Source organism: Adiantum capillus-veneris, chromosome 24, assembly GCF_014529385.1.
Source record: "Adiantum capillus-veneris isolate H3 chromosome 24, ASM1452938v2, whole genome shotgun sequence".
Lineage (NCBI taxonomy): Eukaryota > Viridiplantae > Streptophyta > Polypodiopsida > Polypodiales > Pteridaceae > Adiantum > Adiantum capillus-veneris.
In genome coordinates this window covers 11286942-11358729 of record NC_140954.1, presented here as the reverse complement: position 1 = coordinate 11358729, position 71788 = coordinate 11286942, and the positions used below count along the sequence as shown (strand labels likewise).

The following is a 71788-nucleotide window of genomic DNA, read 5'->3' as shown; positions in this document are numbered from 1 at the left end:
ACGGGTCCGACGGGATTCTTGCTTGTCCCGCCGGGCCTGCCGAGATTGTTGGTTGTCCCGCCGGTTCTACATTTTCTACCGGTTTTCGTAGGTCATGACATTAGATATGTTATTAACATGAAAAAAATAGTGATAATAACAACAATAATTAACATTTAACAAAATGCGTCATCGTGTAATTAAAATCCCTGATTTTAAAGGATTTAGTACTGATAATTGCATAGGTTTCTCTACCAATTGTGTTAATCTCCTATCGTACTCTCATGCTTATGATGATCTCATGGACTCATATGGTTTCTTGTGTTGGTGCCTTCTATGTGAATGCAGTGAAGGACATTGATATCGAAGCGTTTACTGGTGTTAGATGCATATATTGGGTGCAAGCTTAGCCGGAATAGATGAATGTTAGAGATTCTGCAATACAGTGTGGATCTATGTTGCATTTATACGCCCGTATAACAAAAAATATACATATAAAACGTCAATATACGACGTATTTCCGAATAATTACCAAATATCCGTATAAAACAGTTTTCGATCGAGATATTTTTTGATCGAAAAATTGTATATATATACAATCGTCGCCGTATTCGATGGAAAAGCATTGTGGACTTTTTTGGAGTTTGGGGAGCTTGGAGCCTTTGAGAGATTAGCAGATAGCGACAACCTCTTCGGTTTATAGCAGTTTTCAGGTATATTTTTTTAATTTTCAATAAATACTAACTTTTTTTGTGTTGTGCCAGACTTGTGTGGTGCAGTAGTTTCGGCTCTCACCACAAAGTTGGCTTGCAGGTCGTAGGCCACTTCGTGGTGTGTCGCCATATGGCTCACTCCAGAGGTGTGTAGAATATAGTTTCCTTCCATGGTGTGTAGTTATATAACTCACTCCAGGGAAGGCTTAGGGTAAATTTAGATTCTCACTCGTATGGTGTAGTAGTATATCTCTCACCATAGAGATGAGTTAGGATTAGAGGTTGACTTGTGGAGTGTAGTAGGCATGATGCTACACCTCTCACTTCAGAGTGGCCTATAAAATTAACAATCTTAAAGTAAATTATTATTGATTATTTTACATAGAAGCACAAAGATTAACGTTCGTCATTTTAAGAGTGTAGAGATGCATACTTTATGCCCTCTTCATCTTAATGCCACTTTCGTTATTTTTGTGCTTCTATTTCTGTAGTAACATCATTGTTCATCAGCAGATGACTTGGTGTTACTCTGAATGTAGATATATACAACAACTGATTTACATTTGAGACTTTTGAGCTGTTTGTTGATGGTTGTGTTGTGCATTCCACACACTCCATTAGAAATAGCTTATAAAATTTACAATTTTAGATTAAGTTTTTCTGTCATATGTGTTACATAGAAACACAAGCGTTACCACTCGTTATATTAAGAGTGAAGAGATGCATATTTTCATGCCCTCTTCATCTTAATGTGACATACTGGTTACTCGTGTGTTTTCATATTCCAAAAGAACATCATTTTTCATCATTAAATGACTTGGTGTTGTTTTGGACGTAAACACATACGATAGGTAACTTACATCTGCAATTGTTAATTTATCCGCTGATAGTTGTGTTGTGAGTTCCACACACTTTATCAGGGATTTGATTGATAAAAACTATCAATCTATTTTACAACAGCATCCAAGACTTGTGTTGAGAATATCTCACACTAGCTGAGCTGTTCACATGTATGATTTTCCAACCCTTTAGATGTAATTTCTTTCATCATCTCACACTTCTTCACATAGCAGGTTCCAGTTCTTGTGCTGAGAGAATCTCACACTCCTGGCCTGTTTCTCTCTCTCTCTCTCATTTAATTTTCATGGTCGATTCGCACAATGTGGTTTGTAATCATAAGATTTTCTTTAATTTGTAATAATTTAATATGTTTTAATAAATTTGTATCATCATTTAATATATATAGGGTTAACACTCATTATATAATAACTATGTTACTATGGTGTACAATCTTTTCGTAAGATTCTTAATTTATAATTTTGTCATATAGATATGGCAGACACGAAGCTAGCGAAACATCAACGAAAGTTCATCTTCGAAGTGATTGTGAGACACTTTCATTACACGTCAGAGGCAGAGATTAGGCGTTGTTTAAACCCTATCGCTCCGGAGCATTTTTATCAGCTTATAGAGAGTCTGATCAAGTCTGTGTTTGAGCAGCTCCAGGCAGATTTGCACCAGCTATTTTTGACATAGCCCTCCTGACATCAGGTGCTTTAGTAAACATGGTCAAACAAACCATTGGACAGATCATGAAAACCTTTCAAGCACTAAAAAATCCTGCAATTACTTCCTTGCCAAACATAGCTGAACGCATACATCTTGTGCAACAGATTTACACGGAGTTCAAGAGCAAGGAAAAGTTAGAAAGAGCAGCAAAGCATGCAAGAGTGGAAGACAGCTCTTCTGAAGCTGCTGTTGAACCAGAAATCATTCTTAGAATAGAGCCTACAACATCATCCGTTGCTACATTAGACCTCTCTCAGCTACCACCTATTTTACACATTTTACCCGACACAGCCGTCTTCAATATCCAAGCTCCACAGCTGGGAGAGGGAAGATGGGCATATGTGAAGCGTGTGGGTGTCACACATCCCGATTTCAAAGATCAAGTGTATGCTGCAAAAGTGTTCAAAGTACACTTACATGGGCCCACCATGGAGCAACAGGTCAAAGACGAAGCAACAATTTTGGATATTTCACATCGAGGTATTATCTACCCTCTTGCCATGGTGCACCACGTGGAGCGACCAATGCTTATTTCACGATTTTGGAATGGCGGCCATGTGGAGCAATGGATCAAATAATGCACTGCAGACGGCAGCCAGCCTGTCATTCGCGATTACGTACTCACTGCAGGAACAGTAGAGCTATTCCAGGAGAATATTTTGCAGATCATCAATGCTCTCCTCCAAACTCTGAAGTGTATACATACGCATAACTACCTCCACAATGATTTACACTCTCACAATATGATGCTGCATTTTGGCGAAAAAGGTGTTTATGCCGGCATTGTGGATTGGGGTTCATGCACCAAAACAAATACGACAGTATCCGGTTTTCCTCCTCTACGCGATATGCAGATAGAAACTACAAAACAATATGAGAGAGATTATCCATGGGCAGCCTCTGAATGTATATCTAGTAATCCTCCCTCCTGGACCAAAGCTATGGATATTTATTCCATGTGTCATACATGTAAACGCATTTTGAAGTGCTTACCAGAGCCCCAAGAACAAAGCAAGAGACATTTTTTGAGTAATGTACTTGCTTATCTTGAGCAAGCGTGTTCACCCCAAAACCCGGCCTAATGCGTTTGATCTCTCCTTATGTTTAAATGGTGCCCATGGGGTGGGTTACAACATTGTAATGACATCTGGCTTACGATCAGCTAATGATTAATGAAAACAAAATCTCATGATTTCATCATTGTTTTACTTTTGGTGTCAGATTTAATTATATGTTTAATTGAACAAAAATTCTATTTTTTTCATTCGATATACTGTCCAATGTCAAATTAATTGAATGGGTATTTAAAAGTAATGACATGTTCACCTGATATGCAGATATGGAAGAAGAACTCAACCACGCGGAAGCTCATACAATTTTTAAAGAAGAACAAGTTAGATGTGGACAAGCAGATCTTTCTACTATTGCCAACATTGAAGAAGATTAATCTGAGCTGCAGGGCGAACCATTAACCCTTAAAGAGTGAAAAAAGCTTTGCCCTAATCACTTTGTACGCCATCAACTATTTCAAATAAGTGGCAATGCAAAAGATACAGCTCCGTTAAAGCTCTCTGATTTGCAACATAAAGGATTGGCACGTGTATTGCTGCAAAGGTTTATACGCCAAGATAGATTCCTACCAAACAACAACCAAGTAGCAATTTAATTTATCCATCAATGTTATGTTCGATATGTTTTGCTGAAGAGAGTGGATTGGTCAAATCATCCAGGCACCGCTGGCGTTGGACGTGGACACATTGCAGAAAAGGTGGCAGCACGCAATGAAAATAATCCAATGCCTCCTCACAAGCGTCCTATTGTTTTACTTCCTGAAGAGTCAGAAACATTGACTGAATTAGCCAGCCAAGGAAAAGACCTTGCTAGCCAAGGAGAAACACCGGACATGCTTCGTGGACCTATTCTTGAGCTTGAAATAGAGTTAAGTGATGCACAAGCAAAGCTTCAAGGATATGAATCATTGTATGGACCTTTGCCAGATGATACTACCTCTTCACATAAAGATGTTGCTCAACTATCCCCTGAGCTAGGAATTACAGATTTTACCATAGACGAACTTATAACAAATCTATCAAACTCATAAGTCACTCAAAAGATTTTTGTAATCTCAAAATTATATCAAACTCTTTTCGATTGAGTAATTTCCCAGAACCTTGTTGTAATTTCAAACCTACATCGACTTTATGTAATTTTTATTCGACAAGATATTATCGGCAGTTTATATTTGAGTGTGAGTGAATATGTGTGTCTGAGAGAGAGAGAGAGAGAGAGAGAGAGAGAGAGAGAGAGAGAGAGAGAGAGAGAGAGAGAGAGAGAGAGAGAGAGAGAGAGAGAAAGAGAGAGGTTTTGATGTGAACGACAACGAGATAACACTTTCTTTCATCATATACAAAAACTTGTTGAGTAAGTATTACAATGGTACTCTCACAAATCATCTCCATCTTCAAAAACTGCAACCATATCATCTACTTCGTCCATATCTGAGCATTCTGAAACTATCTCCCATTCCATATCATCATCATCATCAACTTCTACAGAAATAGCTTCATGCGTTTGGAAGACTCCATATTGCTTTTGAGCGGCTCTAGTTGCAATGTTTTGAGGCTTATAAATAAGTCTCATATTGCAAAAAACATACACCAAATCAGCAGCCTGTTTAGTATGAAGTTTGTTTTGCTTTTTAGTGTGCACAAAGTCGAATGCTGACCAGTTTCTCTCACAAATTCCACTTGATGTAGCTACTGATAAAAATCTAACTGCAATGTGTTGCAACTCCAATTTCTCTCCACCATACTCCTTCCACCATAAAGGTGCACTTGTTTTGCCAATGGCATCTATATGCCACGAATCCTGAAACATACCAGTTGTTGGCATAATCTACTCGCTAATGAAAAGTTGTTTTTCCATCTTCATGCCCTAAGAGTTGGGAGCACACTGTTTTGAAGTCGGACATAACTTCTTTGTTGGCAGATTGCTGATGCATTTGAAACTTAGGATCCAATACATAAGCCGCAACGTGCAATGGAGTATGCAGCTGCACCCAACGCATGTTAACAATTGTAATCATGGTAGCTTTATCCTTTGCACCAAAACTGACATTTTCTCTTAGCTTGCGTATATCCTCTGACATATACCAGTAGACCCGACCAAAAATAAAAGAATCTGTGTCAACTGCTCTCAAAAGATCTACAAATGGCTTTGACACAGTTACTATTCTTTCTACATTACGCCAAAAGACTGGCGAGTTTACTATTTGCACACATCGACCATCTGCTTCTTGATAACTTGGATACATGCTGAGCCATCCATCCCATCTTCTGTCTGCTAAGGTTTCCATCAATGCAGGCTTCAACACTTGCAAAGCAGCAAGAACATAGTATGCCGTAGAAAACTTTGTCGCGCAAAATATTTGCAAAGCTTTATTTGGTGACTTGGTTCGAAAAAGAGCATACAAAAATTGATGCTCTCTAATGAATTTCACCACATGATTTGCATCCAATAAAGTTTGCTTCACACATGCCATTTTACCAATATCTTTTAAAAGCAAATTTAAAGTGTGAGTTGCACATGGTACCCAAGAAATCTCTGGATACTTGACTTGAATAGCTCTTCCTACTCCTTTGTAGTTGGCCGCATTATCTGTGACAATAGCAGTCACATTCTTTGGTCCACCTGCCTTTGCAAATGCACGCTCATACACCCCTGCTAGGTAGGTGATAGTCTTCTCTTTCAATGAGCTGTCAATTGCTTCCACGAACATAGCCCCTCTAGGGTTAATAAGCATTACATTGATTGAAGGTTTTTTCTGATAGTTAGTCCATCCATCCAATGCTATGGTGCATCCATATGCTGGAACAAAATCTAGAACTGTGCGTTTGAGAATGGCTTCAGTACTATCTTTGACTTTATCAAGATATTCAGTTGGCATCTTGTTATAGTCAGGAAGCACAAATCCTTTTTTGACTGTACTCATCAAAGCATCTTGAAATATTGGATTGTGCATAGCATTGAACGATATGCCACACACAACAAATGATTGTGTCCATTTTAAATGCAACTCAAGAAACCATTGTTTACCTAATGCTTCAGGCATTGTCTGTCCATTGGATGACGCTCTGCCGGATTTTCTTCTGCTAGGAAGTCCTCCTGATGTAGAAGCATGTCCATGAAGAGGGTTTAATTGAGAACTTTGATCGTTTACTTGAGTGGTACACACCTCTTCTGTTGCCTCATTGCATACAGATGGTTCAATATTCACATGAATATCTTTAGAAACATCACCTTTATGTTTAGCTGCAAGAATCAACTTTACTTTGTGAGAATACATGGCAAATTTTTCATGAATATCTTTTGGTGGTGCCCCGCACTTTTCAACATTTCCAGGGACTTTAAATAAATGCTCTTCAATTCTGGTTGCATTACCACTGAACTCGTGGCCACAAGATTTACATTTAACTCGAGATGTATTTCTCCCAGCTTTCAACTCATGCACATAACTCCACTCTTGTCCTTTCACCATGATGCACAAAAGTAATTTGCTAGTAAAAACAAAGTCAATGATCATTTTCATAATCAAAATCAATTAAAACATTAAATTAATTTAACTAACAATGATTGAACGAAATTAAAATAATTAAAAACAATGATTGAACAAAAATACAATTAAAAAAAACAATACCATTGGATTACATATAAATTGCATCGATTTATATAAAGTGCAAGCTTGTAGCTTTAACACATTACAATAATCAATAATTACAATTAAATCAAGTATTAAAATGATTATCATTATAAATTGTTATACATACAAGAGCTATAAGTGACATTTTTAAATGTCAAAACGATAATCACTTACATTACTTGATAATTATCGTATCTATGTAAAGTGCGAACAGAAATTTCTTACACTTTACCATAGATTTTTAAGCGATTATCTATCTACAATGGGAGCATGTGTATGCTCTCACACAGTACGATAGATTTTGTAGTCCAAATAAAGATAAGAGAATATCAATATTTTTGGACATGTTTTTCCTAAATTTTTACTCTAGTGAGAGCATAGCAGTGTGAATAGCTCTACACAAAACGTAAAAATATAATTTTGTTTCATTATATTCATTTTGAAGTGAGAGAAAATCTCTACACATCAAAATTGATCTTTAAATTAAATAAAATAATTAATTTTTATGTAATTATATTTTTAAACTAATTATCTCATGTGAGAGTACACTCTACACACAACGATAATATCTTACTTTTTTTTTATTAGTCACTTTCAAGTGTCAATTCATTGAACACATTAACAAGTGATTCTTATAATTACAGTTTTATTAGGTGAGAGATTAAACTCTTCACAAAATACAAACTTTCAACTATTTACTAAGTTTTTCAAAACAAATTCACAAATTTGAATCACAAAACTTAAATTCTATTGAATATTAATTTTTATTTAATTCAAATTGTTTCATTTTATTAAAAAATACTTTTTTGATCGTTTGGTGAGAGTACTCACATGGAAAACTGACTGTGAAAGATGGTGTGAGGCTTGTCGCGTGCTGCTATATATACTAACATATTCGATCGTTATAATTTTTGATCGAAAATAATTTCGTTCGAAAATAATTTTGTTCGAAAAGTTTTTCGATCGAAAAACTAAGAAGTTATACGCTTAGCCGTTTATGCTGATGCGGCACCGTATAATACGGCCGTATAATTTAGATAAACGAATAATACGCCCATTATTCGCGTATTATACGTCTCCCGAATAATGAATAATGCAACTTAGGTGTGGATGTTAGTTGATTTTGAAATGCTATTGTTGATGTGAAGGTGATCTAAAGGGTTATAGGCGAGAATCTCGTTGATATGCTTGGTCTGTTCGTGTATATAGTTGGAGATGTTTGAGTCTAAGATTGGGCATTAGTTGTTTGCAGATTGTGTATCTGGATGTGTGTTTTCTAGGGGATAGGGGTGCTATGAGATCACTAAGCTATATAGAGGCATCGAGTTTATGTGCTGGTGGTTTTTCCATTTCCCCCTTTCCATCTTGTGGTGCCCCCACGGAGGACCCACTGATTGCTTCCTAAGAAAGTATTCGTGAATCAAGATGAAGGAGGATTTTGGTCCAGTCTTCAAAGGAGATGAATATGCTGAGACGATTGGATTGCCGATTTTGAGCTATTTATGCTGACGGTTTTGCGGATGCCAGGTGATGAAGCAAAGCTCCGGACTCTACCTTTGGTGCTGCAAGGTAAAGCAAAAGTTTGGTTTGATGGCTTAGAAGATGTGCACAAGCAGAACTGGATCGGATAACGAGAGCAATTTCTACAAAGGTATCGAAAGGTGGTGTTGGCCTCGGAAGTAGATGCAAAGATCAAAGGTTTGCTGTAGGGCGTAAGTACAAATTTTGATGCTTTTGTTGATAAATTTGAAGCTTATTGGGGGGATTTGGCAGCTGCTACCCAAGCAACCAATGCGGAATATTTGAAGCTCGAAAGGTTTCTAACCTGCTTGCATCCCTATGTTCGTGAGAGAGTGGAGTATGAAGATCCAAGCACTTATGATGAAGCTGTCAGAGTCACCAGAGCAAAGAGTTGAAAGATGAAGAAGAAGATGGAGACAGGATTGTTGCAGTCTATACTTGCGGTAGCCAGTGGACCTAAGTCCACAAGGATCAATGTGCATGAAGAGGTAAAAGCTCCTTTTTTCGTTGATATGCATGTAGTCAAAGCACATGAAGTTGATGCTAGGCTAGAAGAGGAAGAAGAAGTGCCAACCAGGGCTCGAAAGATACAGAGGGGTATATTCAGAGTGCCCACCAGTTTGCTTACTCAAGAGAGCGAGGTGGTAAAAGTCCTTGAAGAAGAGGTGCCAGTTCTAGAGCCAGCAATGAGGAAGGTAGCAGTGATCCAAGAATTGGCAAGATCAAAAGAGGAATCCGGCAGTTCTCAAAGCTCTAGCAGCAGTTTGGACACAGATAGCATGTGGGAGACAGAATCCCGGTCTTCCAGGTTTGAGACCTATGATGTTTTTTATGTGAATGAAGTGGAGAATAGTGTATGCGAGTTGCCTGCGAGCGAGCTAATGGTCTAAGAGAAGTATAGTGTTTCACCTTGTGTGAATCTGCCAATCAAGCACCCCTATCAAATATCGTGTGATGGTGAGTCCATATTGGAGGAAGAGGTATGGTTTGATTGTGCATCAGACCTAGTTGAAGAGCAGGTTTTTGAGAGTGACTTGTAGGAGCTTGAAGCAGAAACAGAGGTATGTCGAAGTGATTTGGCTATGCAGGGGGTGGGGCAACCTTGCCTTGGTGAGCATGTCGAGGTGTGCTTTGAAGTTTCAAAGTTTGTATGTAGCCGTGGAGAGTTAGCTCCAGCAGATGACTCTATGGAAGCTAATACAGGTGCAGCCTATGAGAGTGAGGCTCCATGAAATAAGGAAGGTGCCAACCTTGCAGGTGATAAGGTGTTTGAAGAACAGGTTGTTTCTCTAGCAGGTCATGTTCTGGAGTATGAGAAGGGGCTCCATGCAATAAGGAAGGTTCCAAACTTGCAGGTGATAAGGTGTTTGAAGAACAGGTTGTTGCTCTAGTAGGTCATGTTCTAGAGTATGAGAAGGGGGCCTGGGTGCCGTTTACGGAGGGTTTGGATACAGGTTTACAAAGGGATAAAGTTTGCTTGGCTATGCAGCAGGTGGACCCTAGTGGAAGGGTATTGTTGCTTCATGTTATGCTATTGATAGCTACGCTATTTTGCAGGTTGCTTTGCAAGGTGTACTATGCAAGTTTCAATGCTCATGTGATAAAGATGATGATATGGATGGTTCTATAGCGGATGGCATGCTAGTGGTTTATGGTACCGATGCTTCAAGTGGTCGAAAGTATGCTTATGGTTGACAGAAAGACTTATGGATGCAGGGTGACAAAGCTCCATGCTATGAAGAGCTGGAAGGATGGCCTATCTATTGGCCTACAAGTGTAAAGGAAGACTTGAAGCTACATGCTTTACAGGTGGATGGCCACAGCCATGGTTTTGCTTTTGATCCAGGTGGACTTTACACTATGATTGGGGAAGCTGTGAGCTTTCCATTTGACCCTGGCGGGTGATGGATTAGCAGATGCTTTTCTCTCTATATCTAACCTATCTATATAGCCACTATCATTTTTCTTATGCAGTCTATAGCTCTATTTTATATCATTCTCTCTATACATACTTATTTTACCTAAATAATGTTGCGGTTGAGCAAGAATGCTCAACGAGGGGGTGGGCAATGATGGTGCAGCCAGTTTTTGTCGACACAAGAAATAGCCAGGAGCAGATGCATACCAGCAGACAGGGTGATAATAAGGGTCTTTGACACATGATAGGTGTAATTTTGAGCTGGTGTCCTCATGATATGTATGCCATATGTGACATTATCCAGGTCAAGCATTGATTTTTCTGAGCCCGACAAGTCGAAAGTAGAATTCTCGAGCAAGTGGATACTCCTTTGATGTTGTCGACATTCGTGACGGTTGTCGCCGCTATTGGCGGGTATCTTGACACCTCGAAGCGGTTTATATGCACTTTTGTGGCTGTCAGGCCTTCGTATATGAATTGGCGCCCTTGTGGTATGGTATGAACCCGGTATGAAGGGTCGGAGTCAACATGGCCAAATGTCGAGTGGCTTTCGGGGGGAACATTGTCCAAGCCATGTGAGTTTTAAAAAAAAGCAAAAAGAGATTTTCTTGAAGGTAATCAGGCTAAAAGAAAGCGAGTTGCAGTTGTCGACGAGCAGTGTATGCGAAAGGGGGCGCCATCTAGGAGGCTGAGGAGGATTGTGTAAAAGTAACTTATGATCATAATAAGTGTGGACTTCCTTTCCACCTACCTCTATTCCCTAATTCCCACATGGACCCCTTTTTACCTATGCAAGTCTCAACATGTGTCTATTCCCACCTACCTATAACTCACATGTGATGGATAATCCTCACTCCCTCAACTTGTATATAAATCCCATTAGCTGCCCTCATTTGTAACAAGGTCTTCACTCTCCATTCAAGTGCAGTCTATTGTCATTGCTCTATTTCTATCTTGCACTCTCTTATGTATTGACATTAGCATATTAATTAATAGTGATATTAATCACATTTAAGTTAATCTCTAAGTTCTCACATGGTATCAGAGCACTAGTACTTAAGATTAATTTTTTTAATTAGGGCTAAGAAGATTCCATCTCTCTAGTCCACACTCGAAGCCTCACTTTCCATTATTTTTAAGGAATCCGAAACCTCGAAAGATGGCCGAGTTAGCTTCTTCATCTTCCGCATCCACCTACAAGCCCCGCTACATTATTGACAAGCTTAACGGCACTAACTACCAAGTGTGGAAGATTCGGATGGAACTCTACCTCACGCAGCTGTAACTTTGGGACGTCACGTCAGGAGTCGAAGAGCAACCTGACCACCCCGAAGACCCTGAAGACAAAGATTCAACATACTTCATCGACACCTATAATACTTGGCATAGTAGAAACAATAGTGCCAAGATGGAGCTCATTCTCCATTGCCAAGATCGACAAGTCCAAATGGTGAAAAAGCTAACTACTGCTAGAGCCATTTGGAAGTTCTTCAAGAAGAACTATGAGCACACTGACCTAGTCTACCAAGTTTCCCTGATCAAGAAATTGGTAAACACTACCATGCAAGAGGGTCAGTCATCCTCCAAGTTTTTGGAGACGTGGAAAATACTTCTAGATGAAGTACTTATCTCAGGGCTTGCCATCCCTGAAGAGCTTCAAAGTATGCTCTTATTGGCTTCTCTACCTGCATCATGGAGAGCCTTTACCACTACACAAGCCACTATGGCTAACTTGCAGCTACAAAATCTTGTAGCCAAGATCCATCAGGAGGAAACGCTTCGCAACCACACTAGTAGCTCGCAGAAGTCCACAGCACTTGTCGCTATGACAAGAAACTCACGCCCTTACAACGGCAAGAAGCCTCAACATTTGGACCCTCCTCGACAACACAATAATTCTGGAATAAAGTCGCACTTTCAAAGCCACCACAATCACCAAAATTCAAAGCAATGCACCAACTGTCATCGCTTTGGACACCTCACAAAGGACTGTCGACAACCACGCTATCAAGGTAATCATCCTATCTCTCACCCTAATCTATATCCTTCTTACTCTCAAGGGGGGACACGCCATGGCCAGACATCTCCTTTTATTTATGGTCAAGCTCAATATACTGACATATCTACTTATGATAGCCCATCTTATCCTTTGCAACTATATGCCACCACTATAGCTACTTCATATCCCAATATCTGGCTACTTGATACGGGCGCCACCCATCATATGACATATCACCTACACTGGCTATCCAACATCACTTATCTAGAACACCCTCTAGAAGTATGCCTCGATGATAACAACATCCAGCTCGCCAAAGCCTATGGAGATGCTGTCATTAACCTACCTAATGGCCTACACACCACTATTTCTCACGTATATTATGTCCCTGGTCTCAAGAAAAATATCATCTCTGTCATCAAGCTAACTGGCAACAGCATCATCATCAAATTCATGCGAGAAGGCTGCCACATTTCGGCACTAAACAAAGATGGTCAGTATGTCACACTTTTGGTCCCCAAAACTGGGCGCATCATCCATAAAAACACAAGAAAACACACTCAAATGGCATTATAGACTAGGACATATTTCTCAACATGTTTTGCACCAACTCACTCATCGCCAACTTGCACTAGGTCTTCCCAAGCACCTCACTCACATCACACTTTGTGAGGGCTGCATTCTTGCTAAAGCACATCATGTCCCATTCCCCACTTCATCATCACGAGACACTGCACCTCTCGACCTCATCCACTCTGATGTTTGTGTCCCATTGCCCGTCAACTCCCTCACTGGCAATAAGTATATGCTTACTTTTATAGACAATTTCTCAAAATACACAACTACTTACTACATGGCCAAGAAATCCTCAACCTTCTCTCATTTTTGCACATTCAAGGCATTAGTTGAAACTAAACATGGCTGTCATATTAAAACTCTCCGCACAGATCATGGTGGGGAATACACTTCTCATGCATTCAAAGATCTATGTCTTTCTGCTGGTATTCGACATGAATTCTCCATCACCGACCACCCACAACAAAACGGTCGTGCCGAACGCAAGAATCGTACACTATTTGAAGCTGCTCGTGCCATGCTTCTTCAAGCTAGCCTCCCAGACACCTATTGGGAAGAAGCTACCGCCGCTGCATGCTACATTCAAAACCGCATTCCATCCACCCGCAATTCTACTACTACACCCTACACCCTCTAGCACGGTCACCCACCTCATCTTGGCCACCTTCGCATCTTTGGAAGCATTGCATACCCACTTGTGACGCAACCTTCATCAAAACACTCACCACGTGCTCAACGCACAACTTTTGTCGGCTATGGTGATCGCTTTGGCATCAAGGCATACCGCCTCTATATCCCAGACCATCACAAGTTTATCTTTGCTCACACCGTTGTCTTTGATGAAGAATTCATCATCTCAAGCAAATCGTCTCCACCATTGCACCCTACATTCTCATCACCAGTCCACTCTTCTCATCAATCTTTGTTAATGGCCTCACCCACACACACACCCATGAAAATTTCCCACCCTTCTAGGCACAATCTCGAGCCTCCCTTAACCATCCAAAGGCCTTTCCTCATCGCCCATTCACCTCCTCGTGTCTCGCATTCTCATGCACAGCCAATCGGCAACACTCCTGCACCACCTCTTGCACCCATCTCCTCACAGTTGACACCATCACCAACACCGTCCATCCTCTTTGTCCCCAAGATTCCCCTTGGTAAGAGATGTATTATTATTTTGACATGCTCCATGGCTCCTTATGAACCTAAAGGACAATAGGGAACTAAGAATACCTACATATATTATTTGTATTGAGCGTGGCTATAGAAACTTTGATGATAGGTTTGCAGAATGGTAAAAATTCAATTTTTTTGTACCTATTTCTGTTGGCAAAACAAAAAATAGTGAGTGAGAAGCAATCATATGTTCTTATCACCAACCCATTGAAGTTAACTAGGGAATTTATCTCAAGTCCTACAAAAATCCCTAATCTTATTTTTATGCAACAAATGACTGTTTTGATGAAAAATGTACTGGTCCATCAACTTTGGAGGCTTGGTGTGACCAAAAGATGAGAAATTTTACAAGTTTCTTATTTTTTACATGTGTAGTAGGCCTTGAACTATAACCTCATGAAAGGATTTTACAAAATGAGTCGATCTACTATGGTTTTGGAGGTTTTTTTCAAAACCCTGAAAGGACACTTTTATGTCCTGTTAGGTTACCAACCTACTGTTAGGACATTTTTTTCCCCGAGCATTGTATATACGCCCATCACTCTAGGGCTATTTATCTTTCCAATGCACACTACGTAACACACTCTCTATTGTGTGCCTTGAGCTTCCTCCATCTTCTCCAAGCTGTGTGCGTTTCTTTGCAACCCTAATTCAAACAATTGGCATCACAGCAAAATACATCCTGTCGGGCTTAGTCGCCAACTGCTCTAGCACACTCCTGCTCACTTTTTCTGATTACAGTGAGGTTTGGCGAGCCTTGCAGGTTAACAAAAAAATAAGAGTGCTTGTAGAGCTTAGTCTGCTTAGATTTCTGATTTGGGCTCATTTCAGCCTTCGTTTCCACTACAGGCGGATCTGCACATGAAATTTTGGCAATTTGTGCAGAATTTCTGTCAATGCCATTTTTTGCGTAACAGGTGCCTTATAGTCTTCTACAATTTGTGCTATATAGCATGTGTTGTTCCCGCTCTGTTTCTTCTATTTTCGGGCAGTTTTCACATCAGGTGCAACATTTACCGACAACAACACAGATGTCTTCAAGATGTTTGCTACTGAGGAGAGTTTGGATGGAGACAATTACCCTATGTGGGCTTATATGATGCAAAACATTATTTTGTCAAAGAGCGTCTAGAATATTGTTCACGGCATTGATGTAAGTCCTCGTTCTGAGGATGTAGGTGATGTTGAGGATGTTGCAGGTCTTGCTGCAAGGACTGTTGTTATTAGAGTTATATTGCCTACGGCAGAACAAGCTCGTTGGGATGTAAAGGATGCGTAGGCTCATGCATTGATTGCATTTTCTGTGAAGTGCACCATTGTTCCTCACATCCGTTTAGCAAAGTCTACAAAACAGGCTTGGGATATTCTAGCAGGTCTTTATGCAATCCGCAATGAGGTTAAAATTGCTTTGCTGCGTAAAGAGATGGAGTCTAAGAATATGCGTGAGGAAGATGATATGGACACTTTTCTTGCCGGTGTCAAGGATATCAATGAGCAACTTATTTCTGGAGGTGCAGTCATTTCAGACAGTTCCCTTGTGCAGACTGTTCTTGATGCCTTACCAGATTCTTACCAGACTTTTGCTAGTATTTGGAGACTTATGACCCAAGGAAATCTAGAATTTTTCAAGTTTGATGCATTATGCACATTGTTGTTGCAAGAGTCACTTTCCAGAAAAACAGGACTAGACAGCATTGGAAAGGGGAAAATGAGAAAACCACCAGCACATAAACTCGATGCCTCTATATAGCTTAGTGATCTCATAGCACCCCTATCCCCTAGCAAACACACATCCACATACACAATATGCAAACAACTAATGCCCTAGCTTAGACTCAAACATCTCCAACTATATACACGAACAGACCAAGCATATTAGCGAGATTCTCGCCTATAACCCTTTAGAGCACCTTCACATCAACAATAGCATTTCAAAATCAACTAACATCCACACTGTATTGCAGAATCTCTAACATTCATCTATTCCGGCTATAAGCTTGCACCCAATGTATGCATCTAACACTAGTAAACACTTCGATATCAATGGCCTTCACTGCATTCACATAGAAGGCACCAACACAAGAAACCATCTGAGTCCATGAGATCATCATAAGCATGAGAGTGCGATAGGCAATTAACACAATTGGCAGAGAAACCTATGCAATTATCACTACTAAATCCTTCAAAAGGAGGTGTATAATGAAGGGCTTTATGAAAAAAAAGTCTTCTCGTAGCCACCTCCGACCCCCTCCTCTCTCCCTTTCACTGTCGGCCAACTCCTGGCCCTCGGTGGCACGGCTATGGTTAAATATCGGCTTGCTAGTATACGTGCCGGTGGAGGTGACTACCACAGCCGGTCACGGCGCTTTTTCGGGGGGAACCAGTTGTTCTCAGCATAATATGGGCAGGCCTACCTTTCCCTACAAGTGCACGCATGTAGCGTAGTGGTATGTGCGGTGCATCAGCTCCAGACGTCGCAGGTTCAACCACACCGCGAGCAGACCATGTGTTGACTTTTTGGTCAAAGTCTTCCAGCCCGTCGCTTTCGACCAGCAACCAGGAAGGCTTGCTTTGCCACGAGGGCAAGCAGGCCAATACTTAACGAAAACCCCGTGGCACTGCTTTCTGGCTGCAACTCGCCTTTGTGACGCTCCTTGTGAGCTCCCCTACGACTCCATGTGATGCTCCTCTGTGCCATACACCAGCCCGACACCTCAGGCCTTCACTGGTGGCTCATCCTATTCTCCACACTACAGGGCTCCACCCCTGTGTAACGGGCTGCCAGCCCTTCAAAAACTTGCTACCGGCTCCCTCGCATGCTCCTTTACACTGTATCCCGGTGGCCTTCAACTCCCTTGCTGTCGATTCTCCTCAGTTCCGACCTTGCAACTGTCCCTCTCTGACCCTCGGCCCCTTGAGGCTCTCGGCTGCTTTGCCAAAAAAAACCGCCCCTCTTGCAATTCCTCGTCCTCTCCAACTAGCAAACTGGACGCCCTGTAGCCCTGTCTTCAACCCCTTACCATGCAGCCAGCGGCCCTCTGGCCCTCCTTTACTGCAGCACTACCCCAAGGCCTCTCTGGTGGCTTCCTCCTTTCCAGCAGGCCCGCCCTTTTCTGGCCACCTCTCTTGCCTTACAAAAACTGACCCTCTTGCAGCCCCGCCACCTTCTACATCATGCAAACTGGCCGCCATCTGCTCATGCATGGCCCAAGTGGCGCAATCTGTGAGAACTTAGAGATTAACTTAAATGTGATTAATATCACTATTAATTAATATGCTAATGTCAATACATAAGAGAGTGCAAGATAGAAATAGAGCAATGACAATAGATTGCACTTGAATGGAGAGTGAAGACCTTGTTACAAATGAGGGAATCTAATGGGATTTATATACAAGTTGAGGGAGTGAGGATTATCCATCACATGTGAGTTATAGGTAGGTGGGAATAGACACATGTTGAGACTTGCATAGGTAAAAAGGGGTCCATGTTGGAATTAGGGAATAGAGGTAGGTGGAAAGGAAGTCCACACTTATTATAATCATAAGTTACTTTTACATCCCCCCTTAAGGGTGGACTTCTCGTTGTAACATTGAGATTGATGAACAAAAGAGCTTTGTGAAGTAGCCATGTCGTAGATACATTCTATCCCCCCTCAATGAGAAGTTCATCTGGTAGGGATCAAACTCAAATTACGAGATGAGGCATGAGAGATGCAGTCAATTGCTTGTAGCAACATGTACTCTGATGTGCCAAGAAGATGAATGTCATCCACAACGAGGCCTAAGATAGGCATGCCTTTAGAGGTCTGCCATATGTAGATATTGTAGTCTGCCATAAGACGTTCCCATCCACATTTGAGCAAGTAGTGGTGCATGCGGATGTACCACTCTCATGCAGATTTTTTAAAGCCATAAATGGGCTTATGCAATTTACATACATAATCAGGGTGGTGAGGGTCTTCAAAATGAGGAGGTTGTAGCATATAGATGAGATCTTGGAGCAAGCCATGTAAGAAAGCAGTTTTTATATCAAGATGATGTAAAAGAAGATTAAACTTAGCAGCAAGTGCAATAAGAAGCCGAAATGCAGTCATACCCAGTACTGGCGAATAGGTGTCAAAGTAATCCACATCTTGTTGTTGAGTGAAGCCGCAAGCGACAAGGCGTGCCTTGTAGAGATCAACTGAGCCGTTGGGGTGGTATTTCTTCTTTAAGAGCCATTTGCAAGAGACAATGTTATGATTCTTAGGAGGTGGCACAAGCTCCCAAGTGTTAGCTTCTTTGAGGGCTTGGAGTTCATCCAATATGGAAGCATGCCACTCCTTGATTTCACTAGAAGCGAGGGCATCGAGAACAGAGAGGGGAAGGACATCTTCAAGAGGCTCTGGTGGATGTTCAAGAATCATTTCATCACTGAGGACAACAGAGAAATTGGTGGCTTCATAGATCTCGCGAAGAGAGCGGGTGCGACCATGCGAGCTAGAGGCAGCTTGGTCCAAGTGTATAGCCGAAGTGTGTTGCGATGGCGAGGTGGCAGAAGTAGATCTATGAGGCTCGAATTCATTGACATCTGTTGGGATGGGAGTAACTGGCAAGGTTTTGTGGGAGTTGCACGAAAAAGGTGAGACCGGTAGTGAAGGTGATGGGAGCTCACAAGGTGGAGCACCGAGTGTCTGCGGTGTGATGGAAGTAGCGACAGGAAGTGCTAAATACAACAAACATGAAAAAACTAGGTTCAACATTATGAGTTGTAGAATCCCATGGAAACTATTCAATATCTAGCCAAATTTGATCCTCATGACTAGATATGGTTACTACCTACAAAATGCATGCAGTTGTCACAAGAAACTAACAATATTGAAAAAGCTATACTTGATATACTAGAATGTTTCGTTTTCTTCTATAATTAAAAAAATCAACCATCAATGTCTACTATGAAAAATAGGGTATTAGGTGCCTCAAAACTCAAGGAATATTAGGTTTATGTTACAATATGCGACATAGAAAATAAAAACTACATTTGGATATCATATAAAGCCACCAAGAAAATCATAGAAGGGCTAAAATTGGCTAAAAAACAGGATTTGATATTTTTTGTAATTTGGTCATAACTTACAACTTTAACATTTATTTCTCCCTAGAAGCATCAGGACATGTTGAGGACTAATAAAGATAGTTCTCTAGCATTATAGACCTCACAAACATGAATTCTAGAGTGGTATAGTTACAAAAACTTGAAAAAAGCCAAAAGCAGGAACCGTTTTTTCACACAGTTTAGGTTGTGAAATGTTGTGCAAGGACAAGGTTAAAGATGGAATTGATATTCCAAAAAAATGTCGAGTTTTTTTCAGCTCATGAGACAACTTTCTAGACAGATAGCACCTCAAAATTCATTTTAAAACTGAGAAAAGAAGAGAGAAAGAATCTTTTTGGAATCTGCTCGCCGGATTCCAAAAAAGCACTTGCCAAAAATTACTTGCCAAAAAATATCCCCCATTGGCTCCTAATTTGACGTGTGTAATGATTAGGAAAATATGCAAGAACCTCTTGGCATGTTGCCTCAAAGTGTTTGCTCCATCCAAAGCAACGGGATCCACATTACTATTAATGGGAAACGATGTTACCAAAATGACACATGATTTGTCAAAGCAGCCATCCTTAGAGGTGTTACATTTCTTTTATCAAAGGCTGATGTTCTTGCCAAGCTATCACATGCAAACCTTCGAGGAAGCCTTCTACACCGGTTTTTTACTTACAATAGCAACATTTTTGGCCCAACAGTCACCTTAGACAACATAAGATACGAGTCATACTTAAAGCTGCTAAATCCAAAAGGTTTCCATTGACACAAATGGCTAAAGACTAATACATCTGGATACAAGGGCCAAAAGCTCCAAAAGACAAAGACCCATCAGGTGAGGGACAACATGGACGCAAACGGCGGGAGTGTTGACAGCGAAACACGAGAAAGTCGATTTTTGTATCATTTAATTTATCAAACTCAATGTACTTATTTTGTGAGACTTGATCAAATTCGAGATTGTTATACTAAATATGCCGATCATCCCAACCCATGGTAGAAAGTAGGAGGTAGTTTGATAAGTTAGAATCTCCAAGGATGAGGAATAAAAGCCAAATTTTGTAACCTTAAGGGAAACTTTGATAAATCATATTTTGACCTCAACTAAGCGTGCCGTGAGTCTTGTTCGAGAGAGTGAGTGGTCTTCTTCTACTCTCTAAGTGTGCTACAAATGCTACATTGCAAAGACAACTACACCATCGCCTTAACAACGGCAAGAGCTATACTTCAACGCCAAGATTGCATGAATCTGGTCTCTTTGTGGAGAGCTCTCCCATGAGATTCGAGGTGATTTTTTTCCCTAACCGTGCATTTGTTTTGTGATTTCTATATTTCATTGCATTCATGGTGAGTAGAGATACACATTAGGCTTAAACACATTGAGAATCAATGACATGTAATTTCTTGCATGTCTTTATGCGCGTTTTCTGTATCAAGTGTTTACAAGTAGTGAGTTGGGTTAGAGACTTTAGGGTAGTGTCCTCTAGGTTCATAGAGGTCATCCTAAACACATTGAGAATCAAGATCTCTAATTTTTGGCATGTTTTCATATGCGTTTTTAGCACCAAGTTTACAGGTAGTGAGCTGGGCTAGATAATTGAGGGTAGTGTCCTCTAGGTGCGTTGAGGTCATCCATTGAGTTTCATGACAATTTGACAATGTTAGGTTTTGTTTCAGAGAGTGTAGCCATCGTAGATAAGATAGGCTTGTGCATACATAATAGTGTGCTTTGAGTTGATTTCTCTTGGTAGTGATTGTGTTTAGAAGGTTGAGTAGATGATTGAAACCTATCTATTTGTTTCCATGTGCCTATGGATCAAGCTCCATCCTTGGTTGACATCTTGTTTGTTGGCGTAGTTCTCACTTTGCTAGTAGCTATGAGCATTGTATTTACATGATAACAATAGTATTCAAGAAAGGTGTGCACTGAATTTTCAAGCATATGCAACCAGGTAATTTTAAAGTTATCATCTTATGCATAAATATTTTCCATAGAACCAAAAGATGTATCCATAATAATAAAGAAATTATTTGAGCAAGAGCCTTTGACTCAAACCACCATCCACGAAGTTTTATTTACCAGGTTGGTACTAAATGTTGGGTGGGAAACTTTGAATAAAAGCAACCCACTTAATATATCTACGGTCTATTAGGGGTTGAGATAGAAAGTACTTGTTACTTTGCTGATCAATTTTAATAATTAAGTCAATGCCCATTAGATAATGTTTCCAAATGTTCAAGGCATGTACTATAACGGTCAACTCTTTGTCATATGTATTGAATTTAGCTTCACATGGTTTAAATTTATGACTTTGAAATGCAAGTGGATGGTTATCTTGGTTAAAAATGGCACCGATACCTTTTTCACTAGCATTAGTGACTACAACAAAGAATGATCAATCAAAATCAAGAAATTGTAACACAGGTACATTAGTTAAATCATTTTTAATTGTAGTGAATGAGATTTCTTGTAAATGATTCCATACATATGGGTACTTTTCTTTAATACAAGAGTCAAATAGTGTGATCCTAGGCAAAACTACAAGCAAACTTCCTATAATAACTGCATAGACCAATGAAAGAGCGTAATTCATACAAGTTTTTGGTTCTAGGCCATGATTGTAGAGCTTCAATTTTCTTGGGGTCTACATGTATTCCCTTACCCGATACAAAATGTCCCAAACACTCTATTTCATATTGGAAAAATGAACTCTTTTCGGGATTCAAGTATAGGTGGATTTGTGAAAGAAGGTCAAAGAAACGTGTTAAATGCTCCTTATATTATTTCTCAGATTTACTAAACACAAGCATATCATCAAAAAATACAATGAAAAAGTCTTGATGGTCAATGAAAATTCAGTTTACCATACGAGTGAAGATAGCTAGTGCATTTATCAAACCAAATGGCATGACAAGGAATTCATAGTGCCTTGTTTGTGTTCTGAATGTTGTTTTTGTAGGCATCTTCTTCAAACATTTTAACTTGGTGATACCCCCATTTCAAGTCTATTCTGCTAAAGATGTTTGTCCCATTGAGTTTGTTCAGGAGATCATCCACTCTAGGCATAGGAAATATTTTCTTAATGGTGATCTTGTTTAGAGCCCTATAGTCAATACACATATGAAAGGTTCCATTTTTCTTCTTAGCAAGAATTGTTGGAGCTTTGTATGGTGAACTACTAGGTCTAATAAGGCCCCAGTCAAGTAAGTTTGGGTTTTATTTTGTATTTCCCGACGTTTGGTTGGGTTTACACGGTATGGTGCTCTATAAGGAGGTTTACTACCCGATATAATATCAATTTTATGGTCTTCAAGATGTGATGGTGGTATTCTAGGAGGCAAATCATGCATGAAATAATGTTTAAATTGTGAGAGAAATTCATTGAGTGAAGAGACTTGAGAAGTTTTGATTTGAGTAGAAATTTGGTTTACAAGCACTAAATAGGTTTTTTCTTGTTTTCAAATTTCTTGTTTGGCTTGAGTGTGGGAGAGTAGTGAGAATTTTTGGTGTTTTAGGATTGCTTGGACCGAGTGGGTTTTGTTTTCATGGGTGAGATTTAAAGTGTCTGTTCTATAATTGATTGGTGGATTAAATTCATGTCAAAAAGGCGTCCCCAAAATCATATCAATACCATGCACATGTGCAACTATAGATGTACATGTATGATAAAATTCACCAATACAAACTTCAACAATGACTAGAGTTTTATGATTAAAACGTTGGTTATTAGAAACAATTCTCGCTTTCTGAGGTGAAGAGATTTGTGAAAGAGATAGTTCATGTGCCAATCATGTAGAGATGAAATCATGGCTACTATCATCATCTAAAATAATTGCTATATCTTCACCTTTAACTCTACCTTTCACTTTGAGAAGAGTGTGTGGAGATATAGAATTACCAAGAGAAGGATCATCATTGGCATCATACTCAGGATCATAGCCCTTCTTTGCATTGAGTGCCAGATTGATTTCCTTTGACACTGAATCTAACACAAACATGTCCACTTTAGCACCAATTTGTAGTGCTAACCCAGATATATACTTATGCTTTAATTTCCTACGACTGACAAGCTCGATAGGTTGAAGCTGAATGAGACAATTCCAAAACGGTCAGTATCTTCATTTCTAACTTGGCAAATAAAATCCCATTAGCGTCCTGTGCTTTGTACTATGTTGGTAGAAAAGAGGGTAAAAACAACTTTTTGAATGCATGCCAAGTGTCGCGTCTTCTACCGTGTTGTTTAATGGCGTTCCACATAGGAAAGCACAAACGACAGTAACGTGATTTGATGCACACTTAAGCACGTCATGCTAGGGGAAGTCTTTGTCATGGAAATAGTCATCAAACTGACTAACCCATACCAATATTGTGCTAGCATCTTAAGTTCCATCAGAATCTTTAAATGTAAAAGATTTTTTGCTAATTTTATTTTTTTGGAAACAGGTGCAGATTCCATGCAGGAAGCATGCAACAATTTATCTTTTAACTCCTATCTTTGTATGCATTCATATGCATGTGATTGATGCAAGTTTGCGATCTACTCAACAACAATGGGGGGCTGTGGAAGATGGGCCATGTTGGCGTGCTTTACTCTTTCTCTCTCTCTCACTCTCTTTTTTCCCCTATTTTTTCTTTTTTTATTAAAACCAAATGGATGTATATAAATATATATATTCTTGATATGTAGAATTGATGAGAAAATTAAAAAATAATTTGTACTTAGCTTCACGATTGATAATGACGTCCACCAAATGTGTAGCACCAGGATAAGGTTGAAAGTGGCTATCGGTTGAGCAATCAAATGCAGGTTGATTGAATTTTTGGTGTCTAGGCCCTCGTGCTCCCAATGGATATGGAAATTAAGAGCACTTTCAAACTTTGGGATATGGTAGCATGGTGATGGCTATCCCAAAGAATTCAAAGGCAATGGCAGTTAAAGGGTTTGTAGCGATATACAATGACTATGTCAATTGGATAGTTGTGGCTTTGAAGTTTTATGACTAAAACTAAGGGCTTTGTTGGGAGGTCAACCACGGAGTTAAGAGGGGTGAATTGATGCTTAACATGGGTGGTTATGGGAACTCATTGGTGGCAGCCAATTGAAGGCTATTTTAAGCCACCACTTTTTAAGGCTAAAAGCATGTGAAAGGGTGGTCAATAGCGAGCCAAATTGGTAGAGACAGTGCCTGTGAGAGAGAGAGAGAGAGAGAGAGAGAGAGGGAGAGGAGATGGAAAATCCTACAGGCATTCTCGGGCCACGAGGTAGACGAAGGAAGTTTCCCAATGCCAAGGCGACCAATTTGATGCCGGCCTTGCAACTTTTGGCAGTGGTCGATGGTGAGGCTTCTATGTAGTCAATGGACGATTTTTATGGTGTGCGTGTTTGGCTCCCCCATTTTTCTCCCAATAATATTTTTCTTTGTGCTTTGCAAGACGCTAGAGTTTGATGTTAAAATTGGAAGTTCCTGATGTAGCCCTAGCTCGTGCAAGGTGTTCAATTGTTTGTCGACTCTATTCTTGAACTTCAATTACTCTTTCAAGATATCTTGAATCTTGAAATCCGGATTCACCATTATTCCCTCTTCATATTTCTACCCAATTCAAGATCATCGTACATAACTGCTTGAAATTGGCTTCTTCTTGTTTTCTCTTTATGTGCATTGAAATCGGTCCTTAATCAAAATCACCTTAAGAGCATTCCAATGTCAAATTTTTAATCATCACTTCTTCAATATCTTGGATACCTTTTGCTTCTTTGGCTATCACCCTTCCACCTTCACAAGCCACAATTCTTTAGCAATTTTATTTGATTCAAGTGCAGCACATACCTGTTTTTGATTGCCGATGAACAAAAAATCTGTAAGCAAACTATTGATTAATTCTTCAACTAAGCTTTAATATGGAAATTGGATGCTGTTGATTTGAGAATTCCTCTTTAAATATAAAAATCAATTGCCAATTAAACTGGAAACAAATGCTTTGATAACACCTTTGGGAGCAGAGGAAGAGAATGACTGCCTCCAACTCCAATTTTTCTTGCACACTTACCTATCAACCTCTCACCATCTCTACCAATTCCCACGTACACACACACACACACCTAGCATAGAATTGATAGTGAAATATTGCAAGGGGAAGATGATGTAGACAAGATTAGAGAGTACACAATATAGCATAACATAGCATAAGAGAGAGAGAGAGAGGGATATTACAAATCAATCCCCTAGATATTGCAGATCAAAACTCCATGGCACCTCTTGTGGAGTTTGATATTTCTTATTGGTGCCAAAAATTGGAGGCCCCTCTTGTACAATTAGTTCCACTTTAGTTTATGAGTGAAGCATATCACTTATTGCATGACCCTCTTAGGGTGAGTTCTCCCTATCTTTTTACAAATCAACCATATTGGCTTATTGATAATAGATCTAATACAGTGTGCAAATATAAAACAGCCAAGATATTTATTATGCTGATACCTTCTCCTCAACTCCCACATTCGTAATGGATGCGATATTGGAAGAGGATTGAAGTTAAGTTCGAGCCTCACATGCCTCACATAATTTAGCAAGTGAACACACTCAAACTTTGTTTAATGCAAGCAGATTTATTTATTGGAGTGCTAAAGTCTATCCCCACTCATCTTTTCATATATCAACATAAGTATCTATGCAATTATTGTTCTCCTCAAAAAGATTTCCCGCTCTTCACTTGATCATTTTCAAATTTATTAGAATATGAAGGATGTTCGTGCATATTCTACTTATGTGAGGTTGGAGAGCATCTTTTTAATCACAAAAGTAGGGACTCTCTCTTATGTAGGGAATAATCATGCTTGTTATTTTGATTGAATAATATGTAAATGTAGAGTACTTCTATAAGATTACTTTCATGGGTCTAGTAGCCTTTGATTGCATTGTATATCTTAAATATTAACAAAAAAATATCTAGAAAATCAAAGAGTATAGGGGTATGGTTTGAGAGTCCAAATTGTTGAACCTATGGAAGATAGAGCACAAAGACAAACACAGAGAAAAGAGTAGTAGAGAGGAGAGGGAGACAATTTATACACCAAATGTAGAACCCCAAGAGTGTGCAGAAGAGACACAGTAGATATGTATATATCGTTTTAGTACCTAGGGTTAGGGGGCTATATTTAGCACACACTATATAACTCCAACATCCCCACTCAAACACGGGTCCCTAGCTATGGATGAAAGAACCTTTGGGTTCTCAAAAGAAAAATCCATACGTATACTATATATACATGTTTCTTTATTAAAATTCAAATTGATACAAATTTAAAGTTTCGATTGTAGGAGGTACATCACTCCTATTTTATAATGTTCCCTTTCAAGGGTCTTTAGAAATTCAATAATCCTATATATACAATTGAGTTTTAGAGCCCCCATACATGCTTCAGCATCTTTGAGCCCCCATACATGCAGATTGACATGAGTTTTTTCCTGTAGACAATAGAACCTCAAGAAACATTTCAAGATGTGAAGGTTAGAAATATCAACATCACATTGTCTTTGAGATGTTTTGCAATGCTACTCTAGAGACAATTGAGAAATAAACATGATATTGGTGTAATCACATGTGTACAACTATACAATGCCGACACAAAATAGCCACAATGGGGCCCAAACAGATTCAAATCATATAATAATCATGGATTCATGTACCATGGCATCATGGAGCTCTCCATGGCATCAAAGATGCTATCCTTAAATTTCTTATTTGATCATCAAAGGTCAAATAGAAAAAATGAGACACTAATATAGACGACAATATATATGATGATGATCAAAGGTCAAATACAAAATGATATGCTAATAAAGAAGATAATATGTGTGATCATAATTACAAAAATGGTTGAGATAAAACACATGGCTTCAAGAACGAAAGCCATGGATGGAGAGAATAAAGATGAATTACATAACACCATCTTGCACTATCAGGAACCATGACCATGGATGAAGAGAATAAAGACACATCATGTAACCTCACCCTGCATCATCAAGATCATTAGTACAATTACTTATGAAAATAGATTTGTTTTTTATATCATTTTATGGTACCTTGCACGGGGATCTTATAACGTAATATGTAGTAACAAGACAGCATGCCATGGTCTCACATACCATGAAATCATGGATGTGTGAGCATGACAAAAACTTGGAATCACTAATGAAACACACAACCCTACCATGCATGGTATCATGTATCCTGACTAATTGGAGATAATACATCATGATACATGAAACATAGTAAATGAATGTCACATTAAATGATAGTGTGAAACAACTCAAGAAATTTTGCATCACTTCAAGTCTTCATACATGGTAATTCAAATAAAAGATACTAGCCATCACTACTACTTTTCCATGTACATCTATTGCTTTGCATTCATGTATGTCCCAAGAAACACCACTCACACACATGCAACATAGATAGATTGTTTTTTCAGCCCACGAATATCAAAACTCGGCTGCTTGTGACAAGCCCCTCCTATACACTGTCAATCAGGCTTTTACTTATTTTTAGCATTGATATGAGAGGCTTCTCACCATGAACACACAGGGGCCTTGATATGAACACACAATGCAACATGACACACCGACTGCAGCTTCCTTTGCCCCTCTTTTGAACAAAGAAGTAGCTAGTGATGCCTTCACTAAATACAGATCACACAGAGGTAGCCTGGTCTCTTCCCTTGATTCAGCAAGACACATGGTGCATTTTTCCCTTGATTTAGTAAGGCAGACTACGCCTTCACTAAATGCAACATCCCAGATGGGCATTTGAGATATTTCAAGAATAGACACTAATTTGAAAAGAAACATTGTATTGATATCATTACACATGCTCTCCAACATTCATGCCCCTATAACACTTCTATTCCTTTTGATCTAGGAGCATGAACTTAACTTCTTCCATAAAGAGAGAATATTCCTTCATTAATCTATAATTCATACAACAATCTTATCTTATCTACCTTATTTAATATGACCAGTTAGCATACGCACATAGCTTATTGCCTACGCTTACTCTCTTTCAATGTTACAAAAGACTTGATCGTTCTATTTAAATTATTAGTCCTCCCATGGAAATTGATGTAAAGAACAGATTGATGAAGAAACAAAGCTTACAATGATGAAGCATAACACATTATGAAAGGTAAAAATATGAAAGCAAACTTATCCTCTAAGAGTTGGAACTCCCTATCCAAGTCATTAACCTCATAGATGAAGTGATCATCATAAAAAATATAATGCCATGTTGAACCTAAGGAATATAGAGCACAAAGATGAACATAGAAGAGGCAGAACTAGAGATGAGAGGGAGACGATACGCCAGATATAGAGCCTCAAGAGTGTGTAGAATAAACACATGAACTAGACATGTATATATAGCTTTAGGACCTAGGTTAGGGAGTTTTGTATAGCACACACTATATATAGATCCAACATAAGCAAACCACTACCTCTCAGATGCTATATTGTGGAGGGAATTTCTTTGAAACCAAAGATAGGAGTTCTCTCTTATGAAGGGCACAAACATCCCTAATTTTTCAACTTAATAGCACAAATAAAAACCAAAAGCATCATTATTAATTATCTTCAAAGAGGAGAGGTGTGTGGTTTATCACTCAAATGGATAACCTTCTATCACATGATCAATTGGTGGAGGACATATCTTTGAGCTCACATGCTAGAATTGTCTCTTAATAATGAGCATAAGCATGATCGGTTCTAGGAGAGAGTAGTACGTACTATGGGATTTAATTCCATGAGATAATTCCATGGAGCATCAAAACCATTTTCATAAATGTGTACCAACTAGAATTATTGAAGTCCCTCTCTCTATTTAAACTATAGCGTGAAAATAAAATACCAATTCTACCTACTCTAGTCCTATTGTTAAACTAGGATAATAGAAGAAATGAGTTTATACGTATCCATATCCTTCTCATGAGAATAACATTATACCTCACAATATTTTTCAAGGATGAGTAAGGGATAATCCCCCACAGTTGGATTTAATATATTGAGTAGATAAACAAGCTTAAGTAAAGCTATCCAAAAAGTTAGAGAACAACTAGGAAAAAGGTTTCTAGCTAGAAAAAGTCCTCCTAGAGTGCTCATGAGGCTTGAATATCAGGTCTCTAGGTCATGAGGCTCAAGAGACTCATAAGGTAGAGACTTTGGAAGATCGATTTCCATTGGAAAGACTTTTTCAATAATTTAGCTCGCTCATGAGGCTCTCAGGCTTAGTGAAATAAATAGTCTTATAGATATTTTCTAGATAGAAATATTCCTCGAAGAGTTCTCATGAGGATTAATAATTGAGTCTTTAGGTCATGAGGGTCATAGCTTCATGATCTAGACACTTTTGAAGATATCTTTCAACTTGAAAGAGTTTTATAGAAGTCCCCAAGTCATGAGGCTCTCGAGCTTAGCATGATTGTCACTCTTGAAGATGATTCAAGGCTCAAAAGAGTGCTCAGAAAGCTTGAAAAGTGAGTCTCCAAGTGTCATGGATGCTTGAGAGTCAGTCGCTGCCTGCATCATCACCTGTATCATTGCCTACATCATCACGCTCCAGAAGAATCTAGAAGGATCTAGAAGATTCTAGAAGGTTCTAAAAATATAAAGGAGATTCTAGAAGTTTCTAGAAGCTTGGAGAAGATTTCGGAAGAATCTAGAAGCTTTTGGAAAGCTCTAGAAAGTTGAAGAAGGATCTAGAAGGTTCTAGAAGAACTAGAAGGATCAAGAAGTTTCTAGAAGCTTGGAGAAGATTCGAGAAGTATCTAGAAGTTTTTGGAAAGCTCTAGAAAGTTGAAGAAGAATCAAGAAGGTTCTAGAAGATTCTAACCTCCTCAAGAAGAACCTAGAAAGTTCTAACCTCCTCAACTAACCTCCTCAAGCACTAGTATAAATAGGGGTCTTGGGCCACAAGCCCCTCAGTCTTTCCAACACCAGTTGTGAGGCTCCTATGGGGAAAACCCTCTTCTAGTTCTTGTCTTATGTTCAAGTCTTGTCCTTGCAATCAAGCCTTGTCTTGTACTCAAGTCATGTAATCCAAGTCTTGTATCTAGCTCTCTTAATAAAGTATTAAGTCTTGTAATCAAGATTAAGCTTATCATCAAGTCCCAAGTTCTTGTATATTGTGAGCGCCTCCTCTCGCTCTTTTCTAGCTCTATACGCGCTAATAACAGTTTGGCAAGACTACCATCTCTTAATCTTCTCAATCCATCATGGAGCCGACGATGGAAGGTCTCATCAACGCATTGCAAAGCATCCAAGCTCAGTTACAAGAACTTCGCGAGCGTAACGCTCATCTTCAAGCAAGGCAACCCCTAATCTTGGGATTGGCGTTGCAAGATCTTCAATGTCAAATTCAAGAGCTTCAAGAGACAAGCACACATCAAGCACAAGCTACAAGATCTAGCTATTCTCAACAACATAAGAAGGAGCTGAAGGTCAGCATGCCTGAAAATTTTGATGGGACTAGATCAAAGTTTAGAGGTTTTCTCCAACAAGTGTGTCTCTTCATTTGAATGCAATAAGAGCGTTATCCAGATGATGCCTCTCAAGTAGGATTTATTGGGACCCTCCTCTCAGGTACGGCTCTCTCTTGGTTTGCTCCCTTACTTGAAAAAGAATCTCCTCTCCTTCTTTGAAGCTTTTGTGTGAGAGTTATCTGCAACCTTTGGGGATACTGATAGAGCAAGGGTTGCTGAAACCAAACTTAGAAATCTCCGCCAAGGATCAAGACCTGCATCCGTCTATGCATCCAAATTTCAACAGCTCACTTGTGATCTGACTTGGCATGAGAATTATTTCATTAGCCAATTTTGGTGGGGATTAAAGGATGACGTAAAAGATCTTTTATTGACTATGCCAAAGGTTCAAACACTAAGCGAGTTCATCTCTCAAGCAATAGAATGTGATAATCGACTATTTGAGAGGAGACAAGAGAGGCGTCTTGGGGCAACATTACGACCCCATACATGTTAAGAGCATCATCCACACACCCTTAATGTTGTTGATAAAGAAGAATTACAGAGAGATAAAGACAAGAAGAGAGAGTGATAGAGAGAGAAGTGATAACCAGACATCCCAGGACATATTCTCTGTTAATGATTGAACACCCGATGATGCGTACAAGGAGGACTCCTACATTTTATAGGAAAATAAGAACACCCTTTGAATCCCCGATGCCCCTTTAGTTACACCTTTTGAGATGCCCTCTACTAAGACTGCATTCCCACATGAAGGTACACGAGGCATGCTCGACACTCCCAATGCGGTCATGTGCGGCACAGTTCAGGCACATACACCTAGCACGCACGGTGGATTGTGCAAAAACACAAGTGCATCCCTTGATTGGTTCTTTTGGAATTCGAGAAGTGTGACGCAAGAATGATCGTCGAGGCTGCTTCTTGGCTCTTTGGCTCTTTGCTCCTGGACCAACCATCTTCATCTACCCTCATCTCGGACTCAGTGAAATTTTTCCCGTGATTGGCCACAAAATTTGCGAACCCCTTGCCGCATTGTTCCACATTTTTCCGTCGACATGCGCACATGTTTTAGTTACAAAGCAAAATGCTTATATAATTGCCGCATCTAGAACTATGTAAATCCGTGCTTAATAGTGAAGTGTGTATGAAAAGGTAACTACAGATTATTTTGATGGTTCATCCTATTGGTCTGCCAACACACAGGCAGCCACTTGCACCGCATCAGGCTTGCACCGCATTCGATCCGCATCTCCAGATTCCCCAAGTCCCCTCGCCCGTTCGCAGCCTTGCCTTGGAAATTGGCACCACAGGCACCGCATAAACCTTGTCTACATGAAGCCGCAGTATTGCATAAGCTGCCACATTCCAAACTCCGCACAAAGCTTTGCTAACTGACCCCGCACTGCTGCCCATGGCGAGTACTCCTCTGCGAACTTCTGACAATATCACACACCTGATCGCAGTGCCACACATTTGGAGATAGTATATTTCCGCATTCTTGCCCTACAGGATACAGCACCGCATTGCGCCGTGTACCGCCATTTTGATCTCCGCATAGCAACTCCGATAGCATGGTCCAAACTTCCCAATAGTTTTAGGCACCTCCTCGTTGTGCAGACCACAACTTCCCATTTGTGACTGATAGCAATCCCTGTGATACTCTGAATGGCCTGCAACCAGCAACGTTGATATCTAATCTGCCTCCCGAACCAGGTGCACCACAAAATACTTCATTGCGGCAGTCCAATAAACTCCCGCACAGCAGACAAATTTGTGTGTTGTGTTGTGATGACCTTGGCGTGAGTTTGCTGCCGCATAAACTACCAGTAACTGCTCTACATGCAGGAAATTATTGAATGAGACCCCCATTGCCTTCCTACTTGCCAACATCAGGTTCAGAATACTGACGTCAGTAGTTGGCAACACCTCCTTCGTCAACAAAGGGGATTCCATTCCGTGCGTGGTCGCCAAGTGTTAAGAGCATCATCCACACACCCTTAATGTTGTTGATAAAGAAGAATTACAGACAGATAAAGACAGCAAGAGAGAGTGATAGAGAGAGAAGTGATAACCAGACATCCCAAGACATGTTCTCTGTTAATGATTGAACACCCGATGATGCGTACAAGGAGGACTCCTCCCTTTTATAGGAAAATAAGAACACCCTTTGAATCCCCGATGCCCCTTTAGTTACACCTTTTGAGATCCCCTCTACTAAGAGTGCATTACCACATGAAGGTACACGAGGCATGCTCGACACTCCCAATGCGGTCATGTGCGGTACATTTCGGGCACATACAAGACATAAGTGACACATAATGGCTACACACCTCAACAGGGCCATGAATCAAGCGTTGAGCCCATGCAAATTGATTCAGCATGGTTTCAACCTCTCTCAGCCTAGGAGAAGCAAAGGCGACGCATTAATGGCTTATGTATGTATTGCGGAGAGCAGGGGCACATAGTTTAACAGTGTCCAAGGAAGAGAAGGATGAAGGTTCATGGTGCAATGGACTCAACGTGTTCGGAAAACATGGACATCTAACCCCAATAGAGACCGCTCGGTTGGACAAAAGACAAGAAAAAAAGATCTCTTTCTTCCCGTTGATTCCACTTCAAGTTTTATGCTACCAGTCAAGATCCATATGTCGGGTAGGCACATGGATTGTGAAGCGTTACTAGATTCAGGCGCAACGGCATGCTTCATGGACAAAAAGTTTGCAAAAGAACAAGGCATACCACTTGTGGAGAAGTCTAATCCAACAACTGTAGAAGTCATTAATGGTCGTCCCCTCGCTTCAGGAGATGTCAGGTATGAAACTCGCCCCATAGAAGTGACATTGAAGGAGCATGTTTCAAGCATAGCGTTCAATATTATACAAAGCCAGCAGTCCAATTGTTATTGGGCTACCGTGGCTTGAATCACATAATCCTGACATTGATTGGAGGGCTCGGAGAATTGAACCACGAAAAGTCCAAAATAAGAAAGGAAGGCATAATAGGCCTATATATCTTGGAGCCAAGGTCTTCATGCGTGCAACCAAAAAGTATCCAACTTTTCTGATATTTGCAACACCAACTGACACGTCGACAACAAAAATCATGGAGGTATTGCCACGTCAATATCAAGATTACAATGATGTTTTTGAGAAGAAGAATGCAGACCTCTTACTGGAGCATCGACCCTATGATTGTGCTGCATCGACCCTATGATTGTGCTATAGAGCTTCAAGAAGGAACCCAACCCCCTTTTGGCCCAATGTACAAGCTATCTCAAGATGAATTGGTAGAATTACAAAAAAATATTGATGAGAATCTTGCTAAGGGGTTCATACGACATTCAAAGTCCCCAGCAGGAGCTCCAATACTCTTTGTAAAAAAGAAGGACTGAACTCTCCGGATGTGCATGGATTATAGGGGCCTGAACAAGATCATCGTCAAGAATCGCTATCCCCTTCCCTTGATTCCAGAGCTTCTTGAGCACCTTGGCAAGGCAAGAATATTTACAAAAATAGACCTTCTTAGTGCTTACAACCTAGTCAGAATCAAAGAAGGTGATGAATGGAAGACAGCCTTTCGCACAAGGTATGGCCACTTTAAATATACGATCATGCCGTTTGGCCTCACAAATGCCCCATTTGTTTTTCAACATTTAATGAACGATATCTTTTGGGAGTATTTGGATTATTTTGTGGTAATATATTTGGATGATATCTTGATATTTTACAAGGATCAAGAAGAGCATGAACACCATGTGCGATTAGTGCTTGAAAAGCTTCGTGCATCAGGGTTATATGCAAAGTTGGAGACGTGCTCTTTTCATCAATCTAAGGTAGAATTTCTTGGTTATGTAATTTCTGAAACGGAAATCTCCATGGATCCAAAGAAGGTTCAAACCATCCTTGATTGGGAGACACCCACCTTGGTAAGAGATGTTCACTTTTCCTCGGATTTGCAAATTTTTATCGTATCTTTATATGGGGATACTCTAAGGTGGTTACAGCACTCACAAGGTTGACATGACATAATAATTTTGTTTGGGACTCAGAGGCCGCGAAATCATTTCAGACTCTCAAGCAATCTTTCACGACCGCACCCATTCTAATTCACGCAGATCCTACAAAGCCTTTCATCCTAGAAACGGACGCTTCAGATTTTGCCCTTGGTGCTATTCTATCCCAAGTAGGAGAGGATGGTCGAGTACATGCTATGGATTTTCATTCATGCAAGTTATCATCTCTGCAGACATCAATTATGAAATCCATGACAAAGAGCTATTAGCAATCATCGACTCCTTCGACACTTGGCATCACCTACTTGAAGGAGCTCCTCATAAGATCAATGTCCATACAGATCACAAGAATTTGGAATACTTCATGGCATCCCGCGTTTTGAATCGTCGCCAAGCCAGGTGGAGTGGTATTCTGTCAAGGTTTGATTTTCTTATCTCTTATAGACCTGGCCGTCAACAAGGTAAGCCAGATGCCTTATCAAGAACATCCTACCTTGCACCTAGAGAAGGCGACACAGCATTTGATCAACAATAGTCAGTGATTTTGAAACCTGAGCAGCTTAAGCTAAACGCCACCATGAGCCAAGCTCTTGAAGATTCTACTTCTCTTTCTAAGGTGAAGACACAAATTGCCAGAGACCCCCTTGCTCAGAATATTAGACAACAACTACAAGGACAAGAGGTTAATGAGGACTTTCAAGAAATTGATGGACTAATTTACTATAAGGGTCTTCTCTATATTCCGCCAGGACCAACACGCTTGGAGGTACTTCAACAACGGCATGATCTTCCATCAGCAAGGCATTTTGGGGTTAATAAGACAATTGAGCTTCTCTCCCGTGACTTTTGTGGCCTCAAATGCGGAAGCTTGTCAAGGAGTATGTAGGCACTTGTGACACTTGCAATAGATCAAAGGCCCCTCGTCATTGTCCTCATCGGTTACTCCATCCCTTGCCCATTCCAAGCAAACCATGGTCATCCATCTCCATGGATTTCATTGTAGAGCTACCCTTGTCACAAGGATTTGACTCCATTTTAGTAGTCATGGATCGGTTTACAAAAATGGCACACTTCATTCCAACCACTAAAACCATCACCGGCGAAGGTATGACCAAACTCTTTCTACAGTATATGTATCGTTATCATGGATTACCGGATGAAATAATTTCTGATCGAGGCCCACAATTCATCTCTAGCTTTTGGAAAAGCTTATTCAAGCTACTCGGAGTACAAATCAACCTCTCCTCAGCCAATCACCCACAAAGTGATGGACAAACAGAGAGAGTAAATCAAGTTTTGGAATAGTATCTCCGTTGTACTATCAGTTATCACCAGGATAATTGGGTCGAGCTCCTACCGCTAGCAGAATTCTCCTATGACAACAGTTTTCATGCCTCCACCCATCACACTCTATTATTTGCCAATTATGGTCAGCATCCCAAACAGGATATCCACAGACACCATCAAGTCAAGAATCCACTTGCTATTCATCTTACACAACAATTATCTGCAATTCACAAAGAACTTACAATTCACATCAAAGAAGCTCAATCCAAGTATAAGGAAAGTACAGATCTCTATCGCATGCAACATCCAAAATACAAAGAAGGGGATAAAGTGTGGCTCCTCCGGCATGATCTGCGTTCATCTCGTCCTTGTCAAAAGCTTGATTATCAAAGGCTTGGGCCGTTTAAAATTATCCTTTAAGTCAATCCAGTCAACTATCGACTCCGATTACCCTCATCCATGAAAATCCATCCGGTCTTTCATGTCTCAGTCCTAGAACCTTGTCACACATCTAAGATCCCAGGAAGAGCCCTACAACCACCTCCTCCGGTTGAGATTCAAGGACATGACGAATATGAGGTCAAGGAAGTCATAGATTCTCGAGTTTCTCATGGCAAGTTACAGTACTTGGTGCATTGGAAAGGCTATGATGTCAGTGAACGAACCTGGGAACCAGCACACAATCTTCAGCATGCATCTCTCAAAGTCCAAGAGTTCCATCAACAATATCCATGGAAGCCCCAATCAACAAACACCACTGCTCCTCGTGGAACTCGTCGCTAGAGGAGGGGGTAATGTCATGGATGCTTGAGAGTTAGTCGCTGCCTGTATCAGCGCCTATGTCATCGCCTACATCATCACTAGAAGGCTCTAGAAGAATCTAGAAGGATCTAGAAGATTCTAGAAGGTTCTAAAAATATAAAGGAGATTCTAGAAGTTTCTAGAAGCTTGGAGAAGATTCCGAAAGTCTCTAGAAGTTTCTGGGAAGATCTAGAAAGTTGAAGAAGGATCTAGAAGGTTCTAGAAGAACTAGAAGGATCAAGAAGTTTCTAGAAGCTTGGAGAAGATTCCGGAAGGATCTAGAAGTTTTTGGAAAACTATAGAAAGTTGAAGAAGAATCAAGAAGGTTCTAGAAGATTCTAACCTCCTCAAGAAGAACCTAGAAATTTCTAACCTCCTCAAGTAACCTCCTCAAGCACTAGTATAAATAGGGGTCTTGGTTCACAAGCCCCTCAGTCTTGCCAACACCAGTTGTGAGGCACCTATGGGGAAAACCCTCTTCTAGTTCTTGTCTTATGTTCAAGTCTTGTCCTTGCAATCAAGCCTTGTCTTGTACTCAAGTCATGTAATCCAAGTCTTGTATCTAGCTCTCTTAATAAAGTATTAAGTCTTGTAATCAAGATTAAGCTTATCATCAAGTCCCAAGTTCTTGTATATTGTGAGCGCCTCCTCTCGCTCTCTTCTAGCTCTATACGTGCTCATAACACCAAGTCGCGAGGCTCGAACTTAAGTTCGAGCCTCATGAGCTAGAAACTTAGGAAGATGATCAACTAGAAAGAGTTGTAGATGAGGCCCTTGTGCATGAGGCTCAAACTTAATTTTGAGCCTCATGAGATAGGACTCTTGTAGACTGCTTCTGGCTTGGGAGAGTCCTAGTCTGGAGTGTTTGTGATGCTTAACAATTGAGCCTTTAGGTCATGAGAATCAAACATAAGTTTAGGCCACATGAAACTCAAACATAAGTTCATGCTAGATGAGGTAGAGACTTAATTCCAGCCTTGTGAGATACAAACTCTTTTAAAAAGTTTCTAGGTAGAAAGAGCTTTACTAGAGTGCTCACAAGGCTTGAAAATTGATTGTCCAGGTCATGAGGCTTGAACTTAAGTTCGAGCCTTAGAGCTAGAGATTGAACGAATGCTCCACTAAAACAAGTGATACTAGGGTGCTCACATGAGGCTTGAAAACTAAGCATCAAAGTCATGAGCCCTACCTTAAGTTTGAGCCCACAAACTATAGACTAAATACTCAATGAGATAGAATTTTGGCAAGAGTCTTTGTTTCAAGAAGCTCGTAGCTTAATCTTGAGCCTCATGCTATAGATGTTTGCAAATGGTTTCTAGCTAGAAATTTTTTTTCTAAAATATGTAGCTTAGCAGGCTTGAAAATTGAGTCTCTAGGTCATGACGCCCACTCTTGAAAATGATTCATGGCTTGAAAGAGTCCCACTAGAGTGCTCCATGAGGCCCAAACTTAAGTTTGAGCCTCATGAACTAGAGACTCAGGAAGATGATCAACTAGCAAGAGTTGTGGAAGAGTCCCTGGTGCATGAGGTTCAAACTTAAGTTCGAGCCTCATCCAATATGACTGTTGTAGATTGCTTCTAGCTTGGAAGAATCCTGCTAGAGTGTTCGTGATGCTTAGAACTAGAGCCTTTAGGTCATGAGACTCAAACATAAGTTCAAGCCAGATGAGGTAAAGACTCAATTCAAGCATTGTGAGATACATACTATTTTAAAAAGTTTTTAGGTAGAAAGAGCTTTACTAGAGTGCTCATAAGGCTTGAAAATTGAGTGTCTAGGTCGTGAGGCTTGAGCTTAAGTTCGAGCTCCAGAGCCAAAGATAGAATTATCCACTAAAACAAGTCGTAGTAGAGTGCTCACATGAGGCTCGAAAACTAAGCATCCAAGTTAGGAGGCTCCAACGTAAGTTTGAGGCCACAAACTATAGACTCGAGAAGCTCGTGAGCTTAAGCTTGAGCCTCATGAGCTACAGACTTTTGAAAACTAGTTCTAGTTAGAAAGAATCTTGCTAAAGTTTGTAGCTTAGGAGGCTTGAAATTTGAGTATGCAGGTCATGAGACTCAAACTTAAGTTCAAGCCTCGTGAGCTAGAGACTCTAAAAAGTTCTACTGGTATATTTTCAAGTATTATATGTACCGGTACCCGTTATGTATGCATTTTTGTAAAAAAAAAAGCTCTTGTGTATGAAAATTTTCACTTCCTTAATTTAAAAAACCCTTTATTTAAGTACAATTTTTTATAAACGTATCCTAATTTTAAATCTCTTATTTTATTTGCATGTGCTATCTTACATATTTCTTAGTGGACACCCCGAGAAAATATGTGAGCAACGTGGAGGACAAATTTGGCTTAGGCCAACCAAGTAAATAAAATACACATCCTTTACACTCCACACACCTGTGTTTGAAATTTCAAACACCAGGAGAATTTCACGTTTGCCCTTTTTTTTTTTTGGGTTAGGGAAAATGTTTTTTTTCTAGTCCTGCCACACACATACACGCATGCACAACCCGCGTGCACGTTTTAAAATAAAAAAATATAAGTAGCTAACGTACGGTACTGGATAGATAAAATGCAAATTGTACGTGGATTCCTTTTCTAAAAGTAAAGATACTGATTGAAATCACAGAAGTGTACGCTTGAACCCTTGCTTTCGTTCCACGTGAAAGTAATACTACACGTCCGACTCCCACGGTCCTGTTAATTTGCAGGAGCGCTGGAATCTGGAATCTGCATGATGAAATTAGCTCGACCACTTAAAGCTGCCACTGCACGTGGTAAAACAGATTTCTAGATTAGCGGGCGCCCCACAAGCTCATTATTATATAATTAGGGGCTGCAGGCCAGTCTCCCATACTTCTTCACCACACGGAGCTAATCGAGAGGAGGTAATGTATGCGAGAGAGAGAGAGAGAGAGAGAGAGAGAGAGAGAGATTAGAATGTGTGTGTATGTATGAGAGAGAGAGAGAGAGAGAGATTAGAATGTGTGTGTATGTATGCGTGTTAAACCTCAGGCGCTGATGGTAAACAGCGATGGCTTTCTTCTGATTATACTCATATGATGTATATTGAAAGAAGAGTTAATGATACCTGAAACACCTGTTTTTTTTTTTTAAAGTATTCTTGCCCATGATTTAAATCTTTTTCCCCGCTCCCTCCCTTACTTGTATCTCTCCATGTTAATGCAATGAGTCTTCTTTTGGCCACCAATCGTGCCTGCCTCGGCTATTCTCAATGTACACTAACTCTTGCTTGATTATTCATCTTGTCTTTTAGGTTATGGTCATGCGAGGCTTAATTATCAATTATCGATAACTATGCCTATACAGAGCAGTAAATGAATAACGTCTAAGCCTCTTGCATGGTCACTCGAGGCTTAGTTATTCATTCAACCTCCCAACTATGCCTTCAACTTCACAACTATGCTAAATTTGGCATAGTTCAAAGGGTAGGCATAATTATTCATTTATTGTACTTTTTTGCGTGTGACCAAGAATGAGGCTTAGTTATCAGTTCAAATAACTCATAACTAAGCCTCACGTGACCATAGCTTAAGTCGTTTTGGCCTCCCTATAAAAAGGCCTTAAAAGCGTTGGCTCTTCCACTGTTCTCAATTTCGTGGCCTACGATGTTTTCATTCACACAAAGATACCTCATCTATACTATTTTATTATTGAGGAATGAGAAGTACACGTGTGGATATCTCTCTGGAGACTAAGTAACACAGAGCATTCAATGAGGGGTGATGAGGGGATCGACAGCTTGAAAGTCCAAGGTGGGATCTCGAGGTGGACTAAACCCACGCAGTGTGAAAATCGAGGCAAACAAGAATCAAGGCAACACAAAAAATTATGGCTCTAACACCCACTTTTGAACCCACAACCTCATGGCCTAGTCACATGTGCTAATAAACTCACACCGTACGTACATAATGTACCTCCATCCGTTTTATGACCCTTTATTGTCAGTGAGCATACGCTACCTGAGTTTAGGGGGTTTAATTTGTAGTGTGACATCTCGACTGCGATTTCCTTGGCTTTTGTGCATGCACTTGCATGGATCCCCTCACCACCCCACATTGAATGTGTTGTGTTGTTTAGTCATCAGGCCACATCTTTATCCTTGTTCATAAGCGCCATGAAAAAGAGAGAGAGTCTCTCTTGTGATTTATGACAGGTTAGATGGCTAAGAGTCAGGTCTCACTGTGTGTGAGTGAAATTTGAGACTTTTATATGATGTTGTTAAAAAGTGGTCACCCTTCAACTTTAATGAAATTAGGGATTTCTTTGTGTTAAGAGCCCTGATAAAAGACTAACCAATAAAAATTCTTTTTACTCTGTTCCCTGATCGTGCATGATCACTTTTTTAACATAAATGGTAAGTTTACCTTTTTGGCTTTGCCTTGGACTCTAGAGGAGAGTTGAGTTAGGCATATATTCAATGTTTTCGGTGATGATTGAGACTTACCTTCAGTGTTCGAAAAAATCAATTTCATAAACATCCCTTTAGGATGGATCCAAACGGGAAATTTTAGGATGGATCCAAACAGGAAATTTTGTAAAATAATCGATATTTTTGCAATTTAACTCTACTTTATTAAGTTTTCTAAGGGGATTTGTCCTTCTCCTCCTCCCTTCAACCGACTCATTTGGTTTTTGAACGGGCTTAAGGCTAAGTTGAGACACACTTTTCGCGGACAATGCTTACCTTGAATGTTATTTCAAATGGATAATTTTAGTTCACCTTCATTTCACATTCTCACATGGCTTGACTTGTCTTGTTTTCTATTCTTTTAGAATGTTAAAGTGAAGTTTCACCTTGTATAATTCTAATAAATTATATAATTCTAGTAAATTATACACACACATATATGTACATATGCAAAAATCTTGATAAAGGGAAGAAAAATTTGTGAAATATGTGAAAAATTAATTCAAAAATCTTACAAATTTCAAAAATTTGGCTAGTATGTTTGGTTTGCTTCTTTGCGAGGAGGAAACTTAGTCACTTAATAAAAGAGACATTCCCGAACAATGTTTCATCTTTATAATTCTAGCTAATCTCAATTTAATGATTTTATCACTTTTTTATTGTTTTAGAAAGCCAGAGTGACCCTTTCACTTGTTTATTTTGTTTTGAGCTTTAGTGTGAGACCATCTCAACATACCTTTTAATGCTTGATGCCACTAAGGTAAGGGAGCCAGTTTAGAGGCGTTTTGTAGAAACGTGTTTTTTTTTTTTTTTTGGGGGGGGGGGGGGGGGGGGAGAGATTTTGCAAATCTCATCATTTTTAATATTTATGCCTTGCATGAGACTCCTCATGAAAAGACGAATTGAATGATACCAAAATCAATATTTTTTAGATTTTGTTTGAATGCTCCATTTGAATAAATTTAGCTTTCGAGGCTTTTTGAAACATTAGAGACACTCAAAGCCCAATAATGGTACACTTTTCAGCAAATCACAACATGACACATAAGCAAGATTCTAGGAATATTCTAAACTTCTTGCCTCTAAATTGGGGGTGGATATGTGTTTAACTTGGGGTCAAATTTTTTCGTCTCTTAACTCGCTCCCTTACCCTAAAACATTTAGTCATAGGGTGACTCGGTTCTCAATCAATCATTCTATGATTGTGAACATTATATGCTTTTTAGAAATGCAAGCTAGACTGGGTTCAGACGTTTCGGATGAAAGCCTACCTTTGTAATGCCCGCCTCCAAGCCTCTTGTTCACAAGAGTCATTGGCATCAAACTGAAAAAGGTAGATGCAGCTGATTGCAATCAATCAACATTAACATGGTGGAAGGGAAATTGCTTCTCACCCCCACAATGCAGGTTCAATCTTTGCAACCCACAATATCTCCTAAAAAGTAGGCAGTAGTTTTTTTTTTCGAGACGAGGGAGGATGAGGGTTGTCCTTCCATTGGCTCATCTGAAACCAGTCTTAGACTTTAGCATACATGTATGCTTTAGCCATGTAAATTTAGAACTAAAAGTAAATGTGAGTTACTTTCACATGCATATATTCCTTAGCCATGTATTTTTAGCAAAGCAAGTTATAGCCAGTGTTCACTAAAAATTTATTTTCCCAACTAGTGATAAAAGGACACGGTTAAAAATCTATCAATGTTTTTGCCAAAATAATGCAGAATTTGTCAATCTGTAGATTAAAATGTGTAAAATTTCATCGGATTTCCCAAGATGAGCTTAAAATGTAGCAAGGTTTTTGGAATTTCTAGTGTCAGATGAAAACTACACAAAACTACACTGTAAAGGTCAGTTTTTCATCAACACTAGTGTTAGTTTTGTATTTGAAATGGACATGCATTTAATGGTTCTCACTTCTCTCTCTCTTTTTATTTCTAATAAGACACTTATAGCTCCCTTAATCTTCCTCTATATATGTAAGGTAGGATAGTGAAACCATACCTTCCTTTATCTTCCTCTATGCAAGGTAGGATAGTGAAACCATACTGTTTCCCCATGAGAGAGAGAGAGAGAGAGAGAGAGAGAGAGAGAGAGAGAGGATCCTACAAACCTATTTACAAGTAGGTAATAAGGTTTTTATAACGATATTTTTTCTTGAATTTAAAGATTTTTATAAGTTATTTTTAATATATCAAACCTTTTTTCAAAAAGTCTTCCTTTCAATACTACTATATATGTATGAGGTATCTAGAAATGTTTCTAGCTAAAAATTACATCAATATATTTATGTATATAATTATTAGGAAAGAATACCTTTGATCGGATTGTTCAACGATTTCTAATCTTTATTTCTTTTTTACAATTGAGATCCATTTTTTAGTGCTTAACATGTAATTTGTCACAAATTACTATAGCAATTCATTTCCAAAGCCTACATAACTAGCTCAAATTCTAATTTTAGGATCTTGTATTAATAGACAATCAATTTACTTATGAAAAGCTACAAATTTTTTAATCTTTGGAGAAATTCAATCTCAAAACCAAGAGTATTTTGGGAATTTTGGAAAATTTGAATGGCATTTTGGAAATTTATGACAAAATATTGAGGGTATTTTGGTGATTTTTCAAAATTATTAAATACATATCCAAATGCAAATCTTTTAAAGAGAGAAAGAGAGAGAGAGAGAGAGAGGCTTATTGTAGAATGCTAACTCTCAGGAAAGCTGAAAAGAGGAGTCATGGCCCTTGGTATTGGTAGCCTTCTAAACCCTGGCCTTCTCAAGTCCATCAAGGAAAAGGAAAAGGTATTATATCCCAAGTTAATGAACAAAATTCTTCTAGTCTTGGCAGTAAGCCCCTAGGATTTCTTTCCAATCATGAATTAATAGGTGGCAGTGGAGAAGAGCAAGAGATTAGCTGCAGCAGAAGGCATCAAGGAATGGATGATCAACATTAGGAACCAGATACACAAGAATCCTGAGCTAACGTTTGACTGTTACGAGACAAGCAAGCTAGTGAAAGCCACCTTGAAGGAGCTAGATGTGTACTTCTACGATGACAAAACGTATGCAACAACAGGAGTTGTTGGCCGCATTGGTAGCGGGAGCGCCCCCTTTGTTGCTTTGAGAGCAGATATGGATGCATTACCATTGCAGGTGAGGTGTTGGATACGATATATAGTTTCTAGACATGCAAATTCCATGTGATTATAGCACAAGAAGATTTAGAAATTTTCTCATGTAGGAAAATGGAGTCTTTTTCAGTGTTTTTCATACAATGCATAACATCGTGAGCTTCTGCTCGAGAGGCATCGACGGATACCTAGCTAGGTACGATTGAAGGCCGGCGGTCCCCTGTCCCCAATCGTACCTAGCTAGGTATGCGGTGCCTCCCTCGCCAAAGCTCATGATGTTGAGGTAAGTTGCAAGAACTATGAGAGGTAGCTGGCTTATGATGATGTTGTAACCCAGAAGTAAAATTTTGGCAATACCCATTTTCATTTTGGAAAACTAGAAACATAATGGCAGATTTCATTGCATAGGAGCTCTATGAATGGGAGCATAAGAGCAAAGTGGACGGAGTTATGCATGCGTGTGGACATGATGCTCATACAAGCATGCTTCTAGGTGCAGCCAAGCTCCTCCAGCAACGCTATCGAAACAAAGAGTTCGAGGTAATGTACTTCAAACTTTTCTCTTATGAAAACATACCTCCAATAATCCTGTAGACAGACGTCGTGGTGCAAATTTAACAAATAGTGGATGCTGATCATTTTAATTAATTTTCTTGAGCCATGATGTACATATAGGGAACAGTGTTCTTACTCTTCCAACCATCAGAGGAGAAAAATGCGGGTGCTAGCGAGATGGTGGCTGATGGAGCATTGAAGGAATCTCAGGCCATCTTTGGATTGCATGTGACAGATGGATTGCCGGTTGGCATGTGGGCCTCAAGAGTTGGTACATTGATGGCAGGTTCTACACGGTTTGATGCTAGAATTAATGGGGTGGGGGGGCATGGCGGTGTCCCTCAAGGAGCGATTGATCCCATAGTTGCTTCTGCCTCTATCATTTCCTCCTTGCAACCTATTGTCTCCCGAGAAACTGACCCAAATGATAGTCAGGTATATTTCAAAGATACTGTTTAAACAATCTCTGTTATCACAAGAAGATTTAGAAATTTTCTCATGCAATCAAACGGAGTGTTTTTCATACAATGCATAACATCATGAACTTCTGCTCGAGAGCCATTGCATACCTAGCTAGGTACGATTGGGGGCAGGGGACCGCCGCCCACCCCCCCACCCACCAGGCCGGTGGTCCCCTGCCCCCAATCGTACCTAGCTAGGTATGCGGTGCCTCCCTCTCAGAAGTTCATGCATGATGTTGAGGTAATCCACAATGTGGGGATTATTGTGGGAATTTGTCCAAAACTTCTTGTCTATATAAAGAGACATGATACAACTGATATAATTATGCACGATGACACTATCTAGGTTATCACTGTTGGTTACGTTAACGGAGGCACTGCCGGCAATATTATCCCCGACTTTGTTGAAATGGGTGGTACATTTCGTTATGTCGATGGATCAGATGAAGCCAAGGTCGAGGAGAGGAAGAACAGAATCTTACAAGTGAGTTTCTCTTTCAAATCAAACCATTACAAGCATTTCTAGTTAGCATGCTTCTCAATAATAATGGTCTAGTACTTTCATCTAATACCAAAAATGTTGTATAAGAAGATTTAGAAATTTTCTCATGTAGGAAAACAGAGTCGTTTTTAGTGTTTTTCATACAATGCATAACATCATGAGCTTCTGCTCGAGAGGCACCTCATACCTAGCTAGGTACGATTGGGGGCAAGGGACCGCCGGCCCCGTGAGCCGGCCCCCTCACGGGGCCGGCGGTCGCCTTCCCCCAATCGTACCTAGCTAGGTATGCGGTGCCTCCCTCGCAAAAGCTCATGATGTTGAGGTAAGTCCAAAACTTCTTGTGGTATATTTTAGGTGGGCAGGGGACCACCGGCCCTTCCACCGGGCCGGCGGTCCCTTGCCCCCAATCGTGCCTAGCTAGGTATGCAATGCCTCCCTCACAGAAGCTCGTGATGTTGAGGTAAGTCCAAAACTTATTGTGGTATATATGTCAGGTGATCGAAGACCAAGCAGTGGTGCACCGATGCACAGCTACGTCTGAGTTTAATCCAAAGCACAATTACCCACCGGTTGTGAATAGTAGTGAAGCGTATGAGTTTGTACGAGCAGTGGCATTGAAGGTACTTGGAGATGAGAGCAAACTCATTGAGCTACCATCATCAGCAACTGCATCTGAGGATTTCTCCTACTATTTGAAGAAGATACCCGGTGCCTTTGGTTTTGTGGGATGTGCCGCTTCTTTTCCAAATGAGGACACTGTCTACCCCGTCCATAATCCCAAGTTTGTGTTGGATGAGGATGTGCTTCCTGTGGGTGCAGCCATCTTGACTGCCACTGCCATTGAATACATTGCCAACCAGCCATTCTAAGAAAACCTAGTAATTAGTACTGTCGTAATAAGCAGTGCCACCCGAGATAAGCATGTCCTTCTCTCCCAATAATTATTGTATCTACTTGGTGTGTGTGTGGGCACATTGTCTCAAACTTGTTGCTAATATATGCTCTTCTGTAATAGTTGAAGTGTAGTGGAGTGTTTGGTACTTCCACATGAAAAACACAAGAAGATTTAGAAATTTTCTCATGTAGGAAAAGGGAGTTTTTCTTTAGTGTTTTTCATACAATGCATAGCATCATGAGCTTCTGTTCGGGAGGCACCGCATACCTAGCTAGGTACAATTGGGGGCAAGGGGACCCCGCCCCCCCCACCGGGCCGGCCGCCCCCTAACCTCAATCGTACCCTACTAGGTATGGGGTGCCTCCCCCATAGAAGCTCATGGTGTTGAGGTAAGTCATAATGTGGGAATTAATAGCATTCTGGGCATGATACAACCTGTTTGTGTAGGTTTTATATAAGCTTGGGGGAGCTCCAGTTTAGAGGAAAAACTTAGTGAAGGTCTTTTTAGGGCTCAAAAATGTTGCATTTAGAGGGGGTCTTTCCAACAACTTGATCGAGGTGTAAGTTGATTGAAAGTTAATCAGTTTCTCAAACTTCTAAAGTGACAGATACTAGGGAATCAGATTAGTGCTCGAAAAGAACCTAGGTTTACTGTAATCCCACCTAAAAATTTTAAAATTTACCTCTATATTTTATATTTGAAGGTGAAAAAACCCACAAAATTTTGAAAAAATTAGTGTAATTTGGTGCACCTTCAAATTTTGTCAATTTACCTCTGTTGTTTCACATATGTAGGTTTGCCAAGTTTTTGGAAAAAAAAAAAATTCGAGGACCGCTAGGGATGCTGAAATGGATTGGAATATGGGTTAGCGACATGCCTTGGAGTCAGGTTTGGGTGACAGAATTTTCAAAGAGAGTGAAGTATTTGGTTCGTAAAAGGTCAAGGGTAAAGATCTTTTTATGGGTCTATAAAATGAAACTTGGAAAAAAAAGAGGGGGGGGGGGGGGGGGGGTGGTGTCTTGATTATGAAATTAGCTTTGATGCCATTACACATAAAAAACCGTCTCAATCTCACTATAGGGTAAAGGGGCCAATAAAAAACCACCCCCCTTTAGGAGGACTGCCGGGGTCAGTTTTTTTGTGCACTTTCGGATCCATTGTGAGATACAAATGGGTGAGAGTTGGGGTGGACAATGTAGCCAACTTGCAATCGTGGCCATTAGATCTTGGGTTCAAACCTTGTTGGCACAATGGCTCTAAAAGCCCCCCCATTCTGGTTTCCTATTTACACCCATTTTTTATACACATAAAAAATATTGTGCGGGCGTTCTTCGCCTGTATAAATGCAACTTGATTCGAGATTTTTGCTGCTGGTAGAGACGATCTCGATCTTCATTTTGAGCATCTAAGCACTCGATTCTGTTTAGCGTGCTTTCAAGAGCGTGTGTTTCCTCTTAGATGGCCTTAAGTTGGCCCCTTTACCCTATAAGTGGGACAGTCTCTCATATCCTCTTCATCACACATAGCTATTTGAGAGTAGGTAATAATAAATATGTGTGTGTGTGTGTGTGAGTGTGTGTGTGTGTGTGAGAGAGAGAGAGAGAGAGAGAGAGAGAGAGAGAGAGAGAGAGAGAGAAAACACGAACAGAAGAGAATTTTAACGTCGTAGGAAACCATCCCAAGAGAGTAGCTGGTAATAAATAATGTGTGTGTGTGTGTGTGTGTGTGTGTGTGTGTGAGAGAGAGAGAGAGAGAGAGAGAGAGAGAGAGAGAGAGAGAGAGAGAGAGAGAGAGAGAGAGAGAGAGATGTTGACTCTCAAGCAAGTAGAAAAGAGAAGTCAATGGTCATGAACCTTGGTATTGGTAGCCATCTAAACCCTAGCCTTCTAAGTTCCAACTTCCACCAAGCAAAAGCATTATTCTAGGATGAACTAATAGGTGGCAGTGGAGAAGAAGAGTAAGAGATCATTTGTAGTGGTAGCCGTCAACAAATGGATGATCAACATTAGGGAGTAGATAGTACATGAGAACCCTTAGATAAGGTTTGATTGTTATGAGACAATCGATCCGTTGAAAGCCACCGTGAAGGGGCTAGAAGCGTATGTACTTTCTACGATGACAAAACACATGTAGGAATAGGACTGGTTGGTCTTATTGGTAGTGGAAGTGCCCTCTTTATTGCTTTGAAAGCAGATATGAATGTCCTACTTTGGGTGGGTGGGTCGGTGGGTGGGTGGGGAGGGGGGGTATGGTGATGTCCTCCAAGTAGTGATCGATCCCACAATTGCTTTTGTCTCTACTATTCCTTACTTACAACCTATCATATCTTGAGAAACCGACCCAAATGATATTAGGGTACAACACTATGACATTTGGAGCACATTATTGCTCAGATAGACGCAGAAAAACAAAGGAAAAGTTTAAGGCAAAAAAGCTCGGGAGCGGTAATGCTCGCGGTAATGGTCCTTCAGCAAATCTCGCGGTAATTGGCCCGGCTAAATTTTCGCGTGTATTTCCGCACTTTTTACCTCCAGTATTACCGCGACGATTACCGCAACCGGGAGTATTTTTTAAAAAAAAGCAAATGATCATTTGGATGGTCCTTGGTTGGTAGGACCCATCCAAATGGTCAATTGCCTTTTTTTTCTTATACATTTAATAAATAAAAAAACAACAATTTCATTGCACCAAAACTTTGGACCAAAATCAAATGTTTAATTATATTGGAGAAACTGTTCAAAAACAACAATTTCATTGCACCAAAACTTTGGACCAGAACGAAATGTTTAATTATATTGGAAAAACTGTTCATTACAAAATTGCCCAAATAGGCGATGCATAGAGGCTATACAACTGTGGCCAAAAGAAGACTTTGGGCCAAAATCAAGTGTTTAATTATATTGGATATTATAAAATTGCCCAAATAGGCGATACATGGGGGCTATATAACTGTGGCGAAAAGAAGACGCGCACGCGGGCCCAAAAACAATTGGAGGATTGAGCTACTTGGATCCTGGGACCTCTTGAGGGACTCCTTGACTCTGGAAAAGAAAAAAACAACAAAACTTTTAATTAATACAAATGGATACATAAAGCTGCATGCAATGATTTTTTAAAAAAAGTTCACACTTACAGGCTGTAGTGTATGACATGCATTTTCAAATTCTTCGCGATTGATTTTGTTGTTTGCATACAGCCAGCACCATGTCTGATATTCGGAGTGGCTCTCTCTGTATCTTTGAATCTCTCGGCTTGGACGGGTCATAGTAATATTTTGCTGTATATCAATTAAAAAATATCATAAACCTAACCTTATTACCACAAATTAAATCAATTCAAATGAAATACGCACACTCACAAATTTATCTTTCCATGCTACTTTTCCGTCCGAGCCGTAATGCGTGGGCGTTTGCTGCGCCCTCGCCTCCACCTGCCGAGTGTGCGCCCTAGCACCTGTCGCTCTCTCGTCCTCCAGCTCGCCCTGGGCTTTCTCCCACTCCTCGTCGTGAACATTTCCAGGGCGATAGTTGTGACCCTCAGATTCAAATATTCGCTTTGCCGCCCTTCGTACACTGGACTTCTTATTTTTCAAGAAATTCTTGATGTATTCCTCGAGCCACTGCCTGGAGAACTCTTCCACTTGCGGATTAGGGAACCGCATGAGCAATGTCGTGTGAATGTACGTCACGTCGGCTGGGTCCTGATCTTTGAAAGATTTAAAGCAATCTTGGTATGTCGAGTGGATTAGCTGGTTAAGGTGCCCTCGAAATGTCCTCCCCAAAGAGGAACCTAGATCCTCCTCCCCCCCACAATGTATATAATAGTAGTAGCCACGAGCGTCCGGGGCGGGTGCATCGCGGCCCTCATTCTCATGTGGAGCTCCAAGGGGTGAGCGAGGAGGTCGGGGTGTAAAAGGAGGTGAATCTGTAGCAGTGCCCCCTCCACAACCAAAGCAGCACGAGCCAATACCTCGACGAGAGCGTGAGCCACCACTACGAAAAGAGCGCTGGCCCGAGCCTGAACCGCTGGGTGGTGTAGGCGACGGATAACTCGACGGTGCGTGCGTGGATAGCTGCGAATGCAAGGTGGAGGGAACTACGGGTGACGAGAAAGTCGAGGGTAACGTGGAGGGAGGCCCACTGGGAGGCACACTCTACACGATCGGAGTGCCGGCGCCCGGTGTCGCAAGCGGTGAGAGCCCATAGGCAGCCAACTGTGCTGGTGTGTACCGCCCTCGAAGACTCTACTGCGAGGATAACCACTCTGCCTGGGCGCGGTATGCCCTCTCGAGGTCGGGGTCGTGTACTGCATCTCGGAACCATCAAAAGCCGAAGGTGGATTGTGACTGGTGGGAGGAAGACTGCGAGTAGTAAGTATCACAAGCGTCCTCGTAAGAGAGGCCCTCGGCGAGAAAGTCCTCTATGGATCGATAGCCGGGAGTGGAAGAGGATGCCATATCCTACAATTTCACAAAAAAAAGGGACCCTAATTAACATTGGATTCTAGTCAAAGTGAGATTCTTCCTTGCATAGGATTCCTCCCTGCATAAGATTCTTTTTATCTCCTATTTAAGAAATGGTTTATGTGCTTGTTTTTTTTGCATCCATTTAGAGTGTGTGTGTGTGTGTGCTTCTAATTGATCTATTGTGTGTGTGCGTTAGTGTGTGGCAAAGAAATTAATCTAGTGTGTGTGTGTTGGACCTTAATCTACCGTTGGGCTTCTCGGTGACCATTGGGGTCTCAATCAACTTCATCGCACACCCACATGGAGGTATGTTTTGGTATGTTAATGCTAATAGAGGTATGTTTTGGTATATTAATGCATGCCCAAGCACACACTAATGCAAGCGTTAGTGTGTGCTTGTAACGCGTGCACACACTAATGCTTGCATTAGTGTGTGCTTGTGCACTAATTAGTGTGTGAAAACACACCAATGCATGCATGCATTGGTGTGTATTAGAGAGGTATGCACACACTAACGCTTGCATTAGTGTGTTCTTGGGCACAAATTAGTGTGTAGAAACACACTAATGCATGCACACACTAATGCAAGCATTAGTGTGTGTGTGTATAATGCATGCATTGTGCACAAAATAGTGTTTTAGTGTGTGTGTGTGTGTGTATAATGCATGCATTGTGCACAAAATAGTGTGTGAAAACACACTAGTTTGTGTACAATCACACACTAATGCAAGCATTAGTGTGTGTATAATGCATGCACACACTAATGCTTGCATTAGTGTGTGCATGGACACAAATTAGTGTGTAGAAACTAACTAATGCGTGTGTGTATAATGTATGCACACACTAATACGGGCATTAGTGTGTAAAAACTAACTAGTGCGGCATTAGTGTGTAATTTGTGGACAAAATAGTGTGTAAAAACTAACTAATGCATGCACACACTAATGCTTGCATTAGTGTGTACTTGTGCATGCATTAGTGTGTTTACACACTAATTCATGCACAAGCACACCCTAATGGAAGCATTAGTGTGTGCTTGTAACGCATGCACGCACTAATGCGGGCATTAGTGTGTGATTGTGCACAAAATTTTGTGTGTGTGTGTGTGTGTGCGTGTGTGTACAATGTGTGTGCATGTTAGTGCATGTGTGTGTATGCATTGTGTGTGTGTGTGCATGTGTGTGTGTGTAGAAGAACGAGAAGAAAGAGAGAGAGTTTGAGCACTTACATTCGTGACCTCGGTCGAAGGATATGGTGGGGATGGAGATGAAGAGAGTAATAGAGGTTGGAGATGGAGAGGGAGAAGGAGAGAGAGCTTGGAGATGGAGAGGGAAACATGCCCGCGCTGAAGAGGAGGTCGATTTTGAATTTTTGGCATTCAATTTCGCGAGGGCACGCAGGTGCCCCCTTTATATAAAAAAATTTGCCTGAAATATTACCGCGTATATTACCGCGCCATTTACCGCCGGTATTACCGCCAATATCTCTCTGATGAGACATTGAGGTTATGCCGACTGCATGACCTCTTGTAACCACTCCCCTCTATCTTTAATGAGTGTCATTCATGTCAGTACCAACATTCTTGATTTTTCTTTTTCTTATTTAGTGTGTGGTCGTGTGTGCAGGACGATTGGGACGATTGGGATGACGTGGGTACGAGCGTCTCTTGAGATATTGAATATTCAAGCAATGTTTGGATGGAGCAATGCAGGGGTCGATGCACTATTGAGGTACGTTTAAGTGTAATAAGTGTTAGTTGTGAGTTTTTTTCGTGGTTATATGCAATAACGAGTGTTATTTCATTATGTCATAGGCTATTAGGAAAGATGATGCCTAAAGGAAATCATCTTCTAGAAAATCGAAGGAAGGCACGACAGGTGGTGACAGGGCTTGGGATGGACTATGATCGTATACATGCATGTGTCAATGATTGCGTGCTATTCCGCAATGAACATGCAAGGCTTGATGCTTGCTCCGTGTGGGGAGAATCAAGGTACAAAGAGAGAATGCAAGGAACCACAATACCTCGCAAGGTTCTTCGTCATTTCCCCCTCATTCCCTGCATCAAGCACATGTTCAACACCAAAGGAACAAGCGAGCTTCTTACATGGCATATGACAAACCGCTCCACCGATGGGGTTATGAGAGTGCCAGCTGACTCGCCGGCATGGCAACACATTGAGCAGACATGGCCGGAGTTTAGAGAAGAGCCTCCTCAACTTGAGGCTTGGTCTGGCTAGTGATGGGGTAAACCCATTTGGGCATCGGTCTACCTCATGGAGTACTTGGCTAGTGGTTGTTGTGAACTACAACATTCCACCATGGGAGTCAACCAAGAAGGGGAACATTTTGCTCTCTCTTTTAGTCCCAGGAAAACACAAGGTGAAGAACATGGATGTATATTTAGCACCTTTGATTGAAGAACTTCAAGAGCTATGGAACGGCATAGATGTTTTTGATGTATCAAGACCACTTCGTGATCGGTGCACAATGATCAAGTGCATTCTCATGTGGACCATGCATGATTACCCCGGGCTTGGAGAGATTTCTGGTAAGCTTATACTTTGTGACGCTCTTTAATGTCTTTGCATTGGTCACTTATATACGGTTATGTCTTTTGTTTTTGTAGGACTATCGACATCTGGACATAGGACATGCCCAACTTGTGGACCCTCACTCGTGACAGAGAGACCCGCTCTACTTGGTAAGGTGATCTACCCCAATAACCATCGCTTCTTGCCGCCCACACATCCATCTTATGCTCCACCGTGCAATGGGATGGAGCCACTCCATTGGACCATGGCCGATTGGGCAAGACATTGGAACGAGCATCACAGCACATTGCCTCCTCCCAATGATCCACCTAGGGGTATGTCTAGGTACTCTATTTTCTTATCACTACCCTATTGGGCTTCATTAAAAATCCAACACCTATTGGATCCAATGCATGTGTTCAAAAATGTTGGGCAAGCTATATGGGATCACATAGTAGGCAAGAAAGATTCATTGGGGGCTAGAGAGGACATGAGGGCCATAAGGAGGCTCCCTCCTTCGGCCACACCTCGCATGGGGCCTCGGGGGAAGATGGTTCTTCCAAAGGCACCTTGGATTCTATCAAGGGTGGATCAAGAGCGGATGAAACAAGTCATTGCATCCATCCGTCCTCCAACAGGTTATATGCGTTCGCTCAAGGGTGCCTTCACTAAAACTAAGAAAGGAGGATCCACACAACTGTATGGGCTCAAATCCCATGATTGTCACAAGATTCTTCAGGTAATGTGTGTGTGTGTATATGTGAGTGTGTGTGTATGTGGTTTAGGGTTTTGGATACTAAAAAGTCTTTTTGTTTGTGCAATAGTTTGTGCTTCCAATTAGCATTAGTGGATTTGCGGACATGAAGGTAAAGACTGCAATATTCAAGGTGGGAGACGTTGTCAGGTATAGAACATTTGATCCTCCCTCCTAAACTTTACTTGAAGACTAACTTTACTATGAAGATTATGAAGGGTTTTTTGGTTACAGGTTTGTGAGTTCCAAAGAAATCGAAGTTTCAGCCATTCCAACAGCTCGACTTCTAGCGATTGAAGCAACTTGTGCTATTAAGGATGCATTCCCACGTTCTATCCTTGTTAGCCAAGTTCACCTATTGCTCCATCTTGTTGAGGAAATAGCCATTTGTGGTGTGGTTCACTCCAGGTGGATGTTCTTTCTTGAGAGGTTCCTAAAGACCTTGAAAGACTTTGTAAGGCTACGATCATAACCAGAGGTATTCATCGATCTTAAGCGTTAAAATTTATTAGGATTGGATTGTATTCACAACGCTTTTTATTAGTTACTTTAATCACTAATGGTTTCATGTACATGTGTTCAGGCAAGCATGGCAGAGGGTTGGATTTTACAAGAGGCTTTTGTGTATGTCTCTCAATATCTTTTCACAATAGACCCATCATTGCCTCGTTTACGGACAGAGGAAGAGGATCCAAAAAAACATGCAAAAATTCCAAGTGGGAAAGGTTCTCTCTTGATTTTGGATAGGGAATTTCAAGCCATAGTCAACAACCATTGTCTACTCAATGCTCCCATCATGGGAAAATGGGTGGATATGTATGTGGAGGTGCGTACAATGAGAGAATGGGAGAGGGAAGCATGGAAGAGGTCGCATGGCGGTAGGCTAGCACCTCCCTTTCCTAAAGAGCTTGCCAAATACCCTGATCTAATTCTAGTTGGGTGGATACACAATGCCATGACCAAGGACAAGGCACAAGGAGAACAAATAAGCCCTAAAGAATGGGAGTACGCGCGAGGATGTCTACCAAGGGTAATATACTCAATGTGTTTAGTGTGTATGTGCGAGTGTGTGTGTGTGTGGATGTGTGTCACCTCTCTCTCTCTCTCTCTCTCATCTATCTTGATTGGTTTTTGCAGGCCTTCACATTCAACTCTATGTGGTCCGAAGGACGTCATTTTCGAACCCACAAGATAGATGAGCGTCGAACCACTCACGATAGTGGAGTTATGGGCAACTTTGACACGACAACACAAGAGGTGAGGGAATGTGGAACAATAGAAATGATAATCAAAGTGGATTTAAGAACATTTCACAAATATCTCTTTGACTGCCGATGGTTTGCGGGTGAGGTTAAGAGACATGAGAATGGACTATATATGGTAGACTCCAGGCAATTTCATCGCGGGAAGACCGACAACTTGGTGCAACCTAGTAGTTGTGAGCAGATAAATTCCATGTGCAACTCACTAAAACATTATATGATACATACAAAACTACATTCATGTTGTTGTTTGCTCTATGACCTACAGGTGTTTTGTGTGCCTTGTATGTATTGAAGACGACTATGGTATGTTATTCCAGTCACACCACGGAACAGATCTATCTTTGCAGATACAAACATAGAGACTTTGGCAAATCCCACCATACCATCTCAAGAAGACGCCAATGATGATGATGCAGTTGAGGTCGAGGAGAACCAACCATTTCCAATAACCAACCATAGTGAGGAGGAGGACGAGGATGGAGAGGATGATGATGATTCAATAGGAGAGGCTATAGAGGATGAATCAATAGATTTATTTGTTTATTTATCTACCATGGGGTTGGACATGGATGTAAGCACTTGTAGAGATCTCTTGGAGGATGAAAATTAATAAATATCTTTTGGATTTTGACTTCTTTCTCTACTTATGCTGTACAAAAGGGCTATTTGTTTATGAACGCAAGACAATACAATTTTGATCATCGTTCGCTTGCCATTTCCATATGAATGCATAGTTGACATAAGATTTTGAGGTGGAAACAAAATATTTTTGTTTATAGAATCTCATGGAGTACAAATGAGCAGAGTAGGAGAATCATACCAATAGATGAGGCAAGCAAAGAGAAGAGAGGTACTAAAAATACCAATGAGAATGGGATTTCTTACACTCCGTGAAAAAAGGGGGTGACAATACAATTTTGATCATCGTTCGCTTGCCATTTCTATATGAATGCATAGTTGACATAAGATTTTGAAGTGGAAACAAAATATTTTTTGATATAGAATCTCATGGAGTACAAATGAGTAGAGTAGGAGAATCATACCAATAGATGAGGCAAGCAAAGAGAAGAGAGGTACTAAAAATCCCAATGAGAATGGGATTTCTTACACTCCATGCAAAAAGGGGGTACCAATTTTTGAAAAGTAACAAAATAGAATAGGATTTATAGAAAGGGAAAAGTGAGAGAGGAATGGGCCACTTGCATTCTTTTCCGGGTGCGGTAATTTCGGCGGTTATGATGGCGGTAATAAATGCGGTAATACTCGTGGTAAAACTGGGAAACGCGCCAGTGGGTCTGCACCATACAATCTTTCTCTTTCTTGCAGCTCTCTCTCTCCTCTTATGCAGTAATGTTGTGCGGTAACAACACCATTCTCCCATAGTATAAAGAATTTCTTTGCATGTCTATTAAGTATGGGCTACTTTCATCTAATAACAAAAATTCTTTATATGTCAAGTCAAAGGAGATACCTGGTGCCGTTGATTTTGTGGGATGTGCCCCTTCTTTTCTAAATGACATTCCATGTGGGAATCACATCCTCAATTGGCATTATAGGTTTCTGACCGTACATCAACTCAAAAGGTATATAACTAGTATCTGAGCTATGAGTTGTACGATCAGCCCATAAAGCATACGGCAGTAACCTAGGCAACTCTCGGAGTTTGCCCTTGCAAGCCTTAGCCAAAACTTTAAAGATAGGAGGATGCCACGCTCTGATTCTCCATTTCCCTTAGGATTGCATGTAGTAGTGAGACCAAGTTTAATGCCCATCCTAGAGAAAAATTCCTTGGTTTTGTCGGCATCCAACTCACCCCTGTCTAATGTTAGTTTCTCAACGTAGCCATAACGGCTAATCACATCATTCAAGAGGAGCTTACAATTCCCTTCTATGCTTTTTGTTCTTACAGCACGACCTTCAACTTAGTTGGTTAGGTATTCTCGTGCAAGCACTATGTATCTCATTTTCCATAAGCCCAATGGCATTGTAACCACATCTATTGCATGGCCAATGGGTAAGTAGGGTGCAACCCATCACAATAACATACATTAAAATACATTGGATAGGTTTCACAAGACTCCACAAAGTGAGATACATCTTTATACATACCTTTCAACCAATGCCTCTCTTTCATCTTAGTAAAGGTGGCCCATACACCTCTATGTCCAACATAAATACTCTCATGAAACTTTTTGATAAGCTCACTTTGAGTGTCCTTATCATTCAAGACCTCAACGGAATTCCATTTCTTTGTTTTGGATGCTTCCATAAGTACCCATCTTTCAAAAAGCATCCATAGGCCTTTCTTCATATTCTTTTGAACTCTTGATTAGTCCACCCTTCTTGCCTTGTCAAAGTGCTCATATATGGCATTTAATGAGCCACCAGTCACCTTGATATAGGTCCTTTGTAAATGACTCAAGTGCATTTGAGAGGAAAACATGATCCCCATGGCATGAGAGATACTATAGAACCTCGTTCCTACATCATCTCCCTTGACAACCATGTCTTCTTCATTTTCATACCTTGCTCTTGAAAGAATATCGGCAACAATTGGATTATCTTTCCCTACAATATGCCTAAATTTTGGATCTAAGGATTTTATGTAGGCAATCCATCTCAATATTGCAATGCGGGGAGTTGAGCAGCTTGTGATCATTCCAAGAAGGGGCCGAGAATCAGTGTCCACTATTCCATTTTCTTCTATCAAATACTCTTTGTTACATTTCAATGTTGTGACTACTCTCATAACTCTGTTTTGACGTGTGGATAGTCGCATTGATGAGTACTTAGGACCTTTACTCCAAATCTCACCATATACCGCTTGCCATCATCATCATCTTGCCCAATCACCCATCCAATTCTTGTGGGGCTAGTATCCAGTGTCACAATTACATATCTTCCACATTCATAGTTTACTTTCCTTAAAGTTGGAGACATAAGCATCAATTTTTTTAATTTTCTCATGGCATGTGTATTCATTTCTTTCCTTTGTAATTTTTGGTTCTTTCTCAAGAGTTGGTACAAATGTTCCGCCACATGCACATAGTTTGGAATCCAAATAGCATAGAACACACATGCATTCAACAACCTTCGAACCTTAGTTACATTTACACATATCTCTTTCATTCTTTGAATTACATCAATCTTTGTTGGACAAGTATTTCTACCATATGGACCGCACATATGTCCCACAATAAGAACTTCACTCACACCAAACACCGACTTTTGCCCAAACAAGGTAAGGTTCACTTTTTACAACCTTGACAAGTTCTTATCATAGTCATTGATATGATTTTCCACATACTTGTGGCACCCCCTCACGTCTATATCATTTACATCATATCCTTTGATTGGCACATCATCAAGAAAGGGCATTGTAGTTTGATATATGAAGTCACGTAGGACTCTGTTCATACCATTCATCATATGTGCAATTGAATTAGGTGCCCCTAATGTAAGATGCACATACTTATCAAACTCAAAGGTATCCTCAGGGTGGCTAGGTTCGTGCTTTCCATTGCTAGTTGGAACTGATCATACCCTAAGTGCAAATCCCCCATAGAATATATTTCCCTTCTTGCAAATGCCTCTGCAAACTCATCTACAAATGAGATGTACCCACATTTTCAATTGTAACATTGTTCACAGGTTATATATCCTAAATAAAGCATAAAGAACCATTTTTCTTTGGAACTGTGAACCACCTGTTTAAATATGGAGCACACGAAGGCTCCAAAATACCCTTCTTGATCTTTTCATTAAGCAGCTCAATTAGTTTTGGCAAATGAGCCTTTGGAACTGGAATAGGCCTCAAGTTCCAAGGTACATGAGGGATAGTGAAGATCACTATAGCAACAACAATGAATGGATCAACACACCCTATCTCATGCAGCGCAAATATAAAAGCCTTTCCATGTTTGGTAAGAGTTTCTTCAAAGAATATTCTTTCAATATTTTTCAAATTGTCCTTGCAACCAATCTTTAACTCCTTCAAGGTATCATGTGTAAACTTATTCCCAATCTTTCTCGGGTCATGAAGACTAGGCTACAAAGAAGCTTGCTCCATCTTATCTGTGCAGTGTGCACTCCCTTTGGTAGAGGTAATGCCACTAGTTTCACTTTCTTTTCCATAGACTTATACTTGGTCTCCACTTGTACATCAACACCTTGACCATTTTCTAAATCCTCATTGACTTTGTACGTTTCTATTGAGCATACCTTCACAACCTCATTTCCTATGCACAAATTGGAATCCACTAAAGGATTCAAGTCTTGCATGGTATCCACAAATTAACACTCATCAAACACACCTACAATGCATTCATCAACTTCTATCAAACCATTGATTCTCAAACCCTTCTGTGTACAGTATTTACATGTTGTTGTTCACCCCACTTTAAGTCCTCACACTTTGTAAAAGCAATAGATCCATAGTTTGTTAATCCTATAAAACTTGTAGAGAACATTTGCCATACATATACATCATGCAAGAGTTTTTATCTCCTTGTACCACAAAAATCCCGCTCTACAATGGTACATGGCCAAAACCCCTCATATCTCTGTAGTCCTTAAATTCTTTGTTTATCTTTGGCAAGGGTTGCTCTCTAAAACTTTCATGATTCCTTTCATGGTCCACACAACCAGTAAGGAATTGTACTGCATGCCTCCCATCCATGCTCCTTATCCTAGCATAAGCCAACCCATCATCCATCACCTTCGTTTCTATACGAGTAGCCATGATGTATGGCTGCCCAAGGATAAGAGGGTATATAGACATCGCCTGTACAAAGAATTTTGGTCATCTTTCACGTTCCCTATACTCACCCTTACATTTGGAAAATCTCCGTATAGCTCCCCTGATGTTTTTTTTGTTGCAAGGATCATCCATGATTGTTTTAGGGCATAACTACTCCCCTATTCATACTCACAAGCACAACACAGACAACATACTTATCATCTGATGACACGGCTAACCCGTAGGTGCACGTAGGCAATCTCTTTAGCTTGTCAGGCTGAGACCAATCTACACATACGCACTTTTATGATGCATCAATCACTAACCCTGGTAGAATGCAACCCACTCTATCCCTAACCTCTCACAACACCGTTTACACTTCCAATGAACTCGGAATCGCATCAAACCTTCTAGGCACCATCCTCTCACTAGGATATACTTACCTATAAGTCTAATCTCACCAGATTTGAACCCTAGTTATCTCTAATACAGTCGCGATAGACTAACAGGTCATAATCCAAAAGTTGGCGAAACTTAAGTTCATGAGTATCTCTGTGTAGATAATCTCTTTCTTATTCCATAAAGCACTTGATTGTTGAAAACAGACACTGTTTGTGCTACTTACAAGCAAAACAAGCTCGAGGAAGAATCGATCGCGAACAGCTCAAAAATGTGAATGCGTGGCGTGGGTGTGTAGCTCTCGGAGAGACTACCGCGATGGTGTAGTCACGTCGTGAATCCGGTGAGGGAGAAGCGTGTAGCGAAGAGGATAAGATTCTCTCTCTCTCTCTCTCTCAGACTCGTACGACACAGGATTAATATTTTAAAACAATGTTGTTCAAAAATGGTTCTAAGGTGACTTTTATACTTTAGTCACCTTAGCTCAAAAATGTACATGGGGTTCTCTTACTCATTATTACAAAGTGGGAACAAATCTGAGTCATGACTAACTGATTAATCTTTACATAACCCAGACAAATGGATCAAAATGATAAGATGTCTTTGACATAAAATGGGAATTTGATATGCTTTGCAAGATGGCCTCATTACAACAGTTGGACAAATGGGGCTCCAACACTCCCCCCCTCCTAATTCATGTCTACCACGACATGATCATCTTTGTCTTCAGTGTCGTTGTCGTCCTTCTTGGTTGATTTGATGTAGAAACGCATCATATCGCATAGACTCGCTTGCCATTAATGGGCCAAAAATTTTGGACTTGTACATGAAGAAGCATGTGTAAAATGCTTCTTCGAAGGTTTGGAGATGGTAGCTTGGCAGAAACATTAGCCGTCTGAAATAGGCATACAATACTGGCTCTGTAGGTGGCCCACTTAGATCGTATGACAGCTCTGAGATGCTTCTTTTGGTATTCATATACTTTGAAGTCCAGCTTTCTGAGAAGACTGTGAGACAGGCCAAAAAGGTTCGAGCTATTTTACATAGCATCTTGCAGGATAGGTCGGGAGAGCCTCTGAATTTTGCAATGGCGCCCTGAAGGGTTTTCACCATGTAAGAACCGGATATTCTCTCTCCCTCTACAGGCCCTGGCAATACTGGATAATTTAGCCATGTCGGATTTCTGCTTTGTAGTGCTTTATGTTGGTTGTAGGTGTATGTTCGGGGAGTTGGGCAAAAAGTTTTGTCATTCCTCAGCTCATCGGTGCGTTGACTAAGTGGATCAGGTTATTAGGATGATCCAAGAGCCATTGACGCCTCCACTTTGGATGGCTGTCTACTATTCTGTTTTGTTGTTCCCGATCCTGTAATTCTCCTTCAAACACTGGCACTTGTTCTTCTTTTGCGAGCTGCCATTGATGTGTTAGAGTTTCGTATTTCAGCAGAGCATAGGGTAACATAGGGGCATTCCATTCCTCCCATAGCTCTGCTGCTGTTTTGCCTGATCTGGAGAGCCCTTGTAGCATCTCCTTTTCTAGTTGCATTGCCTTGTACCATATCATCTCTGATTGTTTTTCCATTTGCTTGGCCAACCTCTGCTCTTCCAATCTCGTGACTGAATCTTCGTCTATTTCTTGGTCTTTGGAGCCAGTTTGATCAGTCTGTGTATCTGGGGCTTCCTGATCATGTGATTCTCCCTCGTAGTCATCTTGACCCCCATATACTTCGGCCAGTCCAGTCAAATCCGTGGCTACTTGCTCCAGGTGCACTCGTACCTGTCCTTGGTGTTGCCTTGCAGTTTGAAGACTTGCGATTTGCGCAGCCATTGTTCTACTATTGATTTGGAGAGCTTGAAATTCCATCTCTTTTTGAGTTGCAGACTCCTCTAACTGTTTTACCCTGATGTGCAAGTTTTCATTTTCTTCCCTGAGTGATTTGGAAACAATGCTTTCCATTTCACTTTCAGGAGCTGGTCCTTGTTGCTGTTCACTTTGTAAGTCTGAAATTTGACTTTGTAGTTGATCCTCTACTCTAAGCGCACTTTCGGCTATCATTAAACGCTGTTTTCTTTCCAACTCCAGCTCCCTCTTCAGTGCAGCCACTTCTTCTTGTGGGTGGACTACCGATGTTGTTGGTAGCGACGTTTTTTGTTTCTTAGCTCGTTCGATTTCCCTTGCTTGTATATTTGTTACTGCCCTCAAATCTTTGACTTCAATTTGTAAGTCATCGATGATGACTTGCAAACTTTTGATTGTCTCCAGCGCATCTTGCTTTTCTTTTTCCAACTTATGGATGTGTTCATCTCTATCAATGACATCTTCAAGGAATACGTTGATTTTATCTTCACAAATGGCATTGAAATCTTCAAACTCCTGTAAATTGTCTTTGAGGAGATTTACCATGCTTTTGAGCCCCAAGATCTCAGCATCTCTGATGCTGATCATTTTTAGAGTGTCATCTCTTTGCTCCTGAAGTCTCATAACTTCTTGATGGGTTTTTTCTAACTTTGTTTTGTTGGACCTGTTCTGATCAGCTAACCATTGACTGTGCAGTCTTGTTCGGTTTAGTATTGTCTCCATTGATTGCAAATCTTCATCTATAGTAGCTTCCAACTCAATTTCTTGAGAGGAGGAAGCTTTATCTTTTGTCTGATCCACCTCCTTTTGCTTGCCTTTATCAATTTGTGATATGGTTCCAGTGTTTGGGTGACCATTTGTTCTTTCTTCTTCTTCTTCTTCACTGGGTGGTGTATGAACTCTCTCATCACGATGTGAGCTTTTTGAATGCGAAGGAGAGTCAGCAGGTGGGGTAGATTGCCTCTCACTTGTCTCTAGCCTTGGAGATGGCAGTGGTGTTTCCTTATCTCGTGAAGTTGGCCTCAACTGATCTCTCAAAGTTTGGAGATCCTCCTCTTCTAGTAGCAATTCTGGTTCGTCCCTAGCATTTCTTTCTTGGATGTACCTCTCGAACCAGTCCGACTCAAAAGCTGGGTTGTTTTTATCCTTCATTCTCAGTGTGTAAGTGCTACTAGAAGGTTTCCAGGTGGTGCCTACATCGCCTCGTAGAGATGTCTCTAGAGCAAATCCTTCTAGCATCCTTTCCATTTTTGCTATCTTCTACAACTTGGTGTTGTTTTCCATTTCCGCTTTTCGCTTCTTTAGTCGGACATCTTTCTCTTTAGTTCTTCTTTCTTCTTCCATTTTTTCTTGTGTACTTCTTGTTACTCTTTCCAGCCTGCATCCTCCAATGGTGTTAATAGAGGCCGGTACTTTCCTTTGTGATCTGTCTTCGATATTCTCTCTTAACACCAGCCAATTGTTTTGATGGGGAGCAGGTGGAAGCTGATCTGTCGCGCCTATGGCCTGGTATATGATTCTGGTGAGGACTTCTCCTCCTGCAATGTAATTTGGCTTGTCCTGCCTTAGCTTTGTCACTTCTTCAAACAGATATGATGCGTGATCTATATAGAACTCATGGGTCATTCCCGTAGCCCATGTCAGTGTGGTTGAGATGCTCCCGTGTGGTGTAGTGTATCTTGGCGGTCTTTTGCTGTAGCTCAACAAACACTGACTGTAGATCTATGTCAGTTCTCTTACTTCCGGGTTTGCTATGAGTTCGAAAGATGGTAGTTTGGACTTTTGCAAGTAGACTGTGAGGTTTTTTCTTCTTTCTCTCATGTTGGCTTCTTGATCAGACAATTTCAATGCCTCCTTGATGATTTCTTTGGTGATCTTGATCTCCATCACTTCATTATCCATGCCTGTCACTCTGCAAGTTCCATCTTCTTGGATAGTCTCAATTAGGTGTTGTACCCTCTTGAAATCTATCTCTACTGGTGGTAGTGATACAAAGTTCCACAAGCCAACTTTTTTGAGCCATGACCTTTGCGGTGATCTTTTCAAGTAATTTTCTGCCTCCTTGGGGATCATCACTGTATCCACTAAATTTATTTTGTCATCCACATATGAACCTTGATAGATCTGAAAGGCTGCCGCCTGTTGCACGTCTGCAGGTATCCAGGTGGCCGCTGGCTTTAGTGAATTGGGTAGAAGTGCATAGGGTATTGCACCTTCCGTTGCCAGGTTCTTGCCTTTTCTTTTCCTCGGAGAAGCATCCATGGATCATGTATTCACAATTAACAGTTAATGTACAAACATAGTACTTCTCTTCTAAATTGATTACCACTTAATCATGCATCTAGATGAGCCTTCTTAGTCCCAAGATGAGTTAAGGTAAAATGTTAGCAGATAGACAAGCTCTTCCATTGTGCGACTCTGACGGCTTCAAATTAATGTTGTTGGTGAAGGAGAACAAGTCCAAATGCCTTGAAATTTTTTGTGGTGTATGTTCACAGGGCATGTAAGGTCACTCTATAATCCCAAACTGAAAATCAGTTCATTTGCAACTTTTGCTCAGTCTATCGCGATAGACTAGCCATCTTTTGACAAGGGTCCTATTTTGCAGTTGTGCCTCCACCAATTGGTTTCTCATACCTTGCACATGATCTGATCCCATTTTCACCTCAAATGAATGTCAAGTGACCCCTTTTTGGATCAACTCCCATTTTTCCAGATTCCTTCCAAGGAGATGTTGGTCTATCTCCTTCATTTTGTGTTGTTTTGGGCTCAAACTTAGTGGGTAGTCTTCTTGCATCATGCTGAATCCAACTGTTAATTCAAATTTTTGGTTAGATGGCCTAGTATCCCTCTACTTAGTCTATCGCAATAGACTGGTACTCGTGTCAATTTGTCATTTTTTGGCTCTGTGATCATCTGTCTGCCTTCTCCAAGTTGATGTAAGGTTTCTTGACATCTCACATGTGAATTTTAACTGTCTGCCCTTGAGATGTCCTATTCTGACTCTGAGTTGTCGTCATGTCTTTCTCGGCTTGCCATATAAGTCCATCTTGTCACCAAATTTGATTTACTGCCTTCATGTGCTTTCCCAAGTCTGTTTTGTGAAAATTTTGAAAAGTCTTTCCCCCAAATATTGTAGTAGCAAGTCTATCGCGATAGACTAGGTTATTTGGCCAAAAGAGATCCCTTTTGCACTTTGATTTGATAATGGTGGTTAATATTCCTTGTTAGAACCCCTCATGAAGCCAAAATCAAAATTTTACTTGTCGAATTGTAAATTCAAGTCTATCGCGATATACTAGTACTTAGTCATTTTTACCTTTTTTTTTTTTTTTTGATGTTAGTTGACCACAATGGTGTTAATAGGCTCTCCTAGACACACATCAAGTTTTAATCAATTTAGAAGAGTGTACTCCTTGTTTGCAGCACTTAGCTGGTCCTGGAGTCGAACCAGACCACTTAGGTGATGGTCGCCGTTCCTTTTGGTCATTGTATGACTCCGGCTATCTTTTATTTCCTTTTGACCTTCCATCAAAGCAGTCGGTTGTTGTTTTGGTGTTTACAACACCAAAAACGACCATTTGGACATCTTTCTAGCCTTTTGCTGGCATTTGCCCTAGTGGAAGAGCTTTTTTCCTGAGTGGACACATTCCATCTCGTAGTTGACCTCTTTTGGATGTACCTTGTTAAATTTGGTGTCATTTTGTCATTTGGTCGGCCCGTTAGAGTATCGTGACGCTTTGTGAAATTTTCGTTAGATAGGGACTTTAGGCTCCGTTTTGACGAACTTTTTCATGGTCTAACCCTTCAGTCGGTTTGTTGAGGTTATTGGCTTGCTGTCTATGAGTTTTGGCTCATTTCCGATCACCTTGGTTCAATTGCCCTTTTGCAGGTCCTGTGAAATTAGGGTTTTCTGAGCGGCTTCCTTCGCGCTTTCCAAGGTCATAGGCTTGATCCCTAAGCTATAGGCATTGTGCCTTTCAATTTTGGTTCCATTTGGTGGCCTCTAGGTCTCTCTAACAACCGGTCTACCATATGTGTGCACAGGTTGTGATTGTGATGCTGGCGAGGTTTTGCGACTAACTGAAGTAAACAACACTTAGAGTCAGTGTTGACGAGCGTACCTCTCATATCTGATGTCGATCTGGTGACCGTGAGTGATGGATGAGCTTCTAGAAGTCTCAACTATTGTAGGGAGCTCTCTCTCTCTCACAATGGAAAATGGCTCAAATGAGAGATTTCTAGCCTAGCCTCTCTATATGTAATCGAGACTCCGACACAAAATTTTCCCATCTTTTACCTGTGGCCATAACTTTTTGCGAGATGCAGTTTAGGCTCGCAAATTTCTTGATTTGGACCTCGGTGGACCTCGGTTGCTCCAGTTCTACAATTTTTGTAGATTTCTCCTATTGGAGGTCCCTTCATGACGGTGGTCATTTTGCCCTGTCACCTTTGCAGTCCCTATTTTTTCTATGTCTTCTTTACCTTGCTCCAATTAGGCGTCTCTTCTTTTGTGTTTCCATTTAGATTACGTATTTTTTTCTATAATTTTTGCTAGAAAATGGCTAAAATAAAGAAAATAAATCCCAAAATAACCCAAAAATAGCAATTCTAACCTATGAAAATACCAATGAAAAGCAAAAGACTTTGTAGCTCACTTTTTTCTCGTCTATGTACATTCTCACTCATAATCGTCAACCTTGGCCTATTTTTTGCTGTTTTTAGACGTTTTTTGGCCAGATTTGACTCTCTTTATAGTCTATACACATCCCTAGGGGTTCATGTATGATGATTTGGTCCCCAATTCTGATTAATTACGAGGGTATATTATTTTTCCCAAAATCACACAATAAAACACAAAAATGGTTGAAAAATTGCTCACAAACATTGCCCTCTAATATATGACATGAGTCATGAGTCCGCATTTGGAATGCCTCCCCCCCTCCTAATTGGAGTCCTCCCGGACGACACGGTATCGTCAAGGGTATGTGTTGTGCATGGGTGTGAACTCGTGCTAATGCAGGCCTTGTAATATAGCCCTATATGCATGTGCAGTCAATGCATGTAGAAAGAATTTATGCGGTGTAAGAGGAAGGTATAAGCGATTCGCTTATTGGCATTTGTCGTTGAGGTTTCCTGTGGTAGCTTGAGTTGGCTGGCAAATTTTCTTTGCAAGGAGTAGTTGTAAATCTTCCGCTCTTTGTTTGATTGTTTTCCACTGGTTTTGAATTGGTGTATGTGGATCCTTTGAAGTCGATATTGTCGTATATTTTGTTGCATTTTTTGGTGGAACATTTTTTCTTTCTCCTTTGATGACTTGGGTCTTATAGATCCTTGTAGTTTTTGTTGTTGATTCTATTTGTTTCCTCGTGCTGTTTGCATGATGTGGCTTGACATTGACAGTTGTAGATAAATGCTCGATGGTCATCTTTGGCCTCCCTTCTTGTGTTGTTGGCCTGTTTTGAATTGGCAATTTTGGCCGCCATACCAATATAGTCCGTTGCGTAATCGACCGATTGACTGTGGTTCTTTGAAGGTTTGTTGGCTTTTGGTGTTTTGTCTGTTCTTCTGCCCCCTTTTTTATAGGAATTAGGTTGTCTTGCCTTATCCAAACTTTGTATTTCCTCTTTTGATGTAATTGTGCCTCGGCCAGATCCGTATGCCGTACCCAAACTTGCCTGGTTCCCTACATGGTTGTTGATTTTTGATAAGACGTTGCTGGACTTGTAAACTCTGTTTTTTGTTGGGCATATCCTTGCGGTTGTATTGACTCCTGTTTCCTCCTTGACATGTATTGGTTATATGATAAGAAGGGTTCTGAAAAGTTGTCATTTTGGAACAGTGCTTCATTAGTATCCAAATCAATGAATACCCTGCTAGCTTTCATCCATGACATTGCTAAGATACACGGCGTTGCTGATTTACTTGGTGGCAGTACATGGAATTTTGTAGTGTACTGGTGTGCCTGCACTGTGATTGATATTATAATAGACCACAACGTGGTCACCTCATCACCCAATGCTACTTTCAACCGGTGTGTTTCTGGGATCGTCCTCATTGGTCCAAGTTTCTGAAAGAGCTCAAAGCTGATGACGCTCATTTTTGCTCCAGTGTCAAGCAATGCATAGATTTCAACTTGTTTTGTGCCTGCATAAGCTTTTATGTAAGGACTACACCACGTACGTTCCAAGTCGTCAATGATGCTATCGTCCTAAGCCCTAAAGTCTGTCATGGTCTTTGCTAATTCTTCGCTTTGTATATCTGCTTCGTTTGTTTGAGATGTCGAAAGAGGATATTCGTCAGTCATCATTGGGGTGACCATGTTTATTGTCCTGAGAAACTGCTTTCGTTTAGCAATCCATTGCTTGGCTTCTTGTTGTGCCTGGTCCTGAATTCTTTGTTGTTCCTGTCTATAGGCTTTTCCATAATGCAATTGAAACAACATTTCCGGTGTTAAAGGTAGATGATATTTTTTTAAACGACACCCACTAATCTAGTTCGGCATTTCTTTTCCATCTAGTGTCGACAGTTTTACTGCTCCGCTGGACGATATTTCTTGGATCAAATAAGGCCCCATTCCCCTTTTCTTTAGCTTTTTGGCATGCTGTTTAAGGGTGTATACTAAGACATAGTCGCCCATTTTAAAGTCCTTGTTCTTGACATGTTTGTCAAAAAACTCTTTCTGTTGTCTTTTTTTTGCATATATGGCTGCTACAGCATTGAGTCGTAACTCATCTAATTTTTCAAGGTCCTCTAACCATTCTGAAAGTTCATGCTCTGTCCAGTCCAATTGTGTGGCTACCCTTAGTGTGGGGATCAAAAAGTCAATAGGCAATATTGCATTTAACCCATATACCATATTAAATGGTGTAGCATTGAGTGTTGTTTTATATGCAACTCGATAAGCCCACAATGCCGAATAGAGCATCTGATCCCAATTTGTTCTTGTTTCGCTAACCAATTTCGTAAGAACTGTGCACAATATTTTGTTGGTCGCTTCCGCTTGGCCATTGGCTTGTGGATGATAGGGTGCATATTTGCGATGAATTACCATAAACTCATTTAAGAGATGTTGGATAACTTCATTTACAAAGTGTGTCCCTCTATCACTCACCAGCTCGATTGGAAGGCCATAACGTGTAAACACATATTCATATAAGAATTGTGTCGTGGTTCTAGCGTTTGCTTTCGTTGTGGCTTTTTCTTCCACCCATTTGGTCATGTAATCCGTGGCCACTATGATATATTGTGCTTGTGAACGATACGCTGGTGGAGTGATAGGACCAACAAAGTCCAATACCCATTTAGCGAATGCTCGAGCACTCATCATTGGCCTTAAAGGCATTTTGTCTCTTTTAACTGGTACCTTAGTGCGTTGACATTCATCACACCTTTTCACGAATTCTGCTGCATCTTGAATCATGGTCGGCCACCATATACCTGCAACCATAATGATTTTTATGGTTCTCTCTTCTGAAAAATGACCTCCTGCTATGCCTGCATGAGCTTGTTCCAATAATGGAAAGTAGTCATTCTCATGAGGAACTAACCTCAGTTGGTCATCAGTTCCTCTTTTATACAATTGGTCACTAATGAGGGCATACCTATTCACTTCGATTTGTAAAGACTTTTGTCTGGCTTTAGACCAATCTCCTGGCAGCTCCTTATTAGTCAATATTCCACAATAGCATGACTCCATGCGGGTGCTACTGTCACTTGGTATAATGTGGCATAATCCACAGTAGTATTGGATGTGCAAAAGTCGCATTTCTTGATGTACTTAGCTACTTCGCCTGCCATTCCTGGCCAATACACTCCAAGTCTTCTTAGTTGTTCATACATCATTTGATTTCCTCTATGGAATCCCCCTGTTTGTGTATGGGCCTCCTCTAGATACGCTTCGTACTCCTCTGGGCCTATACACAACCTTAGAATCCATCGTTTCCATGATGGTACATTCTTCCCACAAGCATTGTGTAATTTCGTGCTTGTCTAACGTCTTGCACTATGTGTTTGTCATCAAGATTCATTCCATATGTCAGCAACGGAATAATTTGCTCTGACCATTTCGGTACCATCTCTATATTAAACAGGTATGCGTCTGGGAGATCATCATCTACCCCAGTAGCTTTTTCGCCATGTAGTAATCGAGAAAGGTGGTCTGCTCTTTGATGAGTTTTTCCTTTCTTAACTAGTACCGTAAAATCAAACTCCAGCAACACAATGAACCATCTTACAATTCGTCCCGTGTTACAAGTTTTGTTTACTAAGTACAAGAGTGCCTGATGATCCACAAAGAATGTGAATTTGTTCGCGAGCAAGTGATGCCGAAATTTGTTTACCGCATATATCATACCCAATCCTTCTCTTTCAGTGGTAGTATAATTCTTTTCTGCACTGTTGAGTTTTCTACTAGCATAACTGATTGGAAAATCCTTCTTACCCTCCCCTGGTTGTGCTAATATACAGCCTATTGCAAATGCCGAAGCATCTACATGTACATGGAAGATCTTTGACCAATCTGGTGCTTTTAGAATTGGTGCAGATACCAGTGCATCTTTTAGTTTTTGGAATGACTCCTCACATTCATTGGTCCAATTGAAGATCGTGATTAGACTATACAAGGGTTTTGCTATTACAGCGTACATGTAGATAAAACGTCGGTAGTATCCACAATGTCCCATCAATGATTGTACCTCTCGTACAGTGTTTGGTCTTGGCAATTCTATGATCACCTTTACCTTGTCTTCATCAGTGGTAATTCCATTAGCTGACACTATGTGGCCTAAGATTTTACCTTGTCGTACCATGAATACACATTTTTCTAGGTTGAGGCAAATCCTATATGTTTTGCATTTTTTGAATACCTTTCTAAGATGATCTATATGGTCTTCTCTCAATAGAGAATAGACACACAAGTCGTCCATGTAAATATCCA

At 40.5% G+C, this 71788-nt stretch overlaps 4 protein-coding genes and 1 pseudogene across 11 annotated transcripts; all 5 read left to right on the top strand.

Annotated features, from left to right (window-relative positions):
- The first annotated feature begins 9563 nt into the window (after positions 1-9563).
- On the top strand, positions 9564-10386 carry LOC147425945 (uncharacterized; annotated as a pseudogene).
- A 6216-nt stretch (positions 10387-16602) lies between these two features.
- Positions 16603-17388, top strand: LOC147425944 (uncharacterized). The gene is made up of 2 exons (XM_086498154.1): positions 16603-16735; positions 16859-17388. The coding sequence occupies exons 1-2, from the start codon at positions 16603-16605 to the stop codon at positions 17386-17388; spliced, it is 663 nt and encodes a 220-aa protein (XP_086354280.1).
- A 22248-nt stretch (positions 17389-39636) lies between these two features.
- On the top strand, positions 39637-46957 carry LOC147425943 (IAA-amino acid hydrolase ILR1-like 5). The gene is made up of 7 exons (XM_086499124.1): positions 39637-39748; positions 44011-44096; positions 44181-44447; positions 44834-44965; positions 45101-45415; positions 45788-45925; positions 46438-46957. The coding sequence occupies exons 2-7, from the start codon at positions 44031-44033 to the stop codon at positions 46810-46812; spliced, it is 1293 nt and encodes a 430-aa protein (XP_086355250.1). The 5' UTR covers positions 39637-39748; positions 44011-44030; the 3' UTR covers positions 46813-46957.
- Positions 46958-47103: 146 nt separating this feature from the next.
- On the top strand, positions 47104-53564 carry LOC147425942 (uncharacterized). Of its 5 annotated transcripts, XM_086499131.1 has the most exons (4): positions 50989-51610; positions 52553-52660; positions 52930-53034; positions 53118-53564. In XM_086499131.1, exons 2-4 carry the CDS (start codon positions 52596-52598, stop codon positions 53542-53544), a joined length of 597 nt encoding a protein of 198 aa, XP_086355257.1. In that variant the 5' UTR covers positions 50989-51610; positions 52553-52595; the 3' UTR covers positions 53545-53564. The 5 variants fall into 5 exon arrangements, with proteins under 5 accessions (XP_086355258.1, XP_086355257.1, XP_086355259.1 ...); XM_086499132.1 differs by lacking the exons at positions 50989-51610; positions 52553-52660 and adding an exon at positions 47104-47727; XM_086499133.1 differs by lacking the exon at positions 52553-52660.
- A 108-nt stretch (positions 53565-53672) lies between these two features.
- On the top strand, positions 53673-56492 carry LOC147425941 (uncharacterized). Of its 4 annotated transcripts, none has more exons than XM_086499128.1 (7): positions 53673-53855; positions 53934-54577; positions 54663-54742; positions 54827-55070; positions 55176-55622; positions 55730-55849; positions 56205-56492. In XM_086499128.1, exons 1-4 carry the CDS (start codon positions 53696-53698, stop codon positions 55062-55064), a joined length of 1122 nt encoding a protein of 373 aa, XP_086355254.1. In that variant the 5' UTR covers positions 53673-53695; the 3' UTR covers positions 55065-55070; positions 55176-55622; positions 55730-55849; positions 56205-56492. The 4 variants fall into 4 exon arrangements, with proteins under 4 accessions (XP_086355254.1, XP_086355253.1, XP_086355252.1 ...); XM_086499127.1 differs by having other exon boundaries at positions 56123-56492; XM_086499126.1 differs by having other exon boundaries at positions 55730-56030; positions 56123-56492.
- The last annotated feature ends 15296 nt before the right edge of the window (positions 56493-71788 follow it).

Excerpts from the sequence above, each read along its gene's own strand:
- LOC147425944 (XM_086498154.1), top strand. The coding sequence starts at position 16,603 with ATGTGCGGTGCATCAGCTCCAGACGTCGCAGGTTCAACCACACCGCGA. Across the intron at positions 16,736-16,858 it reads AGGCTTGCTTTGCCACGAGG|CCCGACACCTCAGGCCTTCA; the intron begins GCAAGCAGGCCA and ends GCCATACACCAG.
- LOC147425943 (XM_086499124.1), top strand. The coding sequence starts at position 44,031 with ATGGCCCTTGGTATTGGTAGCCTTCTAAACCCTGGCCTTCTCAAGTCC. Across the intron at positions 45,416-45,787 it reads CTGACCCAAATGATAGTCAG|GTTATCACTGTTGGTTACGT; the intron begins GTATATTTCAAA and ends GACACTATCTAG. Across the intron at positions 45,926-46,437 it reads GGAAGAACAGAATCTTACAA|GTGATCGAAGACCAAGCAGT; the intron begins GTGAGTTTCTCT and ends TATATATGTCAG.
- LOC147425942 (XM_086499129.1), top strand. The coding sequence starts at position 52,823 with ATGACCTCTTGTAACCACTCCCCTCTATCTTTAATGAGTGTCATTCAT. Across the intron at positions 53,035-53,117 it reads GGGGTCGATGCACTATTGAG|GCTATTAGGAAAGATGATGC; the intron begins GTACGTTTAAGT and ends ATTATGTCATAG.
- LOC147425941 (XM_086499128.1), top strand. The coding sequence starts at position 53,696 with ATGGATGTATATTTAGCACCTTTGATTGAAGAACTTCAAGAGCTATGG. Across the intron at positions 54,578-54,662 it reads ATTGTCACAAGATTCTTCAG|TTTGTGCTTCCAATTAGCAT; the intron begins GTAATGTGTGTG and ends TTTGTGCAATAG. Across the intron at positions 54,743-54,826 it reads AAGGTGGGAGACGTTGTCAG|GTTTGTGAGTTCCAAAGAAA; the intron begins GTATAGAACATT and ends TTTTGGTTACAG.